Raw genomic sequence first — 72,089 nt, forward strand, 5'->3', positions numbered from 1 at the left:
AGGAGTGAATTCCATCTTGTGTGATTATGTTCCTAGCTCCCTACTCGATCTTATCCCCAAAATGCTAAGCATATTGAATCGGTAATCTGGCCACTCTCATTCGTACAAATCAAAGGACAATCCCTCGCAAACTGGAGTTCATAATACACTCAGAATTAAGACTATGTTACCTAGGTCATTCTAATGAAATAGAAACCCATAGTTAACGGAGTTACATCTAGTGATTACTATTTCGTGGTCAGATCTTATGCAAACTCATTGCATAGGATACCCTCACTCGCATGTCGCATACATGAACACATTGGATCAATGTGTTTGTATCAAATACAAAGTGAGTCGTATTCTTAGTGTTACCGGGATAAGGTACCCAACCTTAACCCTATACTATAGACCCTTTAAGCTGATATTGAACATTGATCCCCGTATGTCTCTACATATTGTTCAAGACTCATCAAATAATTTAGGATGTTAATTCATTGGATTTAGATTATTAAGACAAAACTAATAATATAATCAATAACACTTATTGAAATTATAATAATAAAACACTTTATTAATAACTATCAATGGATTATATTTACTATTTACGAGCTTTAGGACATAAAACCCAATATGAATTATTTTAGGCCTTTATGATTTATTTGTGGAAATCCTTGATTTGTAGAAATTAGAATTAATTAGGTACTTTGGAAAAATATCTAATTAATTGAATTTTGGAATTAATGATTGAATTGGTTTGTTTTTAAGTAGTTTTTGTTGTGGGATTGGTATTTGAGAGAATTTTGAATAATTATCTATAGGAGTATATAATTATTTGTATATAAGGTTAAAATAATTGTATTATGAAAATAATATAATTATTTGAGATTGGTTTATTTATTTTGGAACGATAAAATTATGTGATTGGTTGAGGAGAGAGAAGTATTGATTTTATTTTAGGAAAAGTTAAAAAGAAGATAAAAATAAGATTTTGTGGGTTTTTAATGAAGAGAGAGTATGAGATTTTTTTTGGAGGAAAAGAATTAGGGAACAAGAAAAGAAAATAATAATAACTTATTGTTATTATTTCATTAAATAGGCTCCTTAGGAAAGCACTATTCATCATCTTCCTCAAGAAACCCTAATCACACAACAAGGAAACCCTAGCTGCCACCGCCACTTTTCGTTCCTCCGCCGCCTACATCTTTTTCGACCAAGCCTTTGCTGCGCACGTCCTCCATCTTCGTTCGACAGTCGCATCATTTCACCGAGCGTCCGCACATCACAATCGATCCTCCCTTCGCTGCACGCCATCCTCCGTCTGCCTCCATTCGCTGTTGGTTGCCGCATCCTATCGCGTTTCGTCGATTATCCACGTGAACCAAGTTGAGAACCATCTTTCAGCCATGCTCTCCTCTGCATCTCTTTTGTGTTCTGCCACGTCGCTCCACCTAACAGTCATCGATGAGCCTCACCGATCGTCGATCGTCAGATTCGTAAATGCTCGAGCCATCTCACTCTCGAGCCGACCAGTTGCGTCAAGCGCGTTGTCGAGCTTCGCCTTCCATTAGCTGTCACCGATCCAATGAACTGTGTCTGAGTGAGTCGCGTGCAAGCCAACCCAAGTCGTTAGCTGACCTTTTTAGTCGAGCCAAGCTGACCTTTTGAGTTTGAGCTGTCCTTGTCCACCAAGCCACATCCGAGCTGCCACCCATTCCAAGTCGAGCCATCAATTTAGAGCCGAGCCATCCATTCCAAGCTGAGCCGCCATTCTTAATTTTGCCCTTTTGCCCACCTATTTTTGTAATCCTTGGTAAGTTTGAATGGGTTTTTGGGCATACCCAACAAATACTAATTTTGAACTCTAATTAAATAATTTTTGGACTTATTTGGTTAGATCAATTGGGAGTTTGAGCTGTAGAATTTTTCCAACAAAGGGTAAATCAGATTTCACCTCAACTTTGGGTAAGTTGAATTGTTTAGATTTTTTATTCGTAAGCAACTGTTAATTAAATTACTAAACTTAGTTATTTACCCTTACTGTTTAGAATTTTTACTGGGAAGCTTGACTTTGCTGTCGGGATTGTATTTCAATGGATTAAGCTAATCTCCAAGTAAAGAGATTCTCCTACTAGACCTTCGATTTAAAGTATGAGCTTGCATGTAATTTTTTCTATCATGATCAGTCTATGCTTATGATGACAGTTAGTTCTGACTGAGTTATGTTGATGTTGATGTTATGCATGAATTATTAATCTCATGATTAAGAATGTTATGGTTAATATTCATGTCATGATTATGATGTTATATTTCATGCTACGGATAGGTTGTACTCTTAGCTTTATCTATTAGAGTTGTACCTACATGGGTGTCCCTCGGGATCACCACCTTTTTTATGACTGTGTAGTCCGACAGGGTCACCAGTCCAGTATGAGATGATATGTTACTAGTGACTCAACGAGGTCATTCACAGTCCGATTGTCTTAGTGTTTCTTTCGAGATTCACTAAAGATCAGTTTGTCCTAGGTGTTCCTTGTGTTCACCGAAGACCAGTTTTGTCCTAGCTATTCTTTTGAGTTTACCGAAGACCAGAGATATTCCCATGGAATCACAGATTGCGCGTGTTCGGGAATGTGTCAGTTTAGGGGTACCACCTTACAGGACTCTAATAGGAATTTAACACTCGCCTATCGAGACTAGTAGTAGGTCCCTTACTGAGTATATTTTTATACTCATTTTTTAATGTTTAATTTTTCAGGCAAAGGTAAAGGGAGTGAGTATATTTTTATACTTATTCTTTAATGTTAATTTTTCAGGCAAAGGTAAAGGGAGAGGTAAAGGAAAGTTGGAGAATGACAAGAAGTGACTGTGGCATGCCATAGGAAACATTATGTTTTCAATCTGATTTTAGTATTTATTGTACTTTCATTTTTACCCTTTAAAACTAGATAGGGCTTGAACTAGAATTTTGTTATTTTGAGATTTATTTCTACTTACATTTATTTATGATTTTAATGAATATTTGAGATTTTAATTATGAAAATTTGATATTTTCTATTTGAATTTAAGAAATTTTATTTCTTTTAAGTAGTAATGATCACAGCTTAGTATAAAAAGTTGGGTTGTTACAGGTGTATCATTAAGTCTATCAAATATTAGTAGAAAATCAAGTGTAGTAGTGTATCGAGTTTGTATCAAGATGTATAAGATGTATGAGATGTATTAGGTGTATATCAGATGTATCACATAGGGTAGTTTTTTCCTTTTCTTTTTTTTTTTTTTCTTTTTTGCCATTTTTACAAATTTAAATAAGTGTCTGCTATGGGCCTAATTGTTTAATCTTATTGTAATGCCCCAAAATTTAAGGTATTTCCTCAACCTATTTATCTTATTTTTATTAAGATTTTAAATTTTGGGTGATTAAGTTGGAGAGTGGAAATTTTGTTAAATATTTGATAATTATATGTATATATGGAACACACGCACACACACACGCATACACACTTTGTTTACGTAATATATGCAAGTGAGGATCTATGGTTTACCTGTTCGGTTCTTGATCTTGTCATTTTCTGTTTCTCTCTTCCAAATCAATTTTTTGAACCACCAGAGTAAGAGTTCTTTTTGTTTGAAGCAAGCTTGTATTTTCTTCGATGTAGCTTGTAATAATGTTCAACTTTCCTCTTTACACATTCTGCCTATGTCTCTATGATCGTACTAGCTACAGTCCATGTTGAACTCTTGATTGCTACTACTTGACTTTCTCTGAGCTCCTCCATTACACATAAGCTCATCTATAGACTTCTTATACTATACTTTTATTTTTTCAATGCTTCAATATAGCATACTGAAATACACAACAAGTTTGATATTAAACATACATACAATATACATTCATCCATCAATAAAAGTACATCCCACTACAAAGGTAATTTTTTCTTCTTTACAATCAGTAACTTTATCGTTATTTCCCTAAGCATGCAATCATATTAGTATTATGTATGTGGCTATAACTTTAATCAAAATCTAAATATATGGTCGGTAAAATGTTGTATTTGCAACTTCAATCTCAACTTCAATCTTACATCTTAACAACACTAAATTCGAATGCAATACTAAAACCTACAACTAAATCAAAATCTAAAATCTAAAACTAATTTAAAATCTAAAACCTAAAACTAATTTGAAATCTAAATATTAAAACTAATTAACAAAAACAAAAGTAAAACAAAGTAAACCATTTAAAAAAATGAAGAGCGATGGCGATAGATGATGATGAACGAAATGGAGTGGACGGCGGCGATTGCTCTCCTTCTTGACTTCTCTCAACTCTCTCTCAGCTTTTCTCAACTCTCTCTCGACCTTCTCCTTCTCAGTTCTGTGAATTATAGAATGTGAAGTTGGTTTTTTATAGAGGAACTCTCGACGTTTCAATTATGATGTCAGCATAGAATCCCCAACTCGCGATGTAGTCACTTATGACGTCGTGAGAATCCTATCAAAAGTTGTCAAAATGTCACATATCTCTCGATGTTACCTATCCACGTCGGTAGAGGTTCGACCTCTCATGATGCCATGCAATCCGATATCGAGATATGGTTGTTAAAATTTTTTAAATGTTCAACCTTTGCCAATGCGGTCAAAGAAACATCAGCAAAAGGTTGACCTCTCACGACGTCTTGCATGCAACGTCGGCAGTAATTAGAGAAATGAGAACGCGTACATGCATAGTGTCGTGAAAGTCTATATTATTATTTAAATTAAATATGTTTGCGACGTCTCCTCGCTTGGTGTCGTGGAAGTCTCGCCCTTTGCCGATGTTATTTGTGCGACGTCGCTTGAGATCTATATTGAATAACTGCATAAAATTTGAAAAATTGAAAATCGAATAGTAAGTATATCGACATACTAATACATATAATATAATTGCATCATAATACTAATAAAAAGTGGGAGAAAAAATTAAAGAATGATTAGGTCCTTAAAAAGTGGGAGAAAAAAGAATAATTAGGGTTTTAAAAGTTGGAGAAGAAATAAGTTATTTAAGGACGATTTCAGAATAATAACAAATTTAAGATGAAAAGTATTTTAAAAAGTAAGTATATTGTTATATTTGAAAGCCACCATTTGAAATAAATTTGAAGAAGTGAGATTTAACATAAAATGATGATTACAAATCTGAATAAAATTTGCTAGAGAAAAAGAAGAAGGAGATGAAGATGTTGAAAACAGAGATTGAACGAATTGTAGTTTTGTTTTTATCTTTTCATTTTTTACGGTAACTTACAGAAAACCAACTGAAAAATGATGTTTGTGAAAGGAGATGACCAATAGAGAGAGAAATGCATAGGGGCAATTTGGGAATAATAACAATTTTAAAATAGAAAATATCTTCAACATATTTTAAGGATTGAAATTTGTTATATTTGCAAAATTTGAAAAATATCTGTCATAATTGCTCAACACAATTCTCATATTGCTACCTGATACAATTTTTCTTGATTAATTTGGATTTTATTTGATTATTTAACGATATTCTTTTTCAAATTTTAATTGATTAAAATAGATTTAGCCATATTATTTAATTTAAAGATATTTAATATCACACCCCCTCCCGGACTACCTGCTAACTTAAACCAAAAGATGGTGTGAAGCTGACCGACGACAACGCTTTTCTCTATCGATATTTGTTGACTCTACTGAATTCTTTAACGTGATAAACTTGCTAATCTATTATATAAACTATTACACATGCAATATAACATAGCGAAACCTAGACTAATCATATACATACATGAAGTGTAGCTCGAAAATAACTGATTTTGCAAGTAAACCTGGAGACACCTTAACCAAAACATAACGAACAAAGGTTTACACAACCGCAGCTCCTAAAGCTTTCACAAACTGTAAAGTATGTATATCATACAAATATATATACATCAAACACAACATACTCAATGAACAACCCTGACCACGTACTGGCAATCGATATCGGAGCTTCAACATACTAAGGTAGTCTATCAAGCATCGAGAACTTGATCTCTACGTGCAAAGTGGGTAAAATATTTCGGAAGGTTAAGCTATAAAGCCAAGTGAGTGACAATACTTTAAAACTGTAAATCAAAACTCATGATAATCTTTGAAAACTTATAAATCTAATAAGCAAAGTGTTAACTGTAAATATTTTCAGAAAACATCTCCTTCAAACATTTAATCCGTATATCTATAAAATCCAGCAAGACATTTCCTATTCATAAACTATTTAACTAACATGACTTCATTACGTTGTGTAAGACACGCCTAGTACAACCAACATTTATTAATTTTACGATGTAGTGGGGTTCGCCCAGCACTCCCATCGTCTTTGTCGTAGTGGGGCTCGCCCAGCACTCACGACAGCATCATTGTCACGAAGTACACTCAATACAAACAACAAAACGTAACTTGTGTGCACACGGTATCCTCTAGCCTCAGGCTCAAGATCTCAGTCATTTAGTCAATGAAAATATCATAAAGCATATGAAAACATTAAAACATGTATGCTTATCTTAACCTTGCATAAACTCAAACTTACTCAACTTGTTTATGGAAAAACCGAAAATCTTAAATAATTCTTGCTTAAACTATGCTTTGCTTAAACAAATGTCATTTCAATTGCTTTCCAAAACTCATTAATTACGTGCTAACATATGTATTCCATTATGAAATCTAAGCTCGAAACTGATACTCGAAAGCTAAACATAGAAATCATATATCATTTATAAACACATAGTCAAGCATGTTAAACATTTGGTTATAAGAAATAGTTTTTCTTTTTAAAAAGAATAGTTTTCAAAACATGTTTTTCTCACTCACAGTCTTAGACTAGTTTTCCGACGTGTAAACCCGATCTATTTCCTCTTGGCCTGTCAAACAACCAAAACTAAGTATTAGAAACCTAAATATTATGATATTCAAATGATATGCTTCACATGGTTCACTAAAAATGATGCTTAAGAAGTCTAACTTTTAGGAATAAAACCATATTTCACACAGTTCTCAAAATTTTCCAGATTCGCAACATGAAATTCAAATGATCACAACTCTTCCAATACTTAACCAAAATAAGAGTTATTTATATCAAAATCTTCATTTTTAGGTCCTCTATAACTTATCTCAAGACATATAAATCTGATTCCCTGTGTATAATCTCTGACATCCCTTGAAACAGAACTACTCCAACAATCGCGTACACCACGACCCCTTTCAATTATCCCTACAATTTAGCTCATTTTCAGTCATTTTTGGTTCACAATTTCTTCATAAAAATTGTAGTAAATTGAATAAACTTTCCAATCATACTATATAGAGATCCTAACTCTACCGTTACACCATGAAATACTAAAAAATAGAGATCTCTTGATTTCACATGAAAACAACCTGCCCTGTCTTCTCTGTCAAAATTCACCTAATGAACATCAGAATTTACTCAAGTTTTCTTCATAAAAATTGTTCAAAAATGAATTAGCTTTCCATAAATTTAAACCTTACCTCTTAATTATTTTTGTGTAGCTCAAATCGATTAGAACACTAGAGGTGTGCAGAGTGGATCAAAATCTGTCATGATTGAAACTTCCTTTGAGTTTTTTCCCTTCTTCTTCAACCTTAGAGCTAAGAAATCTTCTTCATCTTCCTCAGATTACTCAAGATACTGATGAATATTTGAAAGACATAAATAAGCGGGGGAGAGGGGCTGCCCGAGAGAGAAGAAGAAGAAGAATGGAAAAAAAGTACCTTCCCACTTTCCTCTTTCTTTTCTTTTATCTTTTCTTCTCTTTTTTTTTTTGTCTTTTTATTTTATTTAACAAAACCTTTAATTAATTATATAAAATAAATAATATAATCAATTTCTATTTTTTTCTTTTATATATATAAAAAGAAATAATAATCCAAAAAGAATCTCGGGTTTACAATTAAACTTGTGGACGTAAGTTTTTTTTAATTCATTCAAAAACTCAATCTTATCTTTGAATTAAGTTAAGAAATTTTATTGGATTCTATTCTCATTACATTTTTAGATTCTCTACGAATATATCTATTCTCAATTTAAAAAAGAAAAGTTTATTTCACAATTTGTCTAAAGGTTTTTTTTCGAAAATAGAACAAAACACGAAAATATTTACATTGTATACAACAGTTTTAAAAAAGAAAAACCAACAGATCCACAGTGCAAAATACAAAAAATACCTCATTTAACACATGATTAGTTGACCACATGCACACAAGTAATCTTGGTCTAAACGATCGTGACACACCGATCGTTTAGATAATGATACACGATCATGTAGATTATTTTAAAACGATGGCGAAAAAGCTGTAAATTTAAATGATCATTCAGATAATACAAGATTGTATAGGTAATTATACAAGATCATGTAATGATGTTTAAACAATGGGGAAAAGGCTTCAAATTTAAACAATCAAATTATAAAATCTAAACGAATGTGATAAGGTTTTAGATATAAACGATCCTTTAACATATCGTGAACGATTGTTGGATATGTATGCACGATCGTTTATGTCAACATAAATGATTGTTTTGAACAGCTGAATAAAAGCCAAGCCAAATCACGCATAATTACAAAAGTACCATCCAAATCAATGCGATAGAAAAGGTGAACTTTCTTCTTCAGACTTTTTCTCTTCCTCACATTGCTTCGTCTTCTTCACACCATTTTCATCGTACATCTTCTTCTTCAATTGTTCATTTTTACTGACCTTATTCTTAAATTCTTCTTCATCTTGTTCTTCCACATTCTATTCTCGATCTATCTTCTAAAATTACTTTTCCGGCATTCCGTTCATTGCTTAATATTTTGGCTCCACAATCAAATCTATCTCTATCTATATCCATCTAACTTCATCTATCTTGATCTATCTCCGATACAAAAAGGTTTGGATGTATCTTCGCTATTTATTTTAATAACCACTCTTACTCTATGTAACTTAGCCCTGATTTCTTTTTTATAAACAAATGGTGAGAAACAAGCAAACAACATCAACTAGCAAAGTAATCAAATGTAAAGGAAAGATAGAAGAAAAACAAATAAAGAAAGAAAAAGAAGTGAAAGTAATAAAATAGAATGCCAATTTCTATATGTATAATGCTCTATCTTTGTCAATATTTGTCTATCCTTGTTTGGTTAATCTATCTTTGTCAATGTGTATTTAAATAGTGCTTTACATTTTCCTATCTTTGCTTATATTTGTCTATCTTTGCTACATTTTTGTAAATGTCTATCTGTAGTGCTCTATCTTGATCTATCTTTGTCAATGTCAATCTGTTAGCACTAGCTCTTAGTTTATAATGTCACACCCCCTCCCGGACCCTGCTAGCTTAGACCGAAAGATGGCATGAAGCCGACGGACAACACTTTACTTTACCTATATGTGTCGACTATGCTTAAAACTTTAATGTGATGAACTTGCCAATCTAGTATATAAATTATTATGCATGCACACAACGCAACGTATCCTAGACTAATCATATACATGCATGAAATGTATCTCGGAAATAACTAATTTCATAAGTAAACCTAGAGACACCTTAACCAAAACATAACCAACAAAGGTTTACACAACTGCAACTTCTAAAGCTTATACAAACTGTGGAGTATCTATAACATACAAGGGTGTGTATATAACACAAAAGACTCTATGTCCAACTCAAAACACATACTGACAATCGATAACAGAGCTTTTGTAGACTAAGGCAGTCTATCAGGTACCGGGAACTCGATCTCTTCCTGGAAAGTGTGTAAAACATTTTGGAAGGGTAAGCTATAAAGCTCAGTGAGTGACTCGGTTTAAAACTAGAAATTTAAAAGTAAGAGCACATGAAAGCTTACAATTATAAATCAATTTATACAAATCATAAACATAGACGTATAATAGTAAGAATAACTTCCTTAAATACTCAGTATATACGTCATTGAAATCTAGCAAGGCCTATCAAGTATATCAAAATATTTTAACTAACATGACAAATCTACGCTGTGCATGGTACACCCAGTACAACAACATTTACAAGCTCTACGATGTAGTGAGGCCCGCCCAGCACTCCCATCGTCTTTGTCATACTGGGACCCGTCCAGCACTCACGATAGCATCGTTGTTACAAAGTACACTCAACGTCAACAACGGAATCTAACCTGTGTGCACACGGTACCATATAGCCTCGGACTCAACACCTCAGTTATGTAGCTAATAGAAACATCAGAAAAATCGTATGAAAACATTAAAACATGTCTGCTATCCTTTTCTTTCGTAAAGCTTAAACTTACTTAGATTATTCGTGAAAAGTTGTAGTTCTTAAAACAAAACTTGGTAACTCATATTTTGTTTGAAACACAGTAGTTCAAATAATTTCCAAACATTCAATAATCACGTGCTAGCATAAACATTCAGTAAGAATTCTAGTATCGAAACTCATACTTGAAAATAATAATGGACTTCAAATGATTTTCAATGCTTTGTAAATAAAAGTGTAAATTAGTCAATCATAGTTAATATTTAAGAGAGAATATTTTTAAAAACTGGTTTTGGTCACCACAGTCTTGGACTAGTTTCCAGATGTGTAAATCTGACCTATTTCCTTTTAGTCTGTCAAATAACCAGAACCGAGTATTAGAAACCTAAATAATATGATCTTCAAATTTTATGTTTAACATGGCTCACTAAGGATAATGCTAAAGAAGTCCATCTTAAAACAATAAACCATACTCCACACACTTCTCAGAATTTCCCACATTCGCAGTACAAAATTCAAATGATCATAACTCTTCCAATACTTAACCAATATGAGATTTCTTTATATCAAAATCTTCGTCTTTTGGTCCTCTAAATATTACCTCATGACATTTAAATCTGATTCCCTGTGAATAATCTCAGATAACCCTCGAAACATAACAACTTCAACAATCGCGCACACATGACCCCTTTAACTTGTCCCTACCATTTAACTTATGTTTAGTCATATTTGGTTCATGATTTCTTCATGACAGTTTTAGTAAATTTACTAGTATTTCCAACCATACCAAATAAGGATCCTAAATCCACCGGTACTTTCGACAATACAAGAAAAACCAGAGACCTTCTGAGTTCGCGTGAAAACCAGCTGCCTTATTTTCTTCGGCAAAAATCACCCAATGAAGATTAGAATTTGCTCAAGATTTCTTCTTAAAATTTGTTTGAAAATTAGTTAGCTTTCAGTAAATGTAAACCTCATCTCTTAATTCATTTTGTATAGCTCGAAAACAACAGAACATTAGAGGTGTGCTGTGTGAATCAATTTTTGCCAAGGATGAAGCTTTACTTGCAATTCTCTTGTCTTTCTTCAACAGAACTTCTTGAACTTCTTCTTCTTCTTCTTTTCTCAACTTTCTTCCCTGGAAACCCTCTGAAATTTTGGTGCAGAAATTGAAGAAAATGATGAAGAAAATGGTGTAGCGGCGGTGGGTTTTAAAACACCTAAAACAAAACACACCCCTTCCTTTTTCTCTTCTTTTCTTATTACTTTCTCTTTTCCTTTCTTCCCTTTATCTTATTTAATAAAAAAAATATTAAATACATATGATATTTAATATAATACATATAAAAAAATATATGTATTATATTAAATACATATAATACATACATATATATATATATATATATATATATATATATATATATATATACTTAATTTCCATTTTTCTTTTATTCTTTTCACATTTAAAGAAAATAAACCAAGAAAATATCGGGTTTACATATAACATATTGTTTATTATATATTTTCCACAAGTAAAACACCATCCAAATGACCTAATTATGGAAGATGAATATAAAAATCTTAGAATTACTGTATACTACAATTTAGAAACATTGAATCTAATCAAATCAAGAATAGAGCAAACAATTCTTTTTAGAGTTTTAAAATGACCAAAATACCAACACAATTCCTAAATTATTTAATAAAGAAGCAATGCCACACAAAAAAACCCAATGGTCTTGCTTTCAATTGGACATATAATAGAATTTGGGTTGAAAAAATTCTATTTGGTCTATGAATTAAAAGGGCACAAATTCACAAAGTTAAAGTTAGGAGAAAGAAAAGATGATGGTATGAAAAACACTCATTTCCCTCACGATAACTTTATAACTAGAAGAGATATAGAGAGAAATTTTAGAGCAGTACACAGTGAGGAAGATTCATTGAGAAAAATTAGTTAATCTCTATATCTTAGAAGCCTCTTTAATTCCCAGGCAACAACTACATCAATTTCCAACATCTAAACATACTGGATCATGAAGAAACTTGCACAAACAATCCATGGCGAAGATTATCCTACATCCTAACATCTCAATTATTTAAGAAAGTGTCATACAACAACAAGGATGTTGTATATCTTCAAGGATTTCTCCTAGCTTCAGTCTATTGGAGTTTTAAGATAATACCAAATTTTTTCAATTGAGATGTTGGGTTTGGTAGAAAGCTAGGAATTCAATGCCCAACAATCATGACATGGGAATGTTTGGAGTCAAGTGACTGAATGACTCTAAACATATTTGTTAATCTGAGGATGTAAGTAAACGTTGGAATTTATGTCCTAAAAATCATAGTTTGTAGTTTAAATAATACTCTATTCCTTAGATTTTCATACGTGAGGGCAGTTCAACGACGCTGGCCTAACAAGCCTCTCATTTTAGGGGTAAGACCGAGTGGATAGCTAGGAACATAGGGTACAAAACAAAATTCACTCATACCTGCTTTAGGGTTAGTAGAAAGGTTGTTTCATTAAGAACTAAATCCAAGTCTTAAACAAGGGGCTCCACCCTCTCATTTGCGAGAGAGGGATTTGGTTATAGGTTGGACCTTAAACCAATTATTTAATAGTCGATCAGTGGGACTTAGGAACAAGTTGTAGTTTTAGAGGCAAAACAGTAGTTTGATCCAACTGAGGTTACGAACAACCTGTGAAGGATTAACTTATTGATCATGGTTATATCAGATGGACATAAATATATCTATAGTAAAGGGAGTGCAACTACTGGACTTTACTAGAATGACTTGTTAGTTGATGAATGTTGATTAGCTCAGTCCAAAAGGATTTAGCCAGTTAATTTCGGATCGTTGGAGTCCATGATTTATAGGCCCAATAGGTTCCCTTACTAGCTTATATGGAATTAACTTAGAACAACGTGTTGGAATAATTCGAATTGTTCGAATTAGGTAAAGAAAGAGAGACCGATAAGTATATGTGATATAATCGTCGGTTATAGCTTTAAGAAAGAGCTTTATGTTTAAATGTGATTTAAATTTTAAAAATATGAATACGGATTCATATTCGGAAGCTCATAATTGATCGAAATGGTCAAAGTTGTAAAAAGTCAAAATGTTGACTCTTGACTTTGAAAAGTTAAACTTTAACTGGCTTTATATTCAAACGTGATTTGAATTTCAGAAAATAAATGGGGATTCATGCTTAAGAGATCGAAATTAGTTAAGATGGACAAAATGGTAAAAAGTCAAAATGTTGACTTTTATCTTGAAAAGTCAAAGTTTAACTTTGACTATAATGTTGAAATGACCACTTTGCCCTTTGATCAAAGTTAGTGGAAAGATCCAACATTTTGTTGGATAATTCCACTAACTTTTAGTGGGCTAAGTGGAAGCTCATGGTGATGACACCAAGCCCACTAAGAGGAAATAGAATGGTGAATAATCCACAAATAGTTAGTGAATTGTGAGGTGTTGGGCTTTGGTAATTCAATTACATGCACATTTTGCATGTAATTTGTTTATAAAAGGATAGTATTTTCAAAATTTTAAATACTTTTGTCACTTTTTTTTTTCACTTAAAAAATTAAAATCAACGAAGCTTTTCTCTAAAATTCCTTCTTCAATTTCCATCCAACGCTATTTATTACCTTCATTGAACGGGTCCCATAACCCGATTCTAAGTCCGAAGAATAGCGGGTCAATACTGTTGGTGGTCCGACTCGAGTTTGGAGGAGATTGCAAGGATCGAGAGGCTTCGAAGGTGAGTTTTTCATTAACCCTAATTTCGTTTTAATTAGGACATGTTAATCACTAATTAGTTAGTTGCAATTAGGGTAAAAAGTCAATTCTTATTCTGCTTTGCATGTATCGTATTCCATCAATAAATTTACAGCATTTCCTATCTATGTTTATCTAGATGGAAAATGATAGATTTCTATCCATGTCTTCTATAACGGACATAGATTGTAACGCCCCAAAAATTAAGATAATTTATTGGGCGTTATTTTGAATCCATTTAATGAGAATTATTTGATTTAGGTGGGAATTGAAATTAATTAAATATTTCTTGGATGAATATTTAATTAATTAGAGGTTTTGGCATGTGGTGTTTGTTAAGTTTTTGTTTAAATGGTAGGTTAAGAGGATTAAGTAAAGTTGTGGATTTTTAGTGTTGTTGAAGTTGAATTTAATTAAATAATTATGGATGTTATTTAATTAAATTGTCGGGTGGAAAGTTTGTTGGAGATTCAATAATTATATGTATATGTGGAAATATATATATAATTATTATGTTAAAGAAAAAGATAATTATATTTGTTGAAATATAATTATTTAAGGAAAAGATAGTTGTATTTTGGGGAAAGGATATTTATTAAAGGAGAAAAAGTAAAATAATTATATTTTGGGAAAATATAATTATTTGTAAAAGGATAATTAATTACTTTGGAGAAAGATAAACAATAATTAATTATTGTGGAAGATAATTAATTACTTTGGAGAAAGATAAACAATAATTAATTATTGTGGGAGATAATTAATTATTTTGGAGAAAGATAAATAATAGTTAATTATTGTGGAAGATAATTAATTACTTTGGAGAAAGATAAATAATAATTAATTATTGTGGAAGATAATTAATTATTTTGAAGAAAGATAAATAATAATTAGTTATTGTGGAAGATAATTAATTATTATGTAGAAATATAAATATTGTTTATGGAGTGAAGTTGTTATGGTTAAGTTAAGATAATTCATGTTGGAAGTTATAAGTGATTTATTAGAAAAGATTTGATTGATTAAAATAATTGAGGATTTAAGTTAATTTGAGATTTTGGAGGGAAAAGTTAGTTTTGATGGAATTGTAATTAATTGAGTATATATATGTGGATATATATATTTAATTTATAATATGAAAAAGTGAAGTTAATTATATGATAGAATATAATTATATTTGTTTGGAAAAGAAGATAATCCATAAGGAGAGAGATGGTTGATTTGATTGGACAAAAAAGATATATATTTATTTATATAAGAGAATAATGGTTTAAATAAATATATATTTATTGTAGATTTTGGTGAGAGAAAAATAATAATAATAAAGAAGTATTATTATTATTACTAATAGTTATAAATGCCTAATATTAAGGCATTGATTTAGGAAAGATAATGGGAATAAAGATGTATGTATATTTTTTTGGTATTATATATATATATATATATCCTAAAAGGAAAAGGAAAAGGAAATAATAATAATTATTATTATTATTGTTATTATTTGGGTCTATAAATAGCATTAGAATGCTTAAGATGTAAATAAAGAAAAAAGAAAAAGGTTCTTTATCTTCTTCTCTAAGATAACCCTCTGCTGTCGCCGCCTCAGTTGAAGTTAAGATTGGTCTCTTTGGAAGCTTGAGGATTTAAAGTGATGAATTAAGAGGATTTTCCAACCTCCATTTAAGTAACTTTGGTAAGCTAATGAAATTAATTTAATATTTTATTAATTTAATTTTGGATCTTTTTGGGGTTTCTTTAAAGGTTCAATTGGCTAAACTTTTTAAGATTTAAATCTTGGATTTTTCCCAATCAAGGTTGAATTGGTTTCAACCTCTTTTTTTTAGAAAGTTAATTAATTTGAGAGAATTTTTGGATTTAGCCAATTGCTAATTTCATTTAATTAAGATACTAAGTTTTCCTTTTATGATTAGGATCAAGTTAATTGGAGAATTTTTACTGTCAACTAGGGAGTACCTTGTTTGGCTAAAATCTCCAGGTAAGAGATTCTCCTACTAGACCTTCGAACTGAATTTAAGAGACCGCATGTAATTATGATTATGCATTGATGGTAGCTAAAATGCATAACTTGATGCTACTGATAATGACTGTCATTGTATTGATGTTGATGATAATGACTGAGATTATTATGTTGATGATTGATGATGATGACTGATGTTATGTTAATGACCGGTAGTATGTTGTTGATGACTGTTGATGATTGTTAATGCATGATATATTAATCACATGATTAAGGACGTTAAGATTAATACTCATGCCATGTTATGATGTTATGTTATGCTACATGCTATGGATAGGGTGTTCTGTTAACTTTGTCTATTAGAGTCGTACCTGCATGGGTATCCTTCGGGATCACCACCTATTTAGGACTGTGTGGTTCGACGGGACGCCAGTCTAGCATGGATATAGATATGATTCGAGTGATTCGACGGGGTCCTCGCATCCCGATTGTCTTAGTGTTACCCCCGGGTTCACTACAGACCAGCATGTCCTAGGTGCTCCCTCGGGACACCGAAGACTAGATTTTTGTTCCTACGGGAGCGCATGTTGCACGTGTTCGGGAACGTGCCAGAGATTGGGTACCATTTTCAGGACTCTAATGGGAAGTTAACAGACACCTAGCGGGACTAGTAGTAGGTCCCTTACTGAGTATATGTTTATACTCACTCTTTCTATGTTTAACATTTCAGGCGAAGGTAAAGGTAGAGGAAAGCTGGCGAGCGACAGAGAAGGATCCGTGACATGCCATATGGGGACTCAGTTTTGCTTCCGCGTTTATGTTTCAGTGTTTTAATATTCTGTTTTTAATGAAAATTTATTCTTCCCTCGTTTCAAAAAGTGTCTCTTGTCATTGTTTCTTTTTAGTAATGACCTCAGCTTAGTATAAAGAGTTGGGTCGTTACATAGATAAAAATCTATCATTGTTTATCAATATATTGTTGCTACTTTTTCACCAAATCATCTAACATTGTTTTACTTGTAGTTTTGTATTATGCCACTAGATTCAACAAAAGAAGAATCTCAAACAATTTTCAAATTTTTCAAAGAGATTGAGGAGTGGGAGAAAAAAGAATAGGTAGAGAAACCGAAAAAAAAAAGAAATGGAAACAAACATGGAAATAATACAAACAAACAAAATATTAAATGAAATAAGTGAAAGCAGAAAAAATAGAAGCATGACAAATTTTGTTACGACAAGGCCTAAAAAAAATAAAGACAATGTTAAAAGGCCATGAAGAAATAAAAAGTATGTTGACATTGGTTATGAGAAGCTTGAATGTTAGGCTTGTGAGACCCTGATCGCATATCACCAACATGATAAAGGCCATGCGCTAGGAATACCATATGAAGAGATTTCAAACACTAGAACGTGTTTTGCAAAAGGAATATGCGATAGGAGGTCACTACGTTACGAGAATATATGACACACAACTGGGAAAGTTGAGGATACAACACCTAGAAACAGTAATGTGACCCTGATGTTAGTAGGTTGGCGATTGATTTGACCCTGTCGCCTAAATCAATATTCAGGATAAGGGTTGGACAGAAATGTATGGTGCTTTGAGATTAGACACTTTAAACAGCCAGTAAGGGTAATCATTTCGACATGAGAAAGCTCACTAGAGAGACCTATAAATGGAGGAATATAGATCAATTTGAAGCTGCTTTTACCCTGAGCTCACTTAAGAGATAATTAAGAATATCTATTAGGTTTTCAATGATAGAAAAAACACTAATGGCATGCTGCAGCGAAAGAAATAGATCATGCTTTACTCTATATGCATCTAAACGATTTAGAAGTTAACCACTACATGCTATGCGATGGTTCTAAGCGAGGAGCCTAAAAAGTAAACGAAGAACTTACCTTTTATAGTTCTGAGCTTCCTCTTTGAATTCTTTTCCTTCTCAACCTGAATATCACGAACAAGGACAACCACCAAGCTGACATACTATGCTCAGGACAAAAAACGGAGTAGTGGGACTCGGTTTTGTGAAGTATAATATAGAGAGATGGGGAGCGTATGTTTAGGTGATGTTTTTCAGAGAAAACCTCATATCTTCTCATTCGGTAATGAGAAGTTTTATATGAAATTTACATGTAAATTACATGCAATTTATTTCATATATGTTCAACACCTAATCTTTTCATTAACTCTTTAATGAAATTGGTGGCCTTTAATTCACAATCGGCTGTCACATAACCCACTAACATTTAGTAAGTAAGAAATTAGTCAAAGGGGTATTTTGGTCATTTGACCAATTTTAGTCAAAGTAAAACTTTGACTTTCCTTAATCAAATGTCAACCTTTTGACTTTTTACTAATTTTTTCGTCTTGACTAATTTTAACCTTCCGAGTATGAATTCGCATTCATATTTCTAAAATCAAATCATATTTGAATACAAACCGGGTCAAAGCTTTCTCGAAGTTAAAAGTCAACAAGATGACTTTCACAACTTTGACCATTTCAAGTTGTTAAATATGAATCTATATTCATATTTATTTAAATCATATTTATTTAAATCATATTTAAACAAAAAACTTAAAGTTTATTTCTACCAACTTATATCTTAAGTTTATTTCTACCTACTTATAACTTATATATTTGTCGGTTTCTCTCTCTTATCTTAATTCGAACAATTCGGGTTACTTCAACATTCTTATTCTTAGTTGATTCCATATGAGCTAGTAGGGGAACCTAATGGACCTATAGATCATGGGCTTCAACGATTCAAGATTAACTGGCTAAACTCTTTTAGACCAAGCTTAATCAACATTCGTTAACTAAAGAGTCATTCCACTAAAGACTCTTAGTTGTACTCCCCTCACTATAGATATATTTCTATCGACCTGATATAACCATAATGAGTAAGTCGATCCTTCACAGGTTGTTCGTAATCTTGGCTGGGTCAAAAACCATTTTAGCCCCGAGATTACATCTTGCTCCTTAAGACCCACTAATCCACTATTGAACAATTGGTTTAAGGTCCAACCTTTAAACCAGAATCCTTCTTGGGCCAATGAGAAGGTAGGGCCTCTTGTTCAAAACTTGGATTCAGTCCTTAAGCAACCTATCTACTATCCCAGAAGTGGGTAGGAGTGAATTCCATCTTGTACCTTATGTCCCTAGCTATCCACTCGGTCTTACCCCTGAAATGGGAGGCTTATTGGGCCAACGATGTTGAGTTGTCCTCACGTATGCAGATCTAAGGATACTACCGAATGAACAGAAGTTCATAGTTAGCTCAAGATTAAGATCAAGTTACCTAGGTCATCATAAATGAAATAGTCAGTTTATAGTTTACGGTGTTATAACTAAAAGTGACTATTTCGTGGTTCCAGTCTTATGAAACCATTTACATAGGACGCCCCTACTCCCATGTCTCTACATGAACGATTCAGGATTATATCGTTCGTACTAATTACGGAGCGGGCCACATCCATTGTGTTTATCGTGAACAAGGCGCCTAACCTTATTCATACACTATAGATTATTTGGGCTATTAACTTGAACTTAATCCATATTTATGTCACAACATAAAGTTCAAGTGTTTTTGACAAACTCATTAAAATAGCCTCGGGACCTTAATTTATTGGTTTTAAGATTATAGCATTCAATAACAAATTTATTGAATCAAATAACAAAGTACAAGTTTTAGGATACAAATTCCAACATTCAGATATTCAAAACAAGCCTGAATTCGACAAGAATTGTAGAAAATTGCAAAGGAAACTCTTGGTCGAGGAAGCTAGGCTAACGAACTAGTTGACTGTGACTGTGAGTGGTTCTTCTTACAAAGGAAACTCTTCAGAGTAATTTGGTGTTTATTTTTGTGAATTGATAGTGGATTTGGGAAAATTAGGGCTCATATAGAAAAAATGAGAAATAATTATCACCAAGGCTTAAAGCCGAAACCTCTAACTCGCGTACATGCTCTAATGGATGAAAATGGCAGTTATTTTTCGAATGTTTTCTTAATATTTACAAAAATCCACTAAAAAATGAAGAAAGAAATGAAATAACAAATGTGAAATTCCAAAACGGGGGGGGGGGGGGGGGGGGAATAATCACACGAGGCGATTGCAACACATGTCGGCGGTGATTGTCTAAGGTGGATGCACGCGAATTGCTTTTAGATAATCGGATGTTAATAATTGCCCCAACAACCACCCATGTTTTTTATTTATTTAATTTAATTTAAAATAAAATAAAATAATTTATTTATTTTAATTAATTAGTTAAATCATATTTAATTAAGTTAGTCCTTCATAAGTGTTCGTAACACCAACTGGGTCAAATTATCATCTTATCCCTGAATTACTTCTGATCCTTAAATACCAGTGCTCCTCTAATGATCAACTTTTTTATGGTCCAACCACTAAATAGAAACCTCTCTCGTGACATAGAGAAGGTAGAGCCCTTTGCTCAAGTCTTGGAGATACCATTTAAGAGAACACTCATCTGCTTACCCTAACACTACAAGAAATAAGGGGTCTCTTAATGTATAAAAGTGTTGGCATATATACCAAAATGTGTCGGGAAAGGATCTCCTGACACATACTGTACCTTCGAGAGGCAAGTTAAGAGTAATGCTTGTAGTGTAAAGTTGGGAAGGAGTAAGTTTCATCTTGTGTGATTATGTTCTTGGCTCCTCACTCAGTCTTATCCCCAAAATGAAAAGCATATTGAGTTGGCCAATTGGCCACTCTCACCCATATAAATCAAAGGATAATCCCTCGCAAACAGAAGTTCATAATGCACTTAGGATTAAGACTAAGGTACCTAGATCATCCTAAGAATATAGAAACCTAATTAGTTAATAGAGTGACATCTAGTGGTCACTATTTCGTAGTTCGATCTTATGCAAACTCATTAAATAGGATAATCTCACTCACATGTCGCCTACACGAATGCGTTGGATCATTGTGTTTGTATCAAATACAAATTAAGTCGTGTCCATAGTATTACCAGGATAAAGTACCCAGCCTTATCCCTTTACTATTAACCCGTTATGTTGTATCTCGAACATTGAATTTAGGTTCATGTTAGTTAAAACTCATCAAACAACTTAGGATGTTAGTTTATGGAATTTAGGTTATTCAGACAAAACTAATAATATAATCAATAATACTGTATTAATAATGGTCAACAGATTACGTATACTATCCACGAGTTTTAGGACATAAAACCTATTATTTTCACGACCAGCCCCAGATATCCATTTTTGAAATTTGAACGCAATCCGCATTTGTAACGTGTCACGTTCTGTAATCATTTTACAAATCGAATCATTTTTGTATTTACTGCTTTCTTTTATTGCTTGCTTTCCTACTTTTTAGTTTATAATTTTTTAACAAGTTTTGGATGATGGAAATCATACGAACGCAGCGAAATAAAAGGATCTATTCTTACTCTAATTGCATCTAAACATTTTAGAGATTAATCATGCTTAAAGAATCCTAATTAAATGAAATTAGGGATAAAATGAGAAACATACTTTTGAAGCCTCCTGATGCTCACAATCTCCTCCAAACATGAAGCTGAAACCACCACTAGTGATTTCCATTTTGCATCTTACGTCCCTAGCCATCCACCCGATTTTACTCCTAAAATGAGAGGCTTGTTGGGCCAGTGCTGTTGAGCTACCCTCACCTATGCGTATATAAGGATAATACCATTTGAACAGAAGTTCATAGTTAGCTCAGGATGAAGATTAAGTTACCTAGATCATTATAATAAAAATAGTTAATTTATATAGTCAAAGGTGTTATAACTTAAAAGTGACTAATTTTTTGTTCCAGTCTTATGTAAACTCTTTACATAGGATGCCCCCACTTCCATGTCTCTACATGAACGATTCAGGATCACATCGTTTGTACTAACTACAAAGTAGGACGCATCCATAGTGTTCCCAGAATAAGGCACCCAACGTTATTCATACACTATAGATCATTTGGGTTATATACTCGAACTTGATCCACGTTTATATCTTTATATAAAGTTCAAGTCTACATTAGATAGCCTAAGAACATAAGTTTATTGGATTCAAGATTATAGTATTTTATTTTCACTAATAAGTCCTCAACAAGCACTTTACTGAATAGAATATAATTTAACTACGAACTTCGAGTTTTAGGACATAAATTTCAACAAGGGAAAGGTATTACGCTTCATTAAGCACAAGTTAGGTGGAAAAAGAATAGGGTCTACGTGATAAGGCCACTGTACGAGATAGTAATTAGTGACAAAACGTATAACGAGTTAAAAGTCATCTCACCAAGCTTAGCGAGTTGAAAAGCCCATAGTGTTTTTAGGGTTTCCAGGGAATTCAAAATGTTTCAGTTTAAATTTCAAAAAGGGAGAAATGATGAGCCACCTCGAAAGTTTAAATGAAAGTGTCAGACATACCATAACGATTAAAACGCACTTATTCTGACCCAAGTGAGGTAACCATCATTTTAACCATAGTTAACTCCTTTACAAACCCACATTTTTCTTTTTACCAAGCTTGTTTACCTTAAGACTCTAAGCTTTCATATTTTTCCAGCAGCTTTTCGACAAGACTCAAGTAATTTTTTTCTTTATTCTTCATATATTTCTCTATTTCTTCCCAATTTAAATGGCTAAATGCAAAACCAACACCATTTAGAGGTATTTGACCTCAAAACCCAACCAATCACAAAAATTAGATCAAGTACGTTTTGACGGTCTTGTATCAAAACGGGCTCAACAAGGTCATAACCCCACATTTGAAGCATCTGAAGGTATTTTTGGGGAATCTATCGACTTAAATCGCGTTTCTGCAAAGGGAGGAAGAATGATAGGCAGGGGAATGCTTTCGAAGTGGCCTATGATGAAAGGGTTAGATGTAAGTAATGAAGACTCAAACGATTAGGATTTTGGCCTCAATGTTGGAAATGGTTGAATCAAGAAAGAAAGGGAGAGATGAACAAAAGGAAAAGGAAAGTTTAGAAAAAGAAAGGAAAGCGAGGGAGGAGGAAGAAGATCATGAATGTCGTATGAAACGTAACAAAGAAGAAAGGCGAAAAATGGTGGAGCTGGAGAAACAAGGCGAGGAAAAAAAAAAGAAAGATCCTCTTCTCCTACCGCCGCAACAGAATTTGAGAGGGTCAAAAGGAAAACCTAAGAAAAGAAGACGAAGTTAGCTTATGACCTTCTTAAAATTAAAATTAAAGCGCATACTGTCAAGGCCCTTGCAGAGGAGAAAAAAGAAGTAAATTTAAGGGCGCGAAAAGAACTCCTTAACAAAATTGATAAAGTACTCCTCTCTATAGAGAAGGACAAGGTGAGGAAAACTCCTATCGAGGAGGTAGTTGAAGAGTTTGAGAGGAAGACAAACAACTTAAGGCCTCTGAAAGATGAAGTGATACAACAGTCAAAGAAAAAGTTGAAGGCGATGGTGAAAAAGAGCATTTTGAGAGAACAATTCGCCAAGAGGCAAGAAGAAAAAGAAAAGAAGAAAGATCCTATGGGAAAAATGGCCTTAGAAGAAAAGAGAATCAAGAAGGCGAAGAGAAATAACCCTTGTTTGCCAAGACTGTAATCAAATATTTCAAGATCGAGAAAGGGCTCTTCCTTTTTAAAGGCGTTATACGCCAACATTTTTGGGATTACCTATCTAAGCTTTCAAGTGGCAGAAGTTCTTTGAAAGGGTAGTTGACATAAGGGAAGATGTGGTTAACCTCTTCTAGAAAGATTTTATTCACAAAGAGAAAAACTACGTAGTGGTGAAGCAAGAGAGAATATATTTTTGGGCCTAATGAGATCAATGTGTTCTATGGATTGGATGATAACTTGGTGTGCAAGTTATTTTTAAGAACCCCACGTGGGAGGACGTGAGGGATGCGTTAAAGATAATAGCATGGCCGAAAACCAAGTAGGACATAACGCCAACCAGGAATTACCAACTCTTTCCACATAATCTGAACACGCAAGCCACTGTTTGGATTTTCTTTGTGAAGAAGTTCATATCGACAAACCATGACAATACGATCTTCGTGGATAAAGCAATGCTACTCTATTATATTATGGAGGAGATCCCTGTCAATGTTGGTGAAATAATCTGCGAGCACATCCACGCAGCACAAGACCATTTCCATATCTGATTGAGCAATTTTGCTTCAAGGTAATCTTTGCATTGAAGAACCTTCCTAAAACTATGGAATTTACAAATAACAAGCCTAAACCGTATGATCAACCTCCACAAGAACAAGACTGAAGACAAACTCCTCAAGACAAAGAAAAGGAAAATGATTGATAAGGATGATGAAGTGGAGGTTGAAGATGATGAAGAAGAAAGGGAGGCACAAAAATAAACCCCACTTGTTCGTAAAAGGAATTGTGATGATGAAGTGTCTGAGTCCAAGAAAAGAGAAAAGAAACCCAGAACCAAGGAGTCTAAGGACCCTCTTCCTCTCGCAATCATTACCTTGTTAGCTACCTAAACCACCATTTTACCCTTGAAAGAATGGAATTTCCAAAGAGGAAGTGTATGAATGCCGTACAAATGGAATTCAATTTGTAAAATCAAAAAATTCAGAGAAAAACAAAACTAAATATGTTAAGGAGGAAAAAGAAAAAAACTAACCTTTGTAGAATCTCTCTTAAGAACATTTTTTTTATTCTTTGAACACCACGAAGTCTTCCTCGTTATTCTTAAGGTGAGAATTAATATAGAGTTGTAGGCTTCTGCGATTTGATTTGGTAAAAGTGAAAAAAAATTTGAGAAATTTTTTTTCTTCTTTCAGAATAGAGAGATCTTGATTAATGCAGAGAGTTAAAAAAAACAGATTGTATCTTAAATATCTTTTTTCTTTAGAGAGAGATGAAGGGGGAAGTTATCAAATAATTTCCGCCCTCTCCCTCATGTGGGAGTTATTGTATTAATTAAATATATATTAATTAAAATATAATAGAATTAATATAAATTTAATCCATATTATATATCATATAATATAAACTTATATCATATATAATATATCCAAAGGTTTAGATCTCTCATATGACCTACAATTCTAATATGAATCGAATTCATATTAATTTTAGCCTATAGTTTATTTATGAATCTTATTCATATTCATATTATTATTAGGGAAACTTACATAAATGTAACAAAACTATAAACTATTTACGGCCCATGTAACAAAACCCATAAAGTTAGCCATTTTTTAAATATTCCAAGTTTGCTCTTCCATCTTTCTTTTCTTCCTTGCGATTCGTCTTCTTCCTATTATTTTGTCTTCCCCGTTTTCCCCTGCGATTTCTTCTTTCTTCTTTCTTCTTTTCTCTTTTCTTTTCTGCGATTTCTTTCCATCATCTTTCTTATTTTTCAATTCTTTATTTATGTCGTTTAATCTTTTCATCGTTTTTCTTCTTTTCCTCTTTGTTTTTTTTTGTTTCGATTTTTTTCGATCGTCTTTCTACTTTTTCTCTTCTTTTCTTCATTGTGATTTCTTTCCATCGTCTTTCTTCTTTTTTTTTTTTACGCGTTTACATTTGGGTAACCAAATCTAAACGAATGTGTATAAGACTGTGTACAACAAAATAGCAAAATCTAAAAGATCGTGTATAAAAAATTTTGAAAAAAAATCATTTAGATTGGAGTAGCTAAATGTAAACGATTGTGTAAAAAAATAAAAGATTGTGTATAAAGAATCTTGAAAAAAATCATTTAGATTGGAGTAGCCAAAAGTAAACGATCGTGTAAAAAAAAATAAAAGTTCGTGTATAAAAAATCTTGAAAAAATTCATTTGGATTTGAGTAGCCAAATGTAAACGATCGTGTAAAGAAATCTAAACGATCGTGTAGCAAAAGAATTAAAAAAATCGTGTACCAAATTTTTAAAAAAATCATTTAGATTTAGGTCCCCAAATCTAAACGGTAGTGTAACAAAATTAAACGATGAAATTGAAAAGATAAATTGTAGCCATATCTAAACGATCGCGTATAAATTGTAGTCATATCTAAACGATTGCGTATAAATTGTAGCCATATCTAAATGATCGCGTTGTAGCCGTATCTAAACGATCGCTTATCAAACAATAACCAAATCTAAACGATTGCTAATATATTACGCACGTGTTATTGACGGCGTGGTTGACGGGGCATTTTTTGGTATTTTACACGGTGGGCCTTTGGGCTTTTTCCATTTTTAGAATTTTTCTATAGAGTGTAAATATTTTGTCGCTTTTTTATATTTTTGAAAAGACCCCTTATTATTATTTGAATCAGATTCAAATATTAAATTCTCTCATAAAAATTGTATATATTATAATGTATCAAATACATTATATTAATTTAATCATATACAATTTATTCCTTGTAATCAATTTGAACAATTCAAATGGAAACCAAAATAAATTTGATTCTCATTTATTCTTATTGAGTTAATAAGGGGACCTTATCGACCTATAAATTGAAGCTCTAATGATATGAGATTAATTAATTAAACTCTTTAATTAAATTATTAAATTAATCTCCATTCATTAACTATCAGTCATTCCACTAAAGGCTAATAGTTGCATTCTTCTTATTGCAGATATATTTTTGTGTCCATTAGATATAACCAATCAAAAGTGAAATAATCATTTACAAATTGCTCGTAAGTACAACTAGGCCAAAGATGATTGTTTTGCCCCTATAGTTACATCTAACTCCTTAAGTACCACTGATTCCTCTAATGAACAATAATTATAGTCCACTATAACTGAACTTCTCTCAGGCCAAGAGAGGGTATGGCACCACATTGTTCTAGGCCTGGAATCAGCCCTTAAGACAACATATTTCTCTACTTACTCTCTCTATAAAGGAGGGGATTCCTTCTTGTGTAGCTGTATTTCTAGCTCCCCAATCAGACGAATCCTCAAAATGGTAAGCAGATTAAATCAGCGACATATGCCACTCTCACCCATGCAAATCAAAGAACCACCTTCATAGGTAGAAGTTCACCACTCACTCAGAATTCAGGTCAAGTCACCTATGGTCATCCTGGTGAAATGTATTCTCAACTAGTAACGGTGTTACTAAGATAGACCATTCATTTCATGGTTCGATCTGATACAAACTCTTTGTATAGAATACTCCCGCTCTAGTGTCTCGACATAAATGATTAGGATTAAATCATTTGCAGCACTTTAGAACAATTGTAACAACTATGAAGCAGGCAGTATTCATAGTGTCACTAGGATAAGGTATCCAACTTTATCAATCTATTACAGACCATTTAGGTTATTGCTTAAATATGATCTACTTGTATGTCTCCATAGAAGATAACCTTGGATGTTAGTTTATTGGTTTTGTATGTTAATATAACTAAATGTCAAATAAAATAAAACACTTTTTTTATTAGATAATAAAATGTTTCTATAATATAATTACAAACTACAAGACCACGAGATTAAGGCATCGTCCCCAACAACCCTCGAGCAAGTAAAACGGAATTTTGACCAAGCAAAGATTGCCAACAACCTATGAAGGATCAACTTACTCATCATGGTTATATCAGGTAAATAGAAATATATCTATAGTGAGGGGAGTGCAACTAAGAGTCTTTAGTGGAATGACTCTTTAGTTAACAAATGTTGATTAACCTTGTCGAAAAAAGTTTAGCCAGTTAATCTCGAATCGTTGGAGCCCATGATCTATAAGTCCATTAGGTTCCCCTACTAGCTCATATGGAATCAACTAAGAACAAGAATGTTGAAGTAACTCGAATTGTTCGAATAAAGATAAGAGAGAGAAACTGACAAATATATAAGATATAAGTCGGTAAAAATAAAATTTAAGTTTTTTGTTTAAATATGATTTAAATAAATATGAATCTAGATTCATATATGAAAGCTTGAAAAGTTTAGAAACGGTCAAAGTTGTAAAAGTCAACATGTTAACTTTTAACATTAAACTTTGACCAGATTTATATTCGAATATGATTTGAATTTTAGAGAAATGAATACGGATTCATACTCGGGAGATTAGAATTAGTCAAGATGGGAAAATTAGTAAAAAGTCAAAAATATGACTTTTGACTAAGAGAAGTCAAAGTTTGACTTTGACTTAATTGGTCAAATGACAAAAATGTCCTTTTTGATAATTACTTTATTAATTAACGATTAATGGGAAATGTGGTGGATTATTGTGAATTTGAAGCCACTAATTTCATTAAAGAGTTAATAAAAAGATTAGGTGTTGAACATATATGAAATAAATTACATGTAATTTGCATGTAAATTTCATATAGAACTTCTTATTACCAAATGAGAAAAGAAGAGGTTTTCTCTGAAAAACATCACCTAAACAATACACTCCCCATCTCTTTCAATATTTCACTTCACAAAACCGAGTCCCACAACTCCGTTCTTGGTCCTGAGCATAGTAGGTCAGCTTGATGGTTGTCCTTGTTCGTGATATTCAGGTAAAGAAGAAACAGAGAGGAAGCTCGGAATTATAAAAAGGTAAGTTCTTCGTTTACCTTAGCTCCTCGCTTAGGACCATCGCATAGAATGTAGTTGTTAACTTCTAAATCGCTTAGACGCATATAGAGTAAACCATAATCTATTTCTTCCGCTGCAGCATGCCTCTAGTGTTTTTCCCATCAGTCATATCATCCTCACTCACAATATTGTATCAATAAAACATAGGTTGATAACATCAATGTATTAACAACTTTAACACATAATCATCCTGCAGTCAAAATTACAATAATAGTTTCTATCTGTAACCTCAAGTTCTGTAGCTAGCCATCATCAGTACATAACCATTCATACATGCAGTCGCTTTAAACTAAACTCGAGAGTCTAGTAGTAGAATCTCGTACCTGGAGATTTGCTCAATCAAATTCTAATAGTAAAATCACGTTTCCAAACAGCGACGTCCTAAATAACTAGAAAACACCAATTTAATAACTTATCCTTCACATAATTAAAGTCCACAATTTCAGTCGAAGTAACTTGCTCAAGATCAAGGTCCCAACAAATTTGACTTAACTGGAGAAATCCCACACTCCAAACTCCAATTGGTCCAACCGGTCCTTTAAGAAAAATAATTTAGTTTAATCCAAAATTAAATTATTTAAAACTCAAAATTAATCTTTGATGGGTATGCCAAAAACCCAATCAAACTTACTAAAAATGGGTCAAAAGACTAAAATAGGCTAGGTGGCTCAATGGCTTGGAAGACAGGGACTAGCTCGGCTAAAACAGGGAGATCGGCTCGGACAGGCTCCAGACGCGGCTCGACTGAAGGAGGCGGGCGCAGCTCAGCTGAAAGCTTGCGGGTCGGGTACGACTCGCGGTGCGGAATAGCTAGAGGTGCGGGTCAGTAGGGCTCGGGTCCAACAGACGAGCGACGCAGATCTGGTTCCCGGGTTTGGGTAGGGGCGACGACTGACGCGGCTGAGCTTCAACGGCGACCTGCGCGGCTAACGGCTTATCTTGCGACGATGAGCGATGGACTATGACCGAAGGCAGACGACCGGGGACGGATTCCAGACGGAGCAGATAGAACGGAGATGGCTCGGGTTTGGGTTGTGACGAACGGTTCACTAACGCACGACTTGAAGGACGATTTTTGGCTCGGGCTGACCTGCGGCAGATGGAGACAACACTAGGAGGAGAACGACGGTGGCTAGGGTTTCACTAGGGTTAAATGAAGAAGTTGGTCTTTTGCTCAGAGATTGAGGAGCCTACTTATACAATATTATTATTATTATTATTATTATTATTATTATTATTATTATTATTATTATTATTATTATTATTATTATTATTATTATTATTATTATTATTACTATTATTATTATTATTATTATTATTATTATTACTATTATTATTATTATTATTATTATTATTTCCCTTTCCTCCAAATAACATTCTTTCCCCCCCCCCCCTTTTTCCAAATATCTTCTCTCCCTCCAATCACATCACTTTTTCCCAAAAATATATTTAAATCCAATTAATCAATACATCTAACATAATTAACCAAATTTCCTAAAATAACAAACTAGATGTTTTTCCAAAATATCTAAAAATTTCTAATTCCTACAAACTAACTATTCCAACAATTAAATAACGCCCAAAATTCAAAGTAAATAAAAGATAAAAAAATAAAATTACCTTAAATATTTTGGGGCGTTACAGATAACTTGTAGAAATACAAGTTATTATAACCTTTTATGTAGAATAATGAAGCCATAACACATAAATTTAGAAGAAAACATGTAGGAAAGTGAGTAATTAATCAAGTTGTGCATTGTGATGTTGGAATTTATGTCCTAAAACTCGTAGTTTGTAGTTAAAATTCTATTTTATTAAATAAAGTGGTTATTGAGAACTTATTAGTGAAAATAGAATACTACAGTCTTGAATCAAATAACTATGGTCCCGAGGCTATCTAGTGTAGACTTGAACTTTATGTAGAGACATATATGTGGATCAAGTTCGAGTTTATAGTCTAAACGATCTATAGTGTATGAATAAGGTTGGACGCCTTATTTCGGGAACACTATGGATGTCCATTCTGTAGTTAGTACAAATGATGTGATCCTGAATTGTTCATGTAGAGACATGGGAGTGGGGGCATCCTATGTAAGAGTTTGCATAAGACTAGAACCATGAAATAGTCACTTTTAAGTTATAACACCACTACAAGAAATCTGGCCTTTAATGTCGGTTTAAAACCGACATTAAAGGCCTTTAATGTCACTTGGCAACCGACATCTTTGCGAGCGTTATTAAAGGGCTTTAATGTCGGTTGGGCTTCAATGTCGGTTATAAACCAACATCTTTGAAGATGTTATTGAAGGCCTTTAATGTCGGTTCATCTTTAATGTCGGTGGATAACCGACATTAAATATGTCTTTAATGTCACTTATGATACATCTTTAATGTCGTTTTTCCACCGACATTAAAGATGTCTTTAATTTTTTTTAACCAACATTAAAGCTGTCTTTAATGTCGTTTTTTCAAATTTATTTTTATTAAATCCTTGCATTATTGTCCATTTTGTATGACACCAAATAGTTAAAAATGAAATCTTTTACTTATACATATACAAAATGAAATCTTAATAATGTGTACATTTATATACAACTTGGCTCCAAACACAAAGAAATTATGAAGCTTAATTATTATACACTGATCATCCTTTGGAAAGAAAGAAAGAAAGAAAGAAAAAGAATATATTGAGAGAGCAATAACTAAAACTGCAACTAATAGCAAACTAGAACGCTTCACAAATGACCATCTTCAATATCTTGTCACAAAGATGAGGGTCTCGCTAATTGTACTCACTTGCAACCATTTCTTCTATTACAGTCATTTGTTTAGAGATAGCTCCTCCCTGTAAAAGACATCAAGATGGTTGAATTGATAAGTAACAACGTTATGACCTAGTTATAATTGCAAGTCCTCGCAACCGAAACCTACGTAACTAAGTACCCATTTCACAAACAAAACAAAAATATAAAAAACAGAAACCAACTTATTTAAGAGAAAAAAATGTCATTCAAAGCAAGCAAACCACAAATGAACTTTGTGAATTTATATCCCTTAAATTTACAGTAAAATTAAAAGACATCAGCTACCATCTTACTCAAATGCCATGAAGGAAAACATGAACTTACCAAACAAAAATTGTCTGTTAATATTAAACACATTAGGTTATTTTTTTTCCTACATTGAAGAACCTTGGGAAGGACATAGGGAACATTCTCCTCAAGGACAACATCCCACCATCCCACCGTTTCCTAGCAATAGCAGTATTTAGAACACTAAATGAGCTTTCAAAACAGTCTCCAGCAATATAAAGAGAAAAAAAATACAAGTGGACCTTTTTTTTTTCAAGAAGAAGAGAGATAATATACTATCAACTTAAGAACATGGAGAATTTACTACTATTTTGCTAATTTTACCAAGTTTCTAAAATATGAATAACTAGATCATTAATAATGGTAATACATTAACATTTTAAAGGGTCACAACTTAGCGCTAGAAGCTAAATATGGAAGTCCAAAACAATGTAATTAAGAAAAATTTTCAATCCTATAATTTCAAAATAGAGGATATCACAAAAGTTGAATCAATTACTCAATATTAACACAAATCATGCCAAATTCTTCAAAAACAGTAACAAAAGTAGAAAATCACCATCAGAAAACTTAATTCTCAAAAAATAATATGTGTATAATTAATGTATAGGTGTGTTTTGTTGAATTAAATTTAATTAAGGTCCAGGGTGTTCATCATTGGGTGTTGGAGCTTTTGTTGAGCATGGCCCTTTCAGACCAAAAGGAGATGTTTTGATTCAGAATCACTACAACTGGAACAATGGTCTCTTAATTAGCTTCTTCATATAATTAATTAAACTTTAATTTTCTCTTTATCTCTTGTTTTAATTTAATTAGTGTTAATTTTGAGGAAACACAGTGGCAAACATTCTATATGTTGAATCTCCAGCTGGAGTTGGCTTCTCATTTTCTCAAAACACCACATTCTATACCACAGTTAATGACACTATTACAGGTACATACATACATACATACATACATACATACATACATACATACATACATACATACATACATACATACATACATACATACATACATACATACATACATACATACATACATACATACATACATACATACATACATACATACATACATACATACATACATACATACATACATACATACATACATACATACATACATACATACATACATACATACATACATACATACATACATACATACATACATACATACATACATACATACATACATACATACATACATACATACATACATACATATATATATCACCTTCTTAATTCATTTTGTAGCTAATCATTCTTTTTTATTTATTATAATAAATTATAATTAAGTAGCTAAGCAAACAAGTTCCTTACAAATGCTAATGTGGTTGCGCATGGGAATTGCTCGAAGTTTACAGTCAAAGGATAGACACCAATTAATGTATTTAGTATCAAATTTTGTTTGATCATATAACATGGCTAGTTTGTTCAACTTAAGTTTACAACTGAGCCAAAAAAATAACCTTCTAAATATGGAAAAAGTTAACCTTGTTGCTCAGTTTACTATACATCGGAGAACAATTGCACCTACATGCAGATTACTACATGAAAGAAATGATATACATACTAACCTGTAAACAACTTGAAGAATGTTGGAAGTGAGCGTCTTTGAGTTGTCTAAGCAAGTTCCGACTTTTTGGATAAGTAAAGACCTGGATCGATGATGATCGGTTTCGCTCGGTGACCCCTGAAATGATAGATAGGTTGGTTATCATAACATGACAATGCTTATAATTACTTGATCAGAAAAAAAGAAAAAAACTTCAAGGTATTAACTACTACATACAATTTCCACTCTGCAATTTGAGAGTGCTCAATAAAATTGAAATTTCTAGTTATGTTAGAGAACACATGAAACAAATCTGCACATTTAAAGAGAATTTGATCACATGGAAATATATTCATCAATAGGAACTGGACGAGATGAACTGATCATAGAAGTATAAAACAAGTGTACTAACCATCTTGTGTCATCAATGGATAATCTGAAGCACTTAAATTCATAAGTTCTTCCTCATCCATGGCGGGTTTAAAAAGTAATTCATAAATTCATAAGTTCTTCGCTTTACGCCCTATCATTCCGAATAATGCTCTTAACCATAGATTGATAACTCACACAAAACCACTATTTCTATCGCTCACTCCTATGTCAAAATCTCCAATGCTGTTATTAAAGCGACCAACAACAAATTGGCCAGAACCCCAACTGGCCTTGTGTAAAATGAAGAGGAAAGAATGGAAATCGTTCGACGTATATTCTAATATTGCTCAAAAACAATCAAAAAAAGCTCAAAAGAGAAACCCATTTCACCTAAACAACGATCTAGCCAAAAACCAATGGTACAAATCAAACTTTTAGCCATTCAAAAGTAATCTTTTAGATATAATATATATAAGCAACAAAACTTTCATTGAACAAATGAAAAAAAAATTAATGCTCACAAGATATAAACTCTCGAACAGAGAACAATAAAACAAATCGCTGTAAGAAGAAACCACTAAAGACTAGAAAGAGAGCACCATAAAGGAGCCTTGGGATTAGAGAATTCAAAATGAACAAGCAAGAAAAGTGTGGTCGTCTTTAAAAATGATGATTTTGTTCCAACCATAATTTTGAAATTAAGGCCTTGACTGCGATGGCCATATAAGAGTGATCTAGTCTAATGAATAAGAAAACCTAGGAAAACAAGAAAATCAACTGCCCATCCGCTTGGCAAGGGAACATTGTGAGGGCATAAGGAATGAAGAAGAAAGTTCCCTTTGTAGCAAATCGGCTATGTTAAGGCTACTGACGAGGATAATCTAAATGAAAAGGTTAATTCTTTTTGGACTTCTTGACTTCGACAATGCTGAAAAGAGATAATTTACTCGCTGCCTACTACTTAAAATTGTAGCTAGTGGTTGAAGACAAATTTAATAAAAATATCTAACGCTCCCCCTCACTTGTGGGCTTTAAATATCAAGAAAGACCAAACAAGTGGAAATCAATATCAAACGGAAGAGGAAATAATGTTGCAATGTCTTGAACACAAGACCTCCCAGAACTATCTACTCTGATACCATCTTTAATTACCAACTCAACTCAAAAGCTTAAGCTAGTGGTTGAAGACAAATTTAATATAATATCTAACATATACACTTGCACAAGTTTTACATAATATTTGTCAATTTACGAAGCAAATTGCAAGACAACAGATACTATCACTTATTTAAGTCATCACAGCTAACCTTTGATACTTGCATCTCTTGCACCGTAATCTCCAAATTCCCGAGAGAATCAAGTGATTGTAACTGCAAACACAATACAGATGGAGCCAATAGCACGAGTAGATTTCTACCCAAACGATCAACTAAAATCATTTAAATTTTAATGAGTCTTAATCACTAAGGGACATAATCACAGAGCAACGACCTAGATACAAATCATATCAAAACATGGCAATCACAAACACAGTGATGTACTATCGATTGAAAAAGAATGTATTGATCAACACATATTTAACATACATGGTATACTTTTCCACGTCTTAATATAATATTCTTGGTAAAAGAATTTTTTTTTCATAATGAATAATTCAACTTTTAATAAGAATGAAAGAATATAATAACAAACAAAAAAGAAACTCACAAAAAGTGCCTTCAATCAAGTAAGATAAGGCCTAATTAGTAATAACAACAAAAAGCTTAAAAATTCATGAATGGAGTGAATGACAACGGAGTAATACAATTAGAAAGAGCATTCAGTTACGGATATATTTGAGGACAAAAAGTTTAACATGGGGAAACCTAGCCTTTAGAATGATGAGTTATATAAGACAAAATTATAATATCTTCAGAAAAATGGGAAAACATGATATTTGAAGAAACTTCATTTCATCGCTGTAGAGAAAGGAAAACAAGTAAATACAATTGAATCGAAACACCCAATTAATCAAACAATTGAAGCGACGGAAGATGTCGGAGTCATTGCTTAAATTCTAATGAAAAACAACCAGATTTTTCCCTCAAATAACCTATGAAGTAAAGATAAGAATACAGAGAAGGTTAAGTTTATGGAAGGGTTTGACGAGCATGAAGAGCGCTTTGAAACTGACCGGCAGCGGCAAGTCAGAAGTGGGGCGGCGAGGGAGTGGAAGAAATGGGAAGAAGTTGAGACCGTGACTCGTTGAAAAAACCCACAACCTCCATTCTAAATTCCCCATTTCTGCTTTCTTCTTAAATCTCTTCATTTATGTTATTCCTTTCTACCATCTTTCCAATCTCTTATTTGCTGAGAAAAAAATTGAAAACCATAAAAAAAAAAGGTTAGATCGAAACAAAAAGGAGAAAAAGAATGAAAATATAGAGGATAGAAGATAAAAAGAAAAATGGCCAGATTCGACGATATGGTCAGATTGAACGCAGTTGGGAGACACGGCGACCGACGAACGGATGTTCGATGGCAAGGAGAAGTGTCGGCGCTGGTTCTTCCTTCGGCTGAAGAAGATGAAGGAAAGGGGAAGGGAACGGTGCTGGGTCTTCCTTCGGCAGAAGAAGATGAAGGAAAGGGGAAGGGAAAGGGAAATGGAAAGGGCAAGAGAAATGGAAAGCGGCAGTGGTGATTTGGGGTTTAAAACCCTAAATATATCTTTTACGAAATTATTATGTTTAATATATCTATAATGTCGGTTTGAAAAAAACAGATCTTTAATGTCGGTTTAAAACCGACATTAATCCTTCATCTTTGATGTCGGTTTAAAACCGACATTAAACATCCGTATTTTAAAAAGCGACATTAAAGATCCGTTTCCATTTTTTACAACCGACATTAAAGGTCATATTTCTTCTAGTGCACCATTGACTATATAAACTGACTATTTTGATTATGATGACCTATGTAACTTAATCTTAATCCTGAGCTAACTATGAACTTATGTTCAAACGATATTACCTTTAGATCTGCATAGGTAAGGGCAGCTCAATAGCGTTGACCTAATAAGCCTTCCATTTCAAGGGTAAGACCTGGTGGATGGCTAGGAACATGAGGTGTAAAATGAAGTTCACTCATACTCGTTTCAGGGTTAGTAGATAGGTTGTTCCATTAAAATCTGAATTCAAGTCTTGAACAAGGGGTCCTACCCTCTCATTTGCCCGAGAGAGATTCAGTTTATAGGTTGGACCTTAAACTAAATGTTCAATAGTGGATCAGTGGGACTTAAGGAACAAGAAGTAGTCTTGGGGGTAAAATGGTATTTTGACTCCATTTTGACCCAGTCGAGGTTAAGAACAATTTGTGAAGATTAACTTAGTGATCATGGTTATATCAAATGGACACAAATATATCTATAGTCAAGGGAGTGCAACTACGAGACTTTAGTGGAATGACTCGTTAGTTAACGAATGTTGATAAGCTGGGTATAAAAGAGTTTTAGCCAGTTAATTTCAGATCTTTGGAGCCCATGATCTCTAGTTCCATTAGGTTCCCCTACTAGCTCATATGGAATTAACTTAGAACAATATGTTGGAATAATTCAAATTGTTTGAATTATGGAGAGAGAGAGAAGTCGATGAATATATGTGATAAAGCCGTCAATTATAGAGCTCCATAGGGAATGAGACAAAGCAGTTATCTCTAAGAAGAAACTAAGAAGTAAAAGTTAAATGTCAAGTTAGTTCAGGTAGAATTTTTAGATCATCGTCCAAATAGGGATAAAAGTAAGTCGAGTTAGGAATAGAATGTGGGTAGAAGTTTAACATCATACATCTTTGATAAGTATTTATAGAATGTTTGATGTATTGATATGTTATAAGAGTCATGCCACCACGTACTCACAAATAACGCAAGTAGAATCAGGACAAGATGCAGGATCCTACCTAAGGTCAATGAGAAACCAAATCCAGTACCCCGAGCGTTCAGACTGGGATCAGACTAGGCAGATTAGTGAAAGTAGGGCCTAGTGATCTATAAAAGATGTACGGAATAGAACGACAAAAGAAATTAGGAGCCACAGTGTTTGAGGGTTCTACATATCCAACTGATACTGAGGTTTGGCTAAATATGATTAAGAAATGTTTTGATGTCATGAGTTTTTCTGAGGAACGAAGAGTCAGATTGGCCACATTCCTACTGTAGGAAGAGGTAGAGGGATAGTGGAAATCCATATTAGCAAGGCGAGTGATGCACGTACTTTAGACTGGCGGACGTGTAGAGGCATGTTCAAACACAAGTATTATCCTAACACATACTGGAGGCAAAGAGGGATGAGTTTCTAGGGTTGAAGCAAGGGTCACTTTCAGTGGTTGAGTACGAGAGGAAGTATACCGAGCTTTCACGATATGCTGATGTTATTGTGGCATTTGAGAGTGACAAGTGTCGAAGGTTTGAAATAGGTTTGCGTTTTGAGATACGTACCCCAGTTACAACCATTGCAAAGTGGAAGATTTTTCTAAGTTAGTGGAAATTACTCTTCGTATGTAGCATAGTATAACAGAAGAGAAGATAGTAGTGGAGCTTAGTCGTGGATCTTCAATAGCTAGCCGTCTTAGTGGTCGTGAGCAGCAGAGGTTTACACCTGGGGTAAATGTTTCAGGGCGTTAAGACTTTAATAGTCAGTCTGGAGGCCAAATATCGAGGCTCATGAGTTTTGGTAGTGTTTATCAGAGGCATATCCAGACAATATCTAGTCAGTCTGCTAGTTAGCTGTAAGACCGCATACATGTCAGGAGTCCGTTGCTAGTGTAGTCAGGTAAGAATCATTAGGGTCAGTGTCTTGTTGGTGCTGGTGTGTGTTACTAGAGTAGACAGTCACAATATTTCAAGAGAGATTGCCCACAGTTGATAACAGTAGTTTAAAGGGACCAGGGAGTTGAGTCCCAAATAGTTGAGCAACTGAGAGTTTCAACAGTTGCAGGAGAGGGCACCAGTGGTGCAAGACATAGGGAAGTTGTTTGAAGACCTAGGCAGTAGGGAAAGGATTGTGCTATGACCCAATAGGCCAAAGTGAAGGATGTACTAAACATTATTACTGATACAATTTTTTTTGTAATGTGCTTGCACGTGTTTTATTAAATCCAGGTGCTACGCATTCCTCGGTTTCTAGTATATTTTTGACTAAGTTAAATAGGATGATAGAGCCTTTATTTGAGGAGTTAGCTATATATACTCCAGTTGGTGATGTTTTACTTGTCAATAAATGTTGCATAATTAGAGTGTTGTACTTTGTGTGCCCTACACAACATAGATTTGTCATGTTAGTTAAAATATTTTGAGATACTTGATATGTCTCGCTAGATTTCAATGACATACATTCTATATTTGAGAAAGTTATTCTTATTATTATATGTTTATTTTACGGTTTGATTAAATAGATTTGTAAAGTTTTCACGTGCTTTGATCTTTAAATTTAAAGTTTTAAATTGAGCCACTCACTAAGCTTTATAGCTTACCTTTCCAAAATGTTTTTCTCACTTTCCAGGTAAAGATCGAGCTTCCGGTGCCTGATAGACTGCCTTATTTTGCTGAAGCTCCGATATCGATTGCAAGTAGATGGTTGGAGTTGTACATAGAGTCTGTTTGTGTAAGCTCTAGGTGTTGTAGTGGTGTAAACTTTCGTTGGTTATGTTTTTTTGTTATGGTGCCTTCATTAGATTTACTTGCTAAATCAATTATTCCAGGTCTCCACTTTATGTTTGCCTATGATTGGTCTAGGTTCCGCTATATTGTGTTGCATGTATAATAGTTTATATACTAGGTTAGCATGTTTATCAGGTTCAAGAGTGCAATAAAGTTGATAGGTATCATTAGAGGAAAGTGATGTTAGTCGACTTCATGCCATCTTCCGGGCTAAGCTAGCAGGTAGTTTGGGAGGGAAAGTAACAAGCAAAGCAAGACAAGGTGCATTAGTAAATTTATCTTTTAATTTATTAAATGCATTTTTAATGTTTTTCTTTCCATTCAAATTTCACATTCTATTTCACAAGTTCATTCAAAGGTGACGTTATGCTACTGGAATTCTTAAATAACCTTTTATAAAAACAAGCCAAGCCATGAAAACCTAATATTAACTATAGGATAGTCAACACAGCCTAATTATTAAGCACAAACAACTTCAATCTTTGCATCCTACCCACCCCTTCCAACAACGCTACCTTACAAGCTATCCTACTACCACCCTTTCAAACCCTTAGAAATACAAAAAAAATCAAAACAAAAAAGGTTACCATAACTACAGGATAGCCATCCTAAATCAACAACAAAGTTATTCAAAACGACTAAAAAATAAACTATTAGAATTAAACTAAAGGTTACCATAACTGTAGGATAGCCAAAACGAATCTTAACACATATTACAGAACTTTTAACACAATAATAGTCATTGCCCTTCCCCCTCAAATTTTCAACCCTAATCCCGTAAATTTTTAATTCAAACCCCTCACCCCCTTCAAAATTTCAATTCAACCCCCCCCCACTTCAAAATTTCAATTCAACCACCCCCTTCAAAATTCCAATTCAACCCCTTCTCCCCTTGAAAATTGCAATTCAACCCTCCCCTTCAAAATTTCAATTCAACCCCCCTCTAATTTTCAACACACCCCATTCAAATATTCAATTAAACCCCACTTCTCCTTAAATTCAACCCACACATTCAAAATTTCAATTCTCCAAATCAATTTCTCAAATACCCTCCATTTCAACTCACATTGAAAATTCTCATTTCAAAAACCAATGCCTTTCAAAAACCAAGTAAGGGAATCTGTCACACCCCCTCCCGGACTACCTGCTACCTTAGACCGAAAGATGGCGTGAAGCCGACGTACAACGTTATTCTGTACCTGTATCTGTCGACTCTGCTTAAAACTTTCATGTGATGAACTTGCCAATCTAGTATATAAACTATTGAACATGCCACAAAACACATCGGATCCTAGGCTAGTCAAACACAGCTAGTCAAACACATACATGAAGTGTACCTCAAAATTTACCAATTTCACGAGTAAACCTAAAGACACCTTAATCAAAATGTAACCAACAAAATTTACGCAACTACAGCTCCTAAAGCTTATACAAACTGTGGAGTATCTATAACATACAAGGGTGTGAATACATCACAACACAACAGACTTTATGCCCAACTCAAAACACGTACTGGCAATCGATAATGAAGCTTCCGCAGACTAAGGCAGTCTATCAGGCACCGGGAAGTCGATCTCTACCTGGAAAATGGGTAAAACATTTTGGAAAGGGTGAGCTATGGAGCTCAGTGAGTGACTCAGTTTAAAACTATGAATTTAAAGATAAGAGCACGTGAAAACTCTACACATATAAATCTGTTTATACAAGTCGTAAATGTAAATGTGTAATAGTAAGAATAGCTTCCTTAAATACTCAGCATGTTCATCATTGAAATCTAGCAAGGCATATCAAGTATATCGAAGCATTTTAACTAACATGACGAATCTACGTTGTGTAGGGTACACCTAGTACAACAACGTTTACAAGCACTACGATGTAGTGGGGCCCGCCCAGCACTCCCATCGTCTTTGTCGTAGTGGGGCCCGCCCAGCACTCACGACAGCATCGTTGTTACGGAGTACACTCAACGTCAACAACGAAATCTAACCAGTGTGCACACGGTAATCTCTAGCCTCAGGCTCAAGATCTCAGTCATGTAGTTAATGAAAATTTCATAAATCATCATAAAATATTAAAACATGCCTGCTTATAAATTTTACACAAAGCTCGAACTTTACTCAGCTCTTTCGTGGAAAATTGTAGTTCTTAAAACAAAACTTCATACTAATTCATGCTTTGCTTAAAATATTGTGGTTTAAATACTTTCCAAACATTTAATATCTACGTGCTAGCATAAATTTCTTTAAGAAATCTAGTCTCCAAATGTATACTTGAAAATAGTCATGAAATTCAAATACCTTTCATGGCTTCGTAAATAAACATTTATCGCATTCAATCATAATAACAATTATGGAAAATATTTCAAAGTTGGTTTTATCACTCACAGTCTTGGGCTAGATCCTTGGTCTATAAGCTCGGTTTAATTCTTCTCGGCCTGCCAACAACCCAACCGAGTATTAAAACCTTAAACATTCTGGTTTCCTAAAGATATACATAACATGTCGCACCAAAGATGACGCTCGAAAACAAAGCTTAAGAAATAAAATCCTATTTCAACAATTCTCTAAAATTTCCAGATTTCTAACATAAACTTCAAAGAACTATAACTTTCTCAATACTTAACCAAAATGAGTGTTCTTCATATCAAACTCTTCATTTTGAGATCCTCTAAAACTTACCTGAAGACATATAAATCTGATTCCCCGTGCATAAACACATATAACCCTCAAAACAGAACCACTTCCAGAATCGCGCGCACACGACCTCTTTAACTTGTTCCTACAATTTAACCAATTTTTAGTCGTTTTTGGTTTACAATTTCTTCATGAAAGTTGTATTAAATTGAATAAGCTTTCCAACCATACCAAATAGAAATTCTAACTCCACCCATACACTCTGAAATACAAGAAAAACCAGAGACCTCCTGATTTCGAGTGAAAACCAACTGCCCTGTTTTCTTCATCAAAAAGCACCAAATGAAAATCCGAATTTGCTCCAACGTTCTTCATAAAGTTTGTTTAAAAATGAGTTAACTTTCAGTAAATGTAAATCTCACCTCTTAATTCCTTTTGAAGAGTTCAAACCGAACTAAGAACCAGTGATGTGCAGAATGAACTAAAATTCAGCCATTGATACACTTTGCTTGAGTTCTCCTCCTCTTCTTCAACCTAAAAAATTCTAGTAAAATTTCTCTTCTTCTTCCAAACTCTCTCTTAGAAGTTCTCTGCAAATTGAAGAAGGAAAAAGAACAAAAAAATAAAGGGAACTTGGATGTCTTCAAACTTGGCGGTGAAGGGAAGAGAAGAAGAAGAAGAAAAGAGAAAATGAAATTTTCTTCTCCTTTTCTTCTTTTTGTCCTTTCTTTTCTTTCTTTTCTTTAATTAATTTAATAAAACTATTTAATATATAAATATATATATTTATATTTACACTTAATTTCCATTTTTTTCTTTTTTTTTTTCCAGATTTAAAGAAATTAAACCAAGAAAATATCGGGTTTACAGAATCTTCGTCTCAATCCTATAAAATTGATGTTTCCATTGGGAGTTCTCAATAATGTGTCTTTCCTGACGTTTGTTCTTCCAATGCCTTTTTGTTGTGTCCGGAGAACCTTGATTGCAATAGTGTTTCTCAATAAATAGACGTGCTCGAATAAATACCTTAATGAAATCACATGCTTTGGAAACTATTCATAAAAGAACTTAAACATTTAATGCAAATCATACATAAATAATAGTTTAAGAACATGCTTGAAATCACTTTAACAAATTCATCTTTCACTCACAGATACAAAGCTTTAAATCCTTGGTTTATAAATTTGGCTGATCTTCTTCTAACCTGAAATGATGCAAAATAATTCCATTTAACTCCAAAAAATACCAAATATGCACTCCAAATTCTTAAAGACATCAAAACTACCCATTTTGCTTTGCAAACTTTGGAAAGTAAACATATCGATCAATGCAAGTAAAATATAGTAAAATAGAAGTTTACACCAATTTAGGTAGTTTCCAAGTCACATAAAAGAACATATATTTAGATTTTGCATAGAAAATTTGAAAATGAATCTGTAAACCCGATATTTTCTTGGTTTAATTTCTTTAAATGTGGAAAAGAAAAGAAAAGAAAATGGAAATTAAGTGTATATATATATTTATATATGAAATGGTTTTATTAAGTAAATTTAAGAAAAGAAAGAAAAGAAAGGATAAAAAGAAAAAAAAGAGAAGAAAATTTCATTTTTTCTTTTCTTCTTCTTCTTCTTTTCCCTTCACCGCCAGACATTTTGAAGAAAATTCTCATCCAACTTCCATTCTTTTCCTTCTTCAATTTGCAGAGAACATTTAATAGAGAGTTTGGAAGAAGGAGAGGAATTTTACTAGAATTTTGAGGCTGAAGAAGAGGAGGAGAACTCAAGCAAAGTGTATCCATGGCTGAATCTTGGTTCAATCTGCACATCACTGGTTTTTAATTCGGTTTGAACTCTTCAAAAGGAATTAAGAGGTGAGGTTTACATTTACTGAAAGTTAGCTCATTTTCAAAAAAAATTTATGAATAAAGTTGGAGCAACTTCGGATATTCATTGGGTTTTTTTTTACGAAGAAAACAGTGCAGTTGGTTTTCTCTCGAAATCAGGAGGCCTCTGGTTTTTCTTGTATTTCAGAGTGTAAAAGTGAAGTTAGAACCTCTATTTAATATCGTTGGAAAGTTCGTTCAATTTAATACAACTTTCATGAAGAAAGCGTGAACCACAAACGACTAAATATCAGTTAAATTATAGGGACAATTTAAAGAGGTCGTGTGCGCGCGATTCTGGAAGTGGTTCTGTTTGGAGGGTTATCTAAGTTTATTCATAGGGAATCAGATTTACATATCTTTAGGTAAGTTTTAGAGGATCTCAAAATGAAGATTTTGATATAAAGAACACTCATTTTGGTTAAGTATTGAGAAAGTTATAGTCATTTGAAATAGGATTTTATTTCTTAAGCTTTGTTTTCGTGAGCGTCATCTTTGGTGCTTCATGTTATGTATATCTTTAGAAAACCAGAATGTTTAGAGTTCGAATACTCGGTTGGGTTGTTGGCAGGCCGAGAATAATTAAACTGAGCTTCTAGACCAAGGATCTAGCACAAGACGGTGAGTGACAAAACCAACTTTGAAATATTTTCCATGACTGTTATTATGATTGAATACGATAAATGTTTACTTACGAAACCGTGAAAGGTATTTGAATTTCATGACTATTGGTATTTGAATTTCATGACTATTTTTAAGTATACATTTGGAGACTAGATTTCTTAAAGAAATTTATGCTAGCACGTAGATATTAAATGTTTGAAAAGTATTTAAACCACAATGTTTTAAGCAAAGCATGAATTAGTAATAAGTTTTGTTTTAAGAACTACAATTTTCCACGAAAGAGCTGAGTAAAGATCGAGCTTTGTGTAAAATTTATAAGCAGGCATGTTTTAATATTTTTAGATGATTTATGAAATTTCATTAACGTGACTGAGATCTTGAGCCTGAGGATAGAGATTACCGTGTGCACACTGGTTAGATTCTGTTGTTGACGTCGAGTGTACTCCGTAACAACGATGCTGTCGTGAGTGCTGGGTGTCACAATCGTAACTTCTCAACACGATTGTGCGGCACTTGTTTAGCTCAATCAACAAGTCAGCCATTCGAAATTCGGAATCCGCGGACAAACTCGTGGTATGATGTAGCCTCTCTCCTCGTTCTTGAGAAAATGTTTTTATAAAACGGGAGAGAGAAAGTAAATAGTTGAAAACATCATAAAGAAAGCATTGAAGACTGTTAATTGCAAAGAAAATAGCTTAACTTGCAAAGAGTTCAACAAGGCTTGGGCGGGGGTCGGACTAGTCATGTACCCCCTATAGTACATATTGAGAATTTTGGCCTTGGCAGGCTTACATATGAAAAAGCCAAAATGTCACACTGTGACTCGGCGACACCTAAACAAAAGAATTAACCTAGACTACTTTCAAGACATAAAGATAAAGCGATTTGGGGGTATTCGGGCATACGACCATAGGTAAATAATACCTTGGACAATTATGCCCTTGACATTCTCCTCACTTAAATGGTTGACGTCCTCGTCAACTGGCGAAGCTGGAGCTCTTCGGTCTTCTGCACCCACGCTTCAAGGTCTTCGACATGTCCTCTCTTGTTACCTCCACGATGGGCTTCTTCCGCTTCAACAGGAATTTATGTGTCTCCTCGTGGGCCTTCTACCAATCCTTACTCTGTCAGCAAAGACTTCCTTAACTTCTCTGTCTTCCTCCAGGTCCAGGTTGACAGATAATCATACGGCGTTGTTGCATCGTCAATTGGAAGGTTGGTCATCCACTTGAACTCGAGAGGGAATCGCTTTTGATCTCCCCTCTCCTCCATCGACCTTGAAGCTTCTTTTAGGCACACTCGAGCGATGTCGGCCATCTGTTCACATTCCTCTCCAACTCGGTGGACTTGAGGGCAGTCCCCTACATAAGGACCATCAGCGAGGACGGTAATACAGAATGCCTCTTACCTTTAATCTCGAACGGACTTCTCTTAATCAGCGAGTCTGTCTGAGCACTATGATCGAATTGGGCTACCTTCAGCAGTTGAACCCAATTCTTTTGTCTGCCATCAACACAATGATGCAGGTATTCTCCGAGCACATAGCTGAATTGCTCGGCTTCAACTTCAGGAGTCTTGGTCGCATCGACGACCCTAAGACTTGGCCCCTCGATCATGGCTTGCTTTGAACCATTGAAGGCGGCCTGACACTCGAGGTTCTCACTCCACTAAGTGTCTTCTTCTCTCAACAACCCACTTTGGTGGCACTCCCCCACATGACCCAGCACGTTCATCTGGCTCTGTACAGAACAACACTTTCCTCCCGTGGCATCGGTAAGACTCAGTGGCACCACGGGGAGCTCGTATGCTTCATGTCCAGTGACACAAGTTGTCTCGAGTCCCTTTGCCTTCGTTGTTCTTACTTGACAGTACCTCGATTGGATGTCTGACTTCGGGAGGTACTTCACCCCACGGGGGCGGTCCACCTGCCTCGTGAGCATGGGGAGTGGATAGTTGCACCGCACTGTGAGCTTACTCTGGGTACGGTGATCAACAAACTGTTGTGGGCTTCTGTCCTTCTTCTTCAGGGAAAGGACGTGGGCTACATACGGAGCTTGTACAGGTCTACTAAATCCTGTATTCAACAACATCTTTGATGGTTTCCAAAGTTTGGCTAACTCCGGCGGCGCCATGCGATAAGCATTCTTCGCATGCGCTTTTGCCTCTGATGGCGATTCTACCCCATGGTCGGTTCTCCTTCGCATCGATGAGGACTTGGGCCAACTACTTGGCATCACACCATGGCACTTCTCTTGGACACACAGAGTGTCCTTGGGGACTGTCTCCCCCGGCTTTTCCAACGCCCCAAGCAGGATCTCCACAGATGGTGGTTCTTCTTGGGCGCGACTCTCGTCTAGTTGCATGGCCGATATCATTTTGAACCCGTTAGGCTGACGAATATCTGCTTGTACTACCATGGAGAAAGATCCGGTAATCACTAGACATTTGGCTGAGGGCATTGGTATGACTTGATGTTCAAGGAGGAACTCCATTCCCAGTACTACATCAAAGTCGTCCATCTTTACAACCACAAAGTCTACGGGGCCTTTCCATCCTCCCAACTTTATCGTCGCTCGCTTCACCATTCCGACGATAGGTAGGGCAACGAAATTCATGACCTTCATCCTTCCTGAATCCTTCTTCCAACGGATCCTTAAACATCTAGCTTCCACCTCAGTTATGAAGTTGTGGGTTGCACCAGAATCAACCATAGTGCTCTTAGTCTGCTTTTGGTTGATTCAGGTGTCAACATATAGTAAGCTTCTTTTTGTTGGTACGTGTCTCTCCCTTGACTTTTTCTAGAGAGATGACATGTATTTTATGGCCCCTATTCGAGTCTTTCCACTCCCATCTATCTGGCATATTTCGTCCTTAGCTTGATTTGACTTATCGTCTGAATCCGCGATTAATGAGGCCTGAAACGCATGGAAGTCAACTTTATTCGGGCATTCTCTTGCCAGATGTGGCTTCCCACATATGAAACAACTAAGGGGACGCTTGGGTGGGCTCCGATTATTCGGCCTTTGCCATGTGTTCTCTGTGTTTGACTGGTGAGATCTGCGGTCTTTACCAGGACATTCGTCTCCCCTGACAGCTTTGGGAGAACTCGGATGACTATTCCTGTTCCTTCCAGGTGAGGAACTTTGGTGATGTCTCACATCTTGAGAGTCACTTGTCAGATCGAACAACCGTTCGGCTGCTGCATAAGCTGACGTGAGGTCTTGAATCCTTTATTCATACAACTTGACCCTTGCCCATGGTTTTAGCCCTTCGACAAAACAGAATACTTTGTCTTTCTCTGACATATCGCGAATGTCTAACATTTACCCCGCGAACTGTTTCACGTACTCCTGAATCTCGCCAGTGTGTCTTAGATCCCGCAACTTTCATCGAGCAAGGATTTCCACATTCTTGGGGAAGAATTACGAGCGGAGTTCTCTCTTCATGGTGTCCCAAGTATCTATTGTGCAACGCCCTTCCTGTATGTCCACGTATCGGGACCTCCACCACAACTTGACATCTTCAGACAGATGCATTGTTGCCAATGTCACTTTGGCTTCCTCGGTGACAGTGTTTGTAGCCTTGAAGTACTATTTAAGGTCGAAAATATAATTCTCTAAAGCCTTTGCATCTCTTGCCCCACAGAAGGGCTTTGGTTCCGGGATCTTTACTATGCTAACCGAAATTGCTCCTACAGCTGGAGCTTGGTTTCCCATTGCTCGCATCGTGAGATTCATCCTCGCGTTCACGTCTGCGATTTCATTCCTAACGACATCGAGGGTGACTCTAAAATCCTTCGACATGCCGTTATCATCTCTAATAGTGTCTTTTGAGAGCAATCTAGCTCGCTGACACGTTCTTCCATGTGGGTAGCAAAGTCTGATGAACTGTCTCCACGCTCGTAGTTAACAGTTCTTCCGACACTTATGTTTGTTTCTAGGGTGACGACTCTTGCCAATAACTCTTGTATCGGTAACGCTTCGAGACGGCCAGCTACCGCATCGATTGCATCAATTTTCTCGGAAATTTCATCGAGACGAGACTCCAAGTAGCAGATGGAGTCGGGAACATCGACTAGGTAGAGCATCTGCTCTTCTAGCTCTGCTAGTCGGTCTTTCTGGGCCTTGCCCGAGGGATTCACAGACGACATGTTTTGTTCTTGTCGTCAATTAGCGAATTTTGCTCTGATACCACTTGTCACAATCGTAACTTCTCAACATGATTGTGCGGCACTGGTTTAGCTCAATCAACAAGTCAGCCGTTCGAAATTCGGAATCCACGGACAAACTCGCGGTATGATGTAGCCTCCCTCCTCATTCTTGAGAAAATATTTTTATAAAACGGGAGAGAGAAAGTAAATAGTTGAAAACATCATAAAGAAAGCATTGAAGACTGTCAATTGCAAAGAAAATAGCTTAACTTGCAAAGAGTGCGACAAGGCTTGGGCGGGGGTCAGACTAGTCATGTACCCCCTTTAGTATCTATTGAGAATTTTGGCCTTGGCAGGCTTGCATATGAAAAAACCAAAATGTCACACTGTGACTCGGCGGCACCTAAACGAAAGAATTAACCTAGACTACTTTTAAGACATAAAGATAAAGCGATTTGGGGGTATTCGGGTATACGGCCATAGGTAAATAATACCTTGGACAATTATGCCCTTGACACTGGGCCGGCCCCACTACGACAAAGACGATGGGAGTGCTGGGTGGACCTTACTACATCATAGAGCTTGTAAACGTTGTTGTACTGGGTGTACCCTACACAACGTAGATTTGTCATGTTAGTTAAAATGCCTCGATATACATGATATGCCTTGCTAGATTTCAATGACGAACATGCTGAGTATTTGAGGAAGCCATTCTTACTACTACACGTTTACATTTACGACTTGTATAAACATATTTATATGTGTAACGTTTTCACGTGCTCTTATCTTTAAATTCATAGTTTTAAACTGAGTCACTCACTGAGCTTCATAGCTCATCCTTTCCAAAATGTTTTACCAATTTTCTAGGTAGAGATCGATCGAGTTCCCGGTGCCTGATAGACTGCCTTAGTCTGCTGAAGTTCTGTTATCGATTGCCAGTACGTGTTTTGAGTTGGGCATAGAGTCGGTTGTGTTATGATGGATACTCCACAGTTTGTATAAGTTTTAGGAGTTGTAGTTGTGTAAATTTTTGTTGGTTATATTTTGATTAAGGTGTCTTTAGGTTTACTCGTGAAATAAGTAAATTTTGAGGTACACTTCATGTATGTGTTTGACTAGCCTAGGATCCACTGTGTTTTGTTGCATGTATAATAGTTTATATACTAGATTTGCAAGTTCATCACATGAAAGTTTTAAGCAGAGTCGACTGATACAGATACAGAAAAGCGTTGTTCGTCGGCTTCACGCCATTTTCGGTCTAAGGTAGCAGGTAGTTCGGAAGGGGGTGTGACAACTTGGTATCAGAGCAGTTTGCTCCATGGGAAATAAGGTAAAGCAGTTAGCTCTAAGAAGAAACTGGAAAGTAAATAATTGAAAGTCAAGTTAGCTTAAAGGGAACTAGTGGAGTATGGTCTAGGTAAGGGTAAAAGTGAGTCCACTTATTATTAATATGTTTGTAGACATTTAGTATCATGCATTTGAGTTAAGTATTTATAGTATGTCTAATGTGTTGACATATTATAGAAGTCATGCCACCATGTACTGGCAGACGACGCCGGCAGAATCAGGACGGGATGCAAGGTCCGACCCAAGGTCCATCTATAGGGGAATCTAGTACCTAAGAGTTCGAGGTGGGGCAAGAAATGAGCAGTTTGCGAGAACAACACAGGAAATAGGAAGACCAGATAGAGCAGAGCCTAGTGATCCAGAAAAGGCATATGGAATTGAACGACTAAAGAAGTTAGGGGCTACAGTGTTTGAGGGTTCCACAGATCCAGCTGATGAAGAGAACTGGTTGAATATGCTTGAAAAGTGTCTTGATGTGATGAATTGTCCTAAGGAGCGAAAGGTTAGATTGGCTTAACCTTTGTCGATGGACAACATTCTAATGGGTTTAACTTGAGTCTAGCATAAAACATTATGGTTAAATTAAAGTATTAATCATGAAACTTGAACCATTAAACCTATCTCTATTATGGATTACTAGGTGACCAATCGTATATCGCCTCTCCTTCGACCTTACTACATGGACCACCAAACTTTGTCGATACTCCATGAAATTCATTGTCATAATTTTCTTTTTCTTAGCTTCGAACTTGAACTTTAGTTTACATGGCTTCTTGAGAATAATTTTTACCAGGATTTATGGATGTCAGTTGTCACACCCCCTCCCGGACTACCTGCTACCTTAGACCGAAAGATGGCGTGAAGCCGACGAACAATGCTTTTCTGTACCTGTATCTGTCGACTCTACTTAAAACTTTCATGTGATGAACTTGCCAATCTAGTATATAAACTATTGTACATGCCACAAAACACAGCGGATCTTAGGCTAGTCAAACACAGCTAGTCAAACACATACATGAAGTGTACCTCAAAATTTACCAATTTCACGAGTAAACCTAAAGACACCTTAATCAAAATGTAACCAACAAAATTTACGCAACTACAGCTCCTAAAGCTTATACAAACTGTGGAGTATCTATAACATACAAGGGTGTGAATACATCACAACACAACAGACTTTATGCCCAACTCAAAACACGTACTGGCAATCGATAATGAAGCTTCCGCAGACTAAGGCAGTCTATCAAGCACCGGGAAGTCGATCTCTACCTGGAAAATGGGTAAAACATTTTGGAAAGGGTGAGCTATGGAGCTCAGTGAGTGACTCAGTTTAAAACTATGAATTTAAAGATAAGAGCACGTGAAAACTTTACACATATAAATCTGTTTATACAAGTCGTAAATGTAAATGTGTAATAGTAAGAATAGCTTCCTTAAATACTCAGCATGTTCATCATTGAAATCTAGCAAGGCATATCAAGTATATCGAAGCATTTTAACTAACATGACGAATCTACGTTGTGTAGGGTACACCTAGTACAACAACGTTTACAAGCACTACGATGTAGTGGGGCCCGCCCAGCACTCCCATCGTCTTTGTCGTAGTGGAGCCCGCCCAGCACTCACGACAGCATCGTTGTTACGGAGTACACTCAACGTCAACAACGAAATCTAACCAGTGTGCACACGGTAATCTCTAGCCTCAGGCTCAAGATCTCAGTCATGTAGTTAATGAAAATTTCATAAATCATCATAAAATATTAAAACATGCTTGCTTATAAATTTTACACAAAGCTCGAACTTTACTCAGCTCTTTCGTGGAAAATTGTAGTTCTTAAAACAAAATTTCATACTAATTCATGCTTTGCTTAAAATATTGTGGTTGAAATACTTTCCAAACATTTAATATCTACGTGCTAGCATAAATTTCTTTAAGAAATCTAGTCTCCAAATGTATACTTGAAAATAGTCATGAAATTCAAATACCTTTCATGGCTTCGTAAATAAACATTTATCGCATTCAATCATAATAACAGTTATGGAAAATATTTCAAAGTTGGTTTTGTCACTCACAGTCTTGGGCTAGATCCTTGGTCTATAAGCTCGGTTTAATTCTTCTCGGCCTGCCAACAACCCAACCGAGTATTAAAACCCTAAACATTCTGGTTTCCTAAAGATATACATAACATGTCGCACCAAAGATGACGCTCACGAAAACAAAGCTTAAGAAATAAAATCCTATTTCAACAATTCTCTAAAATTTCCAGATTTCTAACATAAACTTCAAAGGACTATAACTTTCTCAATACTTAACCAAAATGAGTGTTCTTTATATCAAACTCTTCATTTTGAGATCCTGTAAAACTTACCTGAAGACATATAAATCTGATTCCCCGTTCATAAACACATATAACCCTCAAAACAGAACCACTTCCAGAATCGCGCGCACACGACCTCTTTAACTTGTTCCTACAATTTAACAAATTTTTAGTCGTTTTTGGTTTACAATTTCTTCATGAAAGTTGTAGTAAATTGAATAATCTTTCCAACCATACTAAATAGAGATTCTAACTCCACCGATACACTCTGAAATACAAGAAAAACCAGAGACCTCCTGATTTCGAGTGAAAACCAACTGCCCTGTTTTCTTCATCAAAAAGCACCAAATGAATATCCGAATTTGCTCCAACGTTCTTCATAAAGTTTGTTTAAAAATGAGTTAACTTTCAGTAAATGTAAATCTCACCTCTTAATTCCTTTTGAAGAGTTCAAACCGAATTAAAAACCAGTGATGTGCAGAATGAACTAAAATTCAGCCATTGATACACTTTGCTTGAGTTCTCCTCCTCTTCTTCAACCTAAAAGTTCTAGTAAAATTTCTCTTCTACTTCCAAACTCTCTCTTAGAAGTTCTCTGCAAATTGAAGAAGGAAAAAGAAAAAAAAATAAAGGGAACTTGGATGTCTTCAAACTCTTGGCGGTGAAGGGAAAAGAAGAAGAAGAAGAAAAGAGAAAATGAAATTTTCTTCTCCTTTTCTTCTTTTTGTCCTTTCTTTTCTTTCTTTTCTTTAATTAATTTAATAAAACTATTTAATATATAAATATATATATTTATATTTACACTTAATTTCCATTTTCTTTTTCTTTTTTTTTCCACATTTAAAGAAATTAGACCAAGAAAATATCGGGTTTACATCAGTACAATATCTACATAATATACTATAATAATTACAGAGCATACTCATCAATTTGACTAGGGATGAGAATACACAAAATTGAAAAACCATTTTTTAGAAATGACAAATAGAGTTCTTCTCTATGAAGACACTTTACGAATCTTGTAAGTAGGACCTGGCGAGTTTATGAGAGTTTAAGGATGACTAATCAAATTTAGGATTAGTATAAAAAGGAGAAGGGATCAGATGTAACGCCCCAAAATTTCGAGGTAAATTTAACATTTTTATGTTCATTTTCGGAATTTAAAATTTTGGGTGTTAAATTTCATTTGATTTAGAAGAGGAAGGAAAAAGAAAATGAAGGGTATAAAATTTAATAATATAATATATTATAATATAATAATAATAATATAATATAAATTAAATTATATATTATTATTATTATTATTATTATTATTATTATTAAATATATATATATATTAAAACCCTAAAGCCCCCCTCCGAATTTTCTTCTTTCTCTTCCGTCCTCTCCCGAACAGCCACCGACGTTCCCGATCTCTTCTTCCCTTTCGCCGTCCACTGTTCTCCGACGCCCCTACCTACAGCCGTCGCACGCTGAAGCCCTTCCTCATCGTCGTCTTGTGCCTTTCGACAGAGTCTGGTAGCTCGTGTAAGCCTTTGAGCCTCTCCCTCTCCTTTTCGCTCGTTTCGTCGACCGTCGGCCATCTCTGCCCTCAGCCGATCGTTATCGACCGCCCCGACCTCGTCCGGCCATGTACGCCCAGTCACCGCCGTCACAGAGCCTTTCGCTTCCACCTTAAACCCGCTTCGTGCTGTACACCTGACCCGAGCCATCCTCTCTTTCTATCCGACCCGTGAACCGAGCCATAAACTAAGTTGCGAACCAAGTCGTTGAGTCGAGCCAAGTAGCGAGCTGCAAGCCGAGCCGAGCCACGAATCAAGAGCTGAGCTGAGTCAAGCCACGAGTCGAAGACTAACTGAGCCGCGAGCCGAGAGCTGAGCCGACTCGAGCTGCGAGCCGAGGATTGAGCCGAGCTGAGTCGAGTCGTTTTTCTAAGCCAATCTCCCGGTTCACCGAGCCGCATAAGTCGTTCTGTCCGTGCTGAGTCTCTGTGAGTTTTGGTAAGGACAATATGAGGAATTTCTAACGTTTTCAATAGTCAAAGTTTAAATGTCGGATTTAAATGTTGAACTGATTGGTTGGGTTAACTGTTGATCTCCTGAAGGTGTTAGCGAGGTGACGCTCAGGTTCTGAGGTGTTACGGCAAGTGTAGTTGGAGCCAACTCTCCTCTATTTGGGTAAGCCGGTAGAAGTTACTTTGGAACATTTTGTAATGTGGATTTTTGGTGATGTCATTGTTAAACCCTTATGTTTGTGTTTAGGTGGATTCGTTTGGACGTCGAATTGAAAAAGGATTTTAGCTACAGTTCAGGTAAAGGATTTCTTACTACTGGACCTCGGACCGAGACTGGAAACGTAGTAACCCATATGGGAACTATACGATAGAAACTGTATTGAATTGATTGATGAATGTTTGACTAGTACATATCACTTATATGCTCTTGACTGATTAAAGGTAATGTGATCATTAGTTCCATCCTATGGGGATAGGCACTGATGCCGAGATGTTTTGTGTATTGTAGTTATGTTGTGAACAGGAGTAGTATGTCGATGGACTATGCAATCTTAATGTTATGTAAAGTTGAAGTCTATTGTCAGGACACTGATTATGGAGTTATGTCGTGGTGGGACTAAGAGTTCAGAAACCTCTTGTGTAAGTTGTGTATACGCCTCTGATCAGTGTTGTGGCTTGGAATGCGACTGTTATGCAAAATATGGATGTTATGCATAATATGGATGTTATGCATAACATAGATTACCTGTAGATGCGCTACGGTTTAAACTGAGACGAAGTATCGTCAGGTGATTTTACAAAGTGATGATTTGACTAGTTGACTGGATTTAAAGAAATGTCACGATGATGTGTGAATTAGATATTCATATAGCAACTGAGGAGACAGTTGTTTAAACCTAAATTGTCTGACTCACTAAGCTTATGACTGAACCGTTAACTTGAACGTTATTGTGATGTGACTGTTGTAGATGGTTTAGTATAGACTGTGGGGTAACGGTTAGCTTTATCTATGGGTAGTGTACCTTACAGGCATGGTGTCCTTCGGGATTCCTCGACTGATATGTGTATCCTTCGGGATCACGAGACTGATACGTGCATCCTTCGGGATCACTAGACTGATATGTGTATCCTTCGGGATCACTAGACTGATATGTGCCTCCTTCGGGATCACTAGACTGATATGTGCATCCTTCGGGATCACGAGACTGATGTGTGCGTTCTACGGAACCACTAGACTATTTATGTAGGGTACCCATTAATAGGAAGCTAACTGTTATTACCCTAACGGGCCCAGTAGTGGGTCCCTTGCTGGATAAATTCTTATACTCACCCTTTTCTCTTTAACTTTTCAGGTAAGGGTATGACGAGGGGCAGACCGGTGAGGGGCAAGAAGGATGCATGAAGGCCATATGGCGCGTCTAGTTTCTTTATGCTTCTGCTGACATATTTGTAAATTTCTATTTCTTTTAAGAATTTAATGGAGTCATGGTTAGAAAATTTGATTGGTGGTTTTGTTTTGACGATTTTTGTGAACTATATTTTGGAACTCTTGGGAACATAATTTATAAGAGGGCCCGAAACTGCTTTTGTGATATTTTAAATGTTTTTAATGAATCGTAATCGGTCTTTTATGAGCTTGTGTGTTTTACTGTCGAGTCTTAGCAGTACGTAGTGACCTCAGCTTAGTTCGGAAGGTTGGGTCGTTACAGTTGGTATCAGAGTCTAAGTTTTAGGTTCTGTAGACTGACTTATGATGTGAGTCTGTGTTTTTGTGTCCCTATGGCTAAAAAGATCCTTTTCCACTCGTCAAGTACGCGTTCATGAAATTATATGTATAACTCTATATGTATTACCTTACCTAAGTTAAACTGCGAAGTTAATTATCGTATGAGACTAAAGGAATCATTGGTGGTTGTTAGGGAAATGCCACCAAGGAAAGGTGCGCATAAGAGTGGTCGAGGAGGCCGGACGTGTCCAACCTGAAGTACAACCTGTAGCTCAAGCTACCGACCCTGCTGCTCCAATTACTCATGCGGACCTCGCTGCTATGGAGCAGAGGTTCAGGGATTTGATTATGCAGATGTGGGAGCAGCACCAGCCTGCCCCACCAGCTTCTGCTCCAGCTTCACTGGTACCCCAGGTCGTGTCGAATCAGTTGTCGGCAGAGGCCAAACATTTGAGTGATTTCAAAAAGTACAACCTCACGATATTCGATGGGTCTTTGGAGGACCCCACCAAGGCTCAGATGTGGTTATCTTCTTTGGAGACCATATTTCAGTATATGAAGTGCCCTCAGGATCAGAAAGTTCAGTGCACCGTTTTCATGTTGACAGACAGAGGTACTGCCTGGTGGGAGACGGCAGAGAGGATGCTAGGGGGTGACGTGGGTCAGATTAATTGGGAACAGTTCAAGGAGAGTTTCTATGCAAAATTCTTCTCTGCCAGTTTGTTTTGACGATTTTTGTGAATTATATTTTGGAACTCTTGGGAACGTAATTAAAAAGAGGGCCTGAAACTGCTTTTTTGATATTTTAAATGTTTTTAATGAATCGTAATCGGTCTTTTATGAGCTTGTGTGTTTTACTGTCGAGTCTTAGTAGTACGTAGTGACCTCAGCTTAGTCCGGAAGGTTGGGTCGTTACATCAAAAGAGAAAGAGATCAAAAGAGAGAGGTTACTCTAAGATTTTGATAAGGAAAAGTATGAATTAAGTGTTTTGTTGTTGAAGAATCACTAGGTGAGAATAAAATCATTAGGGAGCTAGGTTTTCTAAAGAAAGGGACTTGAGTTACGTTTTCTAAAGCTTTCTACTTAATGTCTTATTGATTTGTAAGGGTGTTCATGTGTTAATGTTATAAATGTAATAATCTATCAATTACTTTTTTTTAGTTTTAAAGTTTATTGATTACAAAGAGGATATAATATAATCTAAAGCTTCATATATATAGGAAGGTTTGATGGTGTTGTTAGTTATAATTGTAAGTTAGATATTAACGTCCATTTACCATAAATCATTATAAGGAGGAAGTATGAGAATTTTTTAAAACCCATAATAGATTCTATGTAACTACTTGTTAGCATGTCACATTCATGTATAATTAATAATAAAATAAAATAAAAGTAAGAAATATATGATATATATATATGAGAAAATCGAATAATTTATTTCATAATTAAGGTTATAATTAGTGCATGTTACCCGACATCCACACAATTAATTAAAACAAATTAAAAAGATAGAAGGATGAGACGAAATCCAGTTTTGGGTGCACAATGAATTTTTGTTACTGCAAGTTAAATTCTTCCATATTTACACTATTGTTTTGGTAAATCATATAATATAATTTCCCATTTCTATTGTTTTTTATTTTTTAAAAAACGAGTTTATTATTTAAATAAAAAATAAAGATAATAGGATAAAAGTAAAAGTTAGAAACTGAATCAAATATTTAAAAGAAAACATTACAAGATCATGTATTGTTAGTTTAGATGAGATGTGTAATTTAATTGGTTCAATCTTTCTCTCTGTGATTTGTTAATAATAATAAAGGTTCTTGAATAATTTGTTGTTTTCCTCTAATTAAATTATGCAAAACCAAAGGCATAGATTAAAATGTTAATGGTGGCTCAGTTAGAGGAACTCCAAAGTTTAGTTTGTTTAGTTTGGACCAATCCTACGTTGAGTAGTCACTTGGAATTTTTTTTTTTAAGGTATATGTGAGCGATGAAAAAACATGTTGAAAGAACTTGTGTTTGTTGGTGAGGACGACTTTCACTCTTATAAGTCTTCAAAACAAGTAAGGTTTACATGGCAATGTCGCAATGAATACAGGCTAGTGTCAGAGTAATCAGGTGTCAAATTCGAATTCTGAATCTTGTTTCAAATTTTGCTCGAGGCATTAAAATGCGGTAAGTTTTAAGACATGAGTTTGCTCATCCGATTAGTTTGATTGGTAGAAAGGCTTTTTAGGGTTGAAAAATTATAGAACTAGTGCATTTTGAGCCAACTAAGAACCCCTCTTTCGGTGGATTTGGAGTGTTGTACTCGTGTCATACCCCCTCCCATATCACCTACACTTAGATCAAGAGATGGAATTAAGCCAAAAAAACATAGTTCTCCTCTCGATGATACTTGTAAACTCTGTTGGATTTTATGTCCTTAAACTCGTAGTTTGTAATCATATTTAATTTAATAAAGTCGTTATGGAAAAATTGAATACTATAATCCTAAATCCAGTAAACTAAAGTCTTAAGGCTATTTAGAGTAAACTTGAACTTTATTGAGAGACATAAACATGGATCAAGTTCGAGTATATAGCCTAAAACAGTCTATAGTATATGAATAAAGGTTAGGCGCCTTATTCTGGGACCTATGGATGCAATCCCGCTTTGTAGTTAGCACAAACTATGTGATATTGAATTATTCATGGAAAATCATGAAAGTGGGGGCATCCTATGTAAAGAGTTTACATAAGGTTGAACCATGAAATAGTCATTTTTAAGTTATAACGTCATTTACTGTTTAGAACTAACTATTTCAATTATTGATGACCTAGGTAACTTACTCTTAATCTTAAGCTAACTATGACCTCTTATACACACAATATTATCTTTAGATATGCATAACTGAGGGTAGCTCTTTAGCGCTGGCCCAATAAGCCTTCCATTTCAAGGGTAAGATCGGGTGAATAGCTAGGGACATAGAGTGCAAGACGAAATTCACTCCTACCTGCTTTAGGGTTAGTAGATAGATTATTCTCTTAAGGACTGAATTCAAGTATTGAATAAGGGGTCCCACCCTCTCATTGGCTCGAAAGGGATTCGATTTGTAGATTCGACCTTAAACCAATTGTTGTTCAATAATGGATCAGTAGGACTTAAGGAGCAAGACGTAGTCTAGGAGGTAAAACAATATTTTGATTCGGTCGAGCTTATGAACAACTTGTGATGGATTAACTTACTAATCATGATTATATTAGATGGACACAAATATATCTATAGCGAGGGGAGTGCAACTACGAGACTTTAGTGGAATGATCCATTAGTTAATGGATGTTGATTAGCTTGGTCTACAAAGGTTTAGCCAACTAATCTTAGATCGCTGGAGCTCATGATCTATAGGTTCATTAGGTTCACCTACTAGCTTATATGGAATAAACTTATAACAATATGATTGATTGATTCAAATTGTTTGAATTAGGTAAGGAGAGAGAAACCGACAAGTATATGTGATATAGTCATTGATTTAGAGATAGAGCTTTGTGTTTAAATATGATTTAAATATAAAAAAAATATGAATACTAATTCATACTTAGAAGCTCGGAAATAATGGAATTGGTCAAAGTTCTAAAAAGTCAAAATGTTGACTTTTGACATTGGAAAGTCAAAATTTGACCGAATATAAATTCAAATACAATTGGAATTTGAAGAAAATGATGCGGATTCGTGCTTGAGAGATTAAAATTAGTCAAGAATGCCATAATGGTAAGAAGCCAAAATGTTGACTTTTGACTTGAAAAAGTCAAAGTTTTACTTCGACTAGAATTGTCAAATGACCATTTTGGCCCTTGGCTAATGTTAGTGGAAAAATCTAAATTTTTGTTGGATAATCACACTAACTCTTACTGGGCTAAGTGGAAGTTCATGGTGATGACACCAAGCCCACTAAGAGAAAATGCAATTGTGATTAAATCCACTAAATGTATTGTAACGCCCCGAAACTCGAGGTAAAAATTTTAGCATTTTAAGTGAATTTTAATAATATAATATTAATTATATTATTAGTATTGGGTATTATTGTCATTTCAATTTTTATGTTAATATTTTTCCTTTTACTATTTACTTAATGTAAATATTAATATTATTATTTAATATTATTATAACTAATTAGTATTAATGTTTTATTATAAATTATTATTTTATTTTATTTTATTTTTTATTTTTATTTAATATATATTATTATTATTTATTATTATTATTACAGAATATTATTATTATTATTATTATTATTATTTAATTTAATATATATATATATATATTTTTAAAAAAAAAAAAAAAGAGAACCCTAACGCGCGCCTCCTCCCCCCCTCGACTTCTTCTTCTTCTTCTTCTTCTTCTCCGTCCCAGCCTTCACGCTGCCGCTGTCTTCTTTTCTTTTTTCCTTTCCGTTCGCGCGTCCCCATCCTCTCCGCCTCCGTCCTCTGTCCTCGTCTCCATCTCCGTCGGCGTTCTTAGCTTCACCGGTCGTTCACCGCCCCAACCTTCGTCCACCGCGGCTCCCTACCATTTCGGATCTCCTCTCGATTTCACGCACTCGGACGCCGCCGTGCATCCTTCGTCCGACCGTGTCCGCCGTCAATCAATCGCCCTCCGCCGCATTGAAGCAGAGCCAGTCGTCGGACTCCGCCAAGCCGCGACGCGTCTCCGTCGTCGAACGCCTGAAGGTTGTCGTTCGTGGTTGCCCGATTTCAAGCCGACCCGACCCGAGAACCCGTTTCCAGTTCGACCCGTGTTTCAAGTTGCGAGCCACGAGCCGAGCCGCAAGCCGAGCCGCGAGCCGAGCCACGAGCCGAGTTAAGCCGAGCCGCGAGCCGAGCTGCGAGCCGCGAGCCGAGACGCGAGCCGAGTTGAGCCGAGCCGCGAGCCGAGTTGAGCCGAGCTGCGAGCCGAGTTGAGCCGAGCCGCGAGCCGAGTTGAGCCGAGCCGAGGCCAAGCCGAGCCGAGTCGAGCCGAGGCCAAGCCGAGCCGAGCCGAGGGTGAGCCGAGCCGAGCCGAGCCGAGGGTGAGCCGAGCCGAGCCGAGCCGAATGCCTCCAAGCCAAGCCGAGCTCCCTGTTCACCGAGCCACCTAAGCCTTCCTTCCTCCACTCCGGGTCACGGTGAGTTTTCGGTAAGGATTGTTTTGATGATTTTCCATAATGTTGCTATATCCGATTCGAGTTGGATATTGGAATAAGCTTTGGTCCTATCTTCCATCTCTTGAAGATATTAAGGAGTTGACGTTTAAGTTCTCGGATTTCCGCGGCAGGCTTGGTTGGAGATAGCTTTCTTTTCCTTGGGTAAGTCAACGGGTGTCGCTTCGGACCTTTTAAAACGACTTCTACTAGAGTCATCAACTAAAACCTTTGTGTTTTCGTTTAGGTTGATCCGTTGAGCGTGGATTCGATCGAGGGGCATAACCGAGTATCAGGTAAGGGTTTTCCTACTACTGGACCTCAGATCGAGGCTGGAAACGTAGTAATCCACAGGGGATTACACGTTAGTGACTGTACTGAATAACTGTATGTGTGTTGACTGTTAAGCACTGTTATTATATTTTGTCTGATGTAAAGGTACTGTGACTGCTAATTTGGGATTTTATGTTGATGGACCTTGAAGTTACGGTTCAGTATGTAGTAATCATTGGTCTGGATGTTGATCATGGAGTTTGGACGGGGAAGGACAGTGAGTCCGGTTTTGGTTGGTTAGTTGATTGGTTCTAGGGTTTTCCCTAATGGTGTGCGAATTGGTGACGCGTATAGCAACTGAGGGTGTAGTTGTTTAAACCTATATTATCTGACTGACAAAGCCTATGGCGGAACTGTAATATGAATGCCGTTGAGGTGTGACTGTTGTAGACGGTTTAGTATGGTCTGAGGGGTAACGGTTAGCTTCATCTATGGGGTAGTGTGCCTTACGGATATGTGCATCCTTCGGGAGAACTAGACTGATGTGTGCATCCTTCGGGAGAACTAGACTGATGTGTGCATCCTTCGGGAGCACTAGACTGATAGGTGCATCCTTCGGGAGCACTAGACTGATGTGTGCATCCTTCGGGAGCACTAGACTGATATGTGCATCCTTCGGAAGCACTAGACTGATAGGTGCATCCTTCGGGAGCACTAGACGGATGTGTGCATCCTTCGGGAGCACTAGACTGATGTGTGCATCCTTCGGGAGCACTAGACTGATGTGTGCATCCTTCGGGAGCACTAGACTGATAGGTGCATCCTTCGGGAGCACTAGACTGATGTGTGCATCCTTCGAGAGCACTAGACTGATATGTGCATCCTTCGGGAGCACTAGACTGATAGGTGCATCCTTCGGGAGCACTAGACTGATGTGTGCATCCTTCGGGAGCACTAGACTGATATGTGCATCCTTCGGGAGCACTAGACTGATAGGTGCATCCTTCGGGAGCACTAGACTGATGTGTGCATCCTTCGGGAGCACTAGACTGATAGGTGCATCCTTCGGGAGCACTAGACTGATAGGTGCATCCTTCGGGAGCACTAGACTGATGTGTGCATCCTTCGGGAGCACTAGACTGATATGTGCATCCTTCGGGAGCACTAGACTGATAGGTGCATCCTTCGGGAGCACTAGACTGATGTGTGCATCCTTCGGGAGCACTAGACTGATATGTGCGTTCTACGGAACCACTAGACTGTTATGTAGGGTACCCCCGAATAGGAAGTTAACTGTTGTCCCCTAACGGGCCCAGTAGTGGGTCCCTTACTGGGTATGTTTATACTCACCCTTTTCTCTTCTTTAACTTTTCAGGTAAGGGCACAGCGAGGGGCAGACCGACGAGAGGCAGGAAGGATGCGTGAAGGCCATATGGACGCGTCTGGTTTTCTTATTGCTTCCGCTGATGTTTTTTTTGTTAGAATATGTGGTTTTGTGATTTTGAGTTGATGATCTGAGTTTTTATTTGAAACTTTTGTGACTGTGATTTAAAATAGGGCCCGATACTGTTTTTTGTAATATTTCTAACGTTTTAAGAAATCGTAACCGGTCCGTTATGAATTTTATGTTGTGTGATCGAGTTTTGGTATTGAGTAGTGACCTCAGCTTAGTCCGGAAAGTTGGGTCGTTACATGTATGAAATCCACATTTATGAAATTTTTTTGGTTATTTTCAAAATATTAAAATTCCTTTTTTAAAGAGTTTCTCCACAAAAATAAATCTAAAAAAAATTCAACCTTCGAAAATTATCATTACCTTCCAATTCCATCTTTCTCTCGATCTTTTCATCTATCGGGTCCTACAACTTAGTTCTTAGTCCAGAGGATAGTAGGTGATTACTAGTGGTAGTCCAAGTTCGTGATCGAGGAGCAGACGATTGTTTCATAACTACAAGGGTAAAACTTCACCTAAACCCTAATTCTTTTAAGTTTAGGGTTGTATGTTAATCAAGTACAATTAGAGTAATTCTCGATTTTTTATTCCGCTTCACATATCTTATTTCCATCATACTATACTAAACTAGAACTAAATAAAATAAAACACAAGAAGTACTAAACAATGGAAACTAGAAAAAACTTAATGTTAACTAAACTGTAGCCCATCTATACAATAAGTATAACATGTCTGTATTAGACATAATCAAGCTGGAGTCCAAACCATACAAAACCAATTGCCTTAAAACCCACAACTAGCAAACTAAGCTTAAGTTTATGTACAAACCAAATGCATGTCTAAGAACCAGCCATACAAGTAGAAACAACTACTCAATGTACTCTAGCAGATTGGCAGACGTAGTTAGACGTTAATTCTACGATCTCTACCTGTAAAGTAAGAAAACATTTGAAATGGATGAGCTATAAAGTCCTGTCAATGACTAACCTTTAAACGTCATGCTTTACAAATGGTGAAAAACAACAAACTTATCAATAGAAAACTATTGGCAATAAATAGCAAACGTTTTTAATAAAGTAATAAAACAATTTCTGAAAACTTCGTTTCCCTCTCTATACCTTGAACTAATCCTCGAGAATGGCATTGCTAAATTATTACCACGACCCTAACCCTCGACTCAAATACCAGAGCAAGCTCTATGCTATATTAGTCCATCCTTTAAGATTGTCACCTTAATAACCCTTTGGCACAGTATCCTCCCTCGATAAGGTTAGAATAAATGTCTCAGGTATGGAATGAGACATGCTTTATAAATCATAAGATTTAAAACATAGTCGCAAAAATCAACATGTTGAAATAACTCTTTGCATAAGCAAAATTTGTAAACTTTGTAAATCAAGCTTTGCTAAAAAATTTCTCATCTTAAATCCTCAAATGCTAGCATATAACATGTTTGCTTAATAAATATCATCAATAACCTCAGCAACAGGCTTTAACTTTATGAAACCACTAATACAAAACAGACTCTCTTGACGTTTTTTAACTGTCGAGAATTATTATTCTTGAGGTTTTAAAACCGTCATTGAAACCAATGTCAAGAAAGTCGAAGTTCTTTATAATTTTTGTTAAGAATAGTGAACATTGACGTTTTATAAATGTCAAGTATAAAAAAAGTTTATGATAGTTAAAAACTGTCAAGAGTATGAGTGTTCATGATATTTAAAAATTGTCAATAATGTACTTGTTTGTGACATTTAAAAAACATCAGGAATATACTTGTTTATGGCATTTGAAAAAAGTCAAGAATGTACTTGTTAATGACATCGAAAAACCGTCTAGAATATATTGTTTTATAACATTTAAAAAACGTCAAGCTTGTTTCAGATTTTTTAAAATTGTAATTCAGTTATAATTTTGTTTCTGTATTGTCCCTATAATCCCTTTAGTGTGGTCTAAGAATCTGAAAATATGCATGACTACAATTCTAAAACTTTAACATATATTAACATTTCACTATGTATGTATGAACCTTTCAAAAACTTTATATATTTGTTCGATATCATTATGTATATAACATTATTTATATTAACCCCAACTTAATATGATAATTCCAAAATTACAAAGTCAATCCAACTGTGCTACTAAAAAAAATCACAAGACTACAATTCTAGTTCAAGAAACAAAAACTTAATTAAAGAAGCTTAAAACTCAATGACCTTGGATGAACTTGGCTTCAAATACAAATTTGCATTCCACAACCTAAACCAAAATACAATAGTGTCAAGTTAAAATGGATTCATATAACAACAATTTATCAAATTGTTGCAATCTTTCAAATAAGCAACAATTAAAAGTCGTATATCAATAGTTAAGGACTCTAAGAGGAAAGCAGAAAATTTACCAATATATATATATAACATATATACGAGAAATGGTGCTAAAGCATCTTTAAGCATATCCTGGAATCTCTTCAACATGGCAGAAAAATCTACCTGGGTGATGGCTACAGTAGGGTTGGCAGCTTGTACGGCAGGTTGCTCTTCAGGCTTGGTACGTCTAGGTCCTCTCCCTCCCCTACCCGCTCTACGTGTTCCACTACGTGGCGACATATTTCCTAATTCCACCAGAAGAAGTTTTCACAATATAGTCATAACATTCATCATCTAGTTGAATCCAGGCAAGGTACATAACATCATCTTACTCATAAAATATACTTGGCGAGTGACAGAGGATCGTATTAGCCATAGGGGTAAAAACAAAAACAAAGTCGACTCTGATACCAACTGTAACGACCCAACTCCTTATACTAAGTCGAAGTCATTACTAATTAAAAGATAAATAAAATTTTTTAAATTTAAAATAGTAAATAAAACAAAACCTCAAATACTTATTAAAAATCATAAACGAATGTATGTAGAATAAAATTAAATAAAATCCTAACTCGGGCCCTATCTAGTTTTGAAGAAAAAGGAATAAAATAAAATGAAATAAAGTAAAATAAAATAAAAAAATGCATCTAATCAAATGACATAAGGCAGAAGCAAAAACGATCCCTATAGCTTGCCACGATCATTTTTTGTCATTCGTCAGTTTCCCTTTACCCTTAGCTCTACCTCCGCCTGTAAAATTAAACAAGAAAGCGTGAGTATAAAAATATACTTAGTAGGGACCCACTACTAGTCCCACTAGGTGCTCGTTCACTTCCTGTTAGAGTCCTGTAAAGTGGTACCCCTAAGACATCCATGTGGGTATAACTCTAATGACTAAAGTTAACAACACAACCTAACCATAGCATGTAATATAACATACGTCATCACAAATATAGCATAAATATCGATCATGTCATTTCAATCAAACATTGTCATCAAGGACATAACACCGTCGTCATCATCAGTATACTCACGTAGTAAACATGGTAACAGCTATAATCATCAAACACCCATATAACGGCAGTTATTATCAATAGCATCCAGTTATACATTTCAACTATCACTAATGCATAACTATAAGTACACGCGGTCTCTTAAATTTAGTTCGAGGGTCTAGTAGTAGAATCTCTTATCTAGGGATTAGTTCAAACCAAAGGTAACCCTAACAGCAAGGTCAAGCTTCCAAGGAATAATCCTAAACAGTAAGGGTAAAATACTAAGTTTAATAATTTAACTCGTAGATGATTAAGTATCCAAAAATCCAGTTGGTTTAACTTACCCAAAAATTTAGGCCGAATTCAATTTACACTTAGTTGGACAAATTCCCAGCTCAGTTTTCAGTTAAATCTAACCAATTTAATCCAACATTCAAAATCATTAATTAGGGTCCAAAAATCAATATTTGTTTGGCACTAACCAAAACCCAACTCAATCTTATCAAAAAAATAGGTAAAAAGATAAAAATAAGCTAGGTGGCTAAAAATGGCTTGGAAGAGAGGGATCAGCTCGGCTAAGGCAATGAAAATCAGCTCGAGAAGGTGGCTTACATGTGTAGGGGCGACTTGGCTGAGGTTGCACGTGGCTCAGACGCTGGCTCGACTCACACCGGTGGCTCGGTGGCTTCGCACAGGTGCGCGCATGGGACATAAACTTCACGTGAGTGGATTGTTGACGGAGGCGGCTTGCGACAGCTTCCGATGGTCAATGACAGTCGATTTGGTGGCATGGTAGAGACAGTCAACGACAGAACGAGGCGACGGCTGAGGGATCAACTTGCGACGCTCGGGTGTTCGACTTAGCCGGCGATCAACGACCAATGAGGCTCGTCAACGGCTGCTAGGTGAAATGGTACGGTGAGAGACGGTCGAAGACGGAGAAACGACTCGGTTTGTGGCTACACGATGCGGATCTGACGCGATTTGGGTAGGAAAGCAGCAAAGGTGGTGGCTGATGAACGGAAAAGTGGCGGCGGCTAGGGTTTTTTTTTTTTAAGGTTGAAACTTTAGGTTTTTGTTTGTGGAAGAAGATGATGAAAACCACCACGCATTTCAAAGGCCTAATTAAAGAAAAATTATTAATAATATAATATTATTATTATTTTCTTTACTCTTTCTTCCTTTAACTTAATTCCCCAAAATATCTTACTCTCTCTCTTTATTAAATCCCACCAAATTTCCTCTTTAAACTCAAATTTCCCTCTCTCTCTTTCTAATCACCTTTATTTTTCCTAAAATAAATATCCTTACCTAATTGTATTATCCACATAATATAATTATTTTAGGGGTCTTTTCAAAAATATAAAAAAGTGGTAAAATATTTACACTCCATAGAACAATTCAAAAAATGGAAAAAGTCCAGAGGCCCACCATGCAAAATACCAAAAATACGCCACCAACCACGCCGCTTATAACACACGCGTAATATATTTGCGATTTATACGCGATTGTTTACATATGGTTCAATATATACGCGATCATTTAGATATGGTTCAATATATACGTGATCGTTTAGATATGGTTCAATATATACGCGATCGTTTACATATGGGTACAAGGCGATCGTTTAGATATGGTTATAATTTATATGCAATCGTTTAGATATGGCTACAACGCGACGGTTTAGATATGACTACAATTTATAAGCGATCGTTTAGATATGGCTACAATTTATACGCGATCGTTTAGATATGGCTACAATTTATCTTTTCAATTCTGTAACGACCCAACTTTTTGGACTAAGCCAAGGTTACTACGTACTACTACCACTCGACAGTAAAACACACAACTCATAAAAGACCTATTACGATTAATTAAAAACATTCGAAATATCACAAAAACAGTTTCGGGCCCTATTTTAAATCACGTTCCCAAAAGTTCTAAAATATTGTTCACAAACTCATCAAAATAAAATAACCAATCAAATGTTCTAACAAAGACTCCATTTAATTCTCAAAAGAAATAGAAATTAACAAACACGTCAGCAAAAGCATAAAGAAACTACATGCGTCCATATGGCCTTCATGCACCCTAATTGCCCCTCACTGGTCTGCCCCTCGCCATACCATTATCTAAAAAGTTTAAAGACAAAAAGGGTGAGTATAAGACATACCCAATAAGGGACCTACTACTGGGCCCATTAGGGTAATAACAATTAGCTTCCTATTAAGGGGGGTACCCTACATAACAGTCTAGTGGTTCCGTAGAACGCACACATCAAACGAGTGATCCCGAAGAATAAACATATCAGTCTCATGATCCCGAAGGATGCATATATCAGTCTAGTGATCCCCAAGGATGCACATATCAGTCTCATGATCCTGAAGGATGCACATATCAGTCTCGTGATTCTGAAGGATACACATATCAGTCTCATGATCCCGAAGGATACACATATCAGTCTAGTGATCCTTAAGGATGCACATATCAGTCGAGTGATCTCGATGGAAATTGTGCCTGTAAGGTACGCTACCCCATAGATAAAGCTAACTGTTATCCCTTAGTCCATACTAAACCGTCTACAACAGTCACATCGCAAAAACGTTCAAGTTAATGGTTCAGTTATAAGCTTAGCCAGTCAGACAGTTTAGGTTTAATCAACAATCTCCTCAGTGCTATATGTATATTTAATTCACACGTCATCGTGACATTTCCTTAAATCCAGTCAACTAGTCAAATCATCACTTTGTAAATTCACCTGACTGTACTTCGTCTCAGCTCAAACCCTAGCACATCTATAGGAAGTCTATGTTATGCATAACGTCCATATTATGCATAACAGTCGTATTCAGTCTACAGCACAGTTCCATGGTGTGTACACAATCTACACATGAGTTTTCGAACTCCTAGTCCCTTCCACAACATAACTCCATAACCAATATCCCGATAACAGACTTCAACTTTACATAACATTAAAATTTTCATAATCCATCGACATTACTATTCCAGTTAACAGCATAGCCTCTCAACATGACCACAATACACAGAACATCAGGGCATCAGTGTCCATCAGCAGAACAACTCATTAACGTAAATAAGTACATAGGCTACAACTAACAATCACGTCACCTTTAATCAGTCAAGAGTGCATATAAGTGATGTTTTCTAGGTAAACATGCATTAATCAATTCAGTACAGTTGCTATCGTATAATTCCCATGTGGGTTACTACGTTCCTAGTTCCGATCTGAGGTCCAGTAGTAAGAAATCCTTTACCTGAACTGTAGCTAAAATCCTTATTCATATCGACGTCCAAACGAATCCACCTAAGCACAAACATAAGGGCTTAATAATGACATCACCAAAAACCCACATTACAAAACGTTCCAAAGCAACATCAACCAGCTTACCCAAATAGAGGAGAGTTGGCTCCAACTACACTTGTCGTAACACCCCAAAACCTGAGTGTCACCTCGCTAACACCTTAAGGGGATTAATAGTTAACTCAACCAATAAGTTCAACATTTTAATCCGACATTTAAACTCACATTGACTATTGAAAACGTTAGGAATTCCTTACATTGTCCTTACCAAAACTCACCAGGACTCAACATGGATAGAAACGGCTTACGCGGCTTGGTGAACAGGGAGATTGGCTTGGAAAGATGGCTTGGCTCGGGTCGACTCAGCTCGCGGCTAGGCTCAGCTCAGCTCAGTTCTCAGCTCGCTGCTTGACTCGACTCAACGGTTCGCAGCTTGGTTCGACTCGGGTCGGCTCAGTCGGCTCGGGTCTGTACACGGCGCAAAACTACAGGCGTGACGGTGGCATTTCGTGGACGATCGACGACAGTACCGTGATGAAAAATGTGAGGTGGCCCACTCGACTAAGGGAAGTAGTGGCCGACGGCCACCCGGGTATACGAGACGGAGAGAGAGAGCGTCGGAGATGTCGGGCTTGCGAAAAGTTGGATGATCGATTTGGAGGACCTGTCGGTGGATGGTCGTTCGCGGGCGGAAGACGGGGACGTGCGGATGGTGAAGAACGATCGAGCTAGAGATGGAGGAGCCGACGGTGATGCAGAAATGAAAAAGAAAGAGATGTTGGACGGTGGCATCGGGTGAAGGAAGGAGGAAGAAGAGAACCGGGGGGGAGGGCTGGCGGCGCAGGAGGAGAGAATAGGTTTAGGGTTTTTTTTTCTTTAAATATATATATATATATAATTTATATAATATTATTATTATATCATATTATTAAAATATATACCCTTCATTTTCTTTTTGTTTTCTCTTTTAAACCAAACAAAATTTAACACCCAAAATTTTAAATTCCCGAAAATTAACATAAAAAATGTTAAAACTTACCTCAAAATTTTGGGGCGTTACAAATTCCATCATTTAATTTTTTCACACGATCATTTAGATTTGGGAACCCAAATTTAAATGATTATTTTTTTGAATTTGGTACACGATTTTATTAATTCTTTTGGTACACAATCGTTTAGATTTATTTACACGATCGTTTACTTTTTTTACATGATCATTTACATTTGACTACTCTAATCCAAATGATTTTTTTAAGATTTTTTTCAAGATTTTTTATACACGATCTTTTATTTTTTTTACACGATCATTTACTTTTTTAAACGATCGTTTACATTTGGCTACTCCAATCTAAATGATTTTTTTTTCAAGATTCTTTATACACAATCTTTTATTTTTTTTACACGATCGTTTACATTTGGCTACTCCAATCTAAATGATTTTTTTTAAGATTCTTCATACACAATCTTTTAGGTTTTGCTATTTTGTTGTACACAGTCTGATACACAATCGTTTAAATTTGGTTACCAAAATGTAAACGTGTAAAAAAAAGAAGAAGACAATGGAAAGAAATCGCAGCGGAAAAAAGAAGAGGAAAAGTATAAAGACGATGGAAAGAAATCGAAGCGAAAAAAAAACGAAGAGGAAAAAAAGAAAAACGATGAAAAGATTAAACGACATAAGAATTGAAAAATAAGAAAGATGATGGAAAGAGATAGCAGAAAAGAAAAAGAGAAAAGAAGAAAGACGAAATCGCAGAGGAAGACGGGGAAGACGAAATAATAGGAGGAAGAGGAATTGCAAGAAAGAAAAGAAAGATGGAAGGGCAAACCTGGAATATTTAAAAAATGGCTAACCTTATGGGCTTTGTTACACGGGCCGTAAATAGCTTACATTTTTGTTATATTTATGTAAGTTTCCCATTATCTTAACTTCAAAATTTAATTAATTATACAATCGAATATATAATTAATCAAGTTTTCTCAAATACAAACAATTAGATATTTTTCTAAAATATCTAATAAGTTCCAATAAAATTCAACAATTAAATAACACCTAAAAATAAAAAATTTAAATTTAAAATAATTAAAAATAAATTACCTGAAATTTGGGGCGTTACAATAAAGACCTAAGAAAAGTTTAAAAGAAGAGATAAAAGTAATTTCATTAATCCTCTAGTTGCCTCCATAGCATCCCATCAAATTCATCATTTATGAGAAAATTTACCTAGCTTTCCAGGAAAGTTCTGTAAGTGATGAGACAAATAGATTCTATGAGATTGTACCTAAAGATATTGAGGGGATATTGAGGGGAATGACAAACAAAAGAAAAAAAAGGGTGAGTGTGTTACTTCATTACTTTTCTTAATAGTCTGCCTGTAGGAGATGAAGGTAAAGATCCCAATTATTTTCAATCACTTGAACAAATATAATCCAAGTTAACTTAGAATGGACCAAACCAAAAAACAGTAGCACAAACGACATAGAGAAAGGAAGTCACAATTTCAAACTCAAAATTATTAAA

The 72,089-nt window shown here is 35.5% G+C and overlaps 2 protein-coding genes and 3 long non-coding RNA genes across 23 annotated transcripts; 2 read left to right on the forward strand and 3 right to left on the reverse strand.

The window, feature by feature from the left end:
• Positions 1–5,779: 5,779 nt before the first annotated feature.
• Positions 5,780–7,702, reverse strand: LOC127149375 (uncharacterized). The gene is made up of 2 exons (XR_007820905.1): positions 7,510–7,702; positions 5,780–6,884 (listed from the first exon to the last, which is right to left on the reverse strand). It is a non-coding gene; the product is annotated as an uncharacterized LOC127149375 (long non-coding RNA).
• Positions 7,703–31,213: 23,511 nt separating this feature from the next.
• On the reverse strand, positions 31,214–36,375 carry LOC127149374 (uncharacterized). Its single transcript, XM_051084589.1, has 4 exons — positions 35,780–36,375; positions 34,914–34,976; positions 33,257–33,372; positions 31,214–31,427 (listed from the first exon to the last, which is right to left on the reverse strand). Exons 1-4 carry the CDS (start codon positions 35,912–35,914, stop codon positions 31,403–31,405), a joined length of 339 nt encoding a protein of 112 aa, XP_050940546.1. The 5' UTR covers positions 35,915–36,375; the 3' UTR covers positions 31,214–31,402.
• A 4,154-nt stretch (positions 36,376–40,529) lies between these two features.
• On the reverse strand, positions 40,530–53,077 carry LOC127149526 (uncharacterized). Of its 18 annotated transcripts, none has more exons than XR_007821227.1 (8): positions 52,680–53,077; positions 52,489–52,573; positions 52,303–52,402; positions 52,007–52,056; positions 42,353–42,520; positions 42,162–42,246; positions 41,976–42,075; positions 40,530–41,731 (listed from the first exon to the last, which is right to left on the reverse strand). XR_007821227.1 is itself a non-coding variant. In XM_051085288.1 (7 exons), the coding sequence occupies exon 1, from the start codon at positions 47,145–47,147 to the stop codon at positions 46,104–46,106; it is 1,044 nt and encodes a 347-aa protein (XP_050941245.1). In that variant the 5' UTR covers positions 47,148–49,115; the 3' UTR covers positions 40,530–40,877; positions 41,682–41,731; positions 41,976–42,075; positions 42,162–42,246; positions 42,353–42,907; positions 43,082–43,134; positions 43,677–46,103. The 18 variants fall into 18 exon arrangements, 7 of the variants coding, with proteins under 7 accessions (XP_050941245.1, XP_050941246.1, XP_050941248.1 ...); XR_007821229.1 differs by having other exon boundaries at positions 52,484–52,573; XR_007821231.1 differs by having other exon boundaries at positions 52,489–52,580.
• On the forward strand, positions 43,662–50,377 carry LOC127149528 (uncharacterized). The gene is made up of 2 exons (XR_007821238.1): positions 43,662–43,800; positions 50,111–50,377. It is a non-coding gene; the product is annotated as an uncharacterized LOC127149528 (long non-coding RNA).
• A 546-nt stretch (positions 53,078–53,623) lies between the features above and the next one.
• On the forward strand, positions 53,624–57,088 carry LOC127149527 (uncharacterized). 2 transcript variants are annotated; one of them, XR_007821237.1, is made up of 5 exons: positions 53,624–54,251; positions 54,356–54,428; positions 54,513–54,562; positions 55,618–55,714; positions 56,185–57,088. It is a non-coding gene; the product is annotated as an uncharacterized LOC127149527 (long non-coding RNA). The 2 variants fall into 2 exon arrangements; XR_007821236.1 differs by lacking the exon at positions 56,185–57,088 and having other exon boundaries at positions 55,618–55,913.
• The last annotated feature ends 15,001 nt before the right edge of the window (positions 57,089–72,089 follow it).

The sequence above is a fragment of the Cucumis melo genome, chromosome 5 (assembly GCF_025177605.1).
Source record: "Cucumis melo cultivar AY chromosome 5, USDA_Cmelo_AY_1.0, whole genome shotgun sequence".
Classification (NCBI taxonomy): Eukaryota; Viridiplantae; Streptophyta; class Magnoliopsida; order Cucurbitales; family Cucurbitaceae; genus Cucumis; species Cucumis melo.

Bases quoted from the DNA above. Each gene is read 5' to 3' on its own strand.
- LOC127149374 (XM_051084589.1), bottom strand. From the start codon at position 35,914: ATGAAGAGATTTAAGAAGAAAGCAGAAATGGGGAATTTAGAATGGAGG. The intron at 34,977-35,779 runs GTCAGTTTCAAA...TTGTGTTTGCAG, and splicing joins CTTCTGACTTGCCGCTGCCG to TTACAATCACTTGATTCTCT. The intron at 31,428-33,256 runs GTTAGTATGTAT...TGTCTTTTACAG, and splicing joins ATTCTTCAAGTTGTTTACAG to GGAGGAGCTATCTCTAAACA.
- LOC127149526 (XM_051085291.1), bottom strand. From the start codon at position 47,147: ATGGTTGATTCTGGTGCAACCCACAACTTCATAACTGAGGTGGAAGCT.